We start from the raw sequence: 72,089 nt of genomic DNA, 5'->3' as shown, positions 1-72,089 counted from the left end.
GAGACCAGAGAAATAAATGTAGTGTAACAGAACTTTCCAGATACAGGCTGGTATAAGGCTGTGAGCACGAAAAAATAGAACTTTACCTTAGTCTGCCCCCTATATATCATTCAAAAAACACACAGCAACACACAGGGTGACTGACCAGTGCTGAACAAGATTTCCTATAGATAATGATATTGTAGAGTTTAGCCACTGTGAGCTTGACAAGGATAATAAACTATCAGGGCCGGAACTAGGGGAAGGTTGTGTTAATAGTAAAATGTTGTGGACATTCCAGTATTGGTGTTCAGTGAACCCTTCATTTGCATTTCGTTTGTTTAACAGGATGAAATAATCCTACTGCTTTTGGTTTCATTTCATTAATATGCTGTAAATTTTCTTTAATAAAAAAATGTAATGTTAATGTGGGAAATGGTAATGCAGGTCGGGGGGGGGGGGGGCGCCGATTATAGCCATTGTCTAGAGCAGGGATCCCCAACCTTTAGAACCCGTGAGCAACATTCAGAAGTAAAAGGAGTTGGGGAGCAACGCAAGCATGAAAAATGTTCCTGGATGCTAAATAAGGGCTGTGATTGGCCATTTAGTAGCCCCTATGTGGAATATCAACCTACATTGAGGATCTGTTTGGCAGTACACCTGGTTTTTATACAACTAAAACTTGCCTAGAAGTCTGGAATTCAAAAATAAGCATCTGCTTTGAGGCCACTGAGAGCAACATCCAAGGGGTTGGAGAGCAACATGTTGCTCGCGAGCTACTGGTTGGGGACCACTGGTCTAGAGTGACAAACTACCTCGGCCCGGCCCTGTAAACTATAATTAAAATAATTACATTTATTCAGCATACTGACGACAAATGATGGTTACTATGATTTAGCTTCTTACATTCACCCACCAAATGTTAGAGAAAATAATCTGTTTGACACATAAAGGGGGTTATTTACTAAACTCCTGTCTGGCTTTTTGGGGCAAAACTCAAATTTTTCAGTTTTTAAAATGTAAATTGTTTGAGATTTATTAAAGCCTGATGCAGCAAAAAGCCCAAATCCAAAATCCGTCATCTCAGACCTGCCGAGGTTGTGTATAAGTCAATGGCAGAGGTCCCTATCCTATTTGGAAGTTTTTGTGGTCTGTGCTGGAATTAACTGAAAATTTGACCTTTTTGGGAAAAAGCCAGGAAAAACCGGGGTTTTGCACGATTTTATCGAGTTTTAACCTGAACCTATCAAATCAAGCTTTTTTAATACAGTCAAATCGTGGATTCTAGTTCGTTCAGACTTTTTTTTATTAAAATAAATCTGAAAATTTCAACTAACCAATGCGGTCTTCGGTTGCAAAAAAAATCAAACCTGCCCGATCGATATCTGGTCAATTTTTGGCCTGATATTGATCAGGAAGGCTTTTCGGAATGCCCCTACACAGGCAGCCGATATTGGTCCTTTAGACCAATCTGCCGTGTCTGGCCTCCCTAAATTACTAAACAATGATCATTAAAAGACTACAATGAAAACTGAGATTTGTAGTTTAGGAGGGAGATGATAAACTGACATTGTATGGGCATCACTGCACTAACAGATGTGGGCTTTGCCTTTATGCTTATTACAATAATATTTGCTCCTTTTTCATTCCATAATTTGAATGGAGCTTTACCACTCAAGCCTTCTATAATGCTGCTTTACAGTTCTAAGGCTGTAAGTTAATTATTATAACTCCACAACCTATGAAAAACATGAAATAGTATACTTTGGGCCTTACACTAAACACCAAAATCAAAATATTTATTTAAATGGAGGTGGGAGGAGGCAAATAATTAGTATTGGAAGAGCAACTCGTCAAGTAACACGATTCAAGTCTTTGGCCATACTTAGTTATTGAGGCTGTGTCTGACCTATGAGCTTGATAAGGATTACTCAGCCTGAGTCTGAAAAACCTACTTTGCCTCACCAGATTAATAGCAAATGCAGGGATTATGACTCCACAGAGATAAAACATCTAATGTGCTTTACAGTCTCTCTGTTCTCTTGTAAACACCTTCCAGATTACGGCGGTCATTCTTCCACTGTATAGAGCACTTTTAAGGCCCCATCTAGAATATGCCGTACAGTTTTGGTCTCCATCACTCAAACAGGATATTATTGTATTAGAGAGGGTACAGAGAAGGGCAACTAACTAGGTATAGGTATATACGGTAGGAAAATCTTAGCTATGATGAAAGACTGGCCAAATTAGGGATGTTCACGCTGGAGAAGAGGCGCTTAAGGGGTGATATGATAACTATGTATAAATATTTAAGGGGATCGTATAATAATCTCTCTAATGCTTTATTTACCAGTAGGTCTTTCCAGCTGACACGAGGTCACCCATTCCGATTATAAGAAAAGAGGTTCAGCCTAAATATTCAGAAGGGGTTTTTTTACAGTGAGAGCTGTGAAGATGTGGAATTCTCTCCCTGAATCAGTTGTACAGGCTGATACATTAGATAGCTTTAAGAAGGGGTTGGATGGTGTTTAGCAAGTGATAGAATACAGGGTTATGGAAGATAGCTCATAGTACAAGTTGATCCATGGACTGGTCCGATTGCCATTTTGGAGTCAGGAAGGATTTCCCCCCCCCTCTGAGGCAAATTTGAGAGGCTTCAGCTGGGTTTTTTTTGCCTTTCTCTGGATCAACTGGCAGTTAAGCAGGTTAAAAAAAGTTAAAAGGTTGAACTTGATAGACATGTGTCTTTTTTCAATCTAACTTACTATGTTACTATGTAATTGATCCTTCTCCTCAATAAAAACCTTAATTATTGAAAAAATGTATGTGCGCATTCTTAGTAACGGAACAACATTATGCTATACAAAATCTCACCGGAGAGCTTCTGAATCTCAAGAGCTACATGCTCAAATTGTTTACTGGTTTGTAATATAACAAGATATTACAAGGTCACTTTGGGAGTAAACGTGTAGGCACACAATATTCCCACTTACACCCAGTGATGTGGTTAGAGCTAGAGCCAGTTATCAACTACAACCAACTCCAATTTACACTACAGCCGCATTGTGAGTGGCCTATATCTTTATTATATCACTGACTTAATGAGATGAAGATGGTGAATTTAAATGCTGTTAGATTTTAACACATCTTATTCTTCCAAGTTACTAATTCACTTCAAAGATCTGTTCATATCTACAGCCAAGTACAGACACGGCCAGAGCTTCAGGGGCAACCACTGGAAATGGAAATGAAATTCTGACCAAGTGCATCTCACTAGGAATCTGATGGATCTGTTCACATTTTGTAATCAGATTCAGTACCATTAGTCCTATATCTTGGTCCAGCTTCTAATGCTAACCTAAGAAGAGTTTCTCTGGCTTTCAGAGGATGAAGGGAGCAGGTCACCTGTAGAGCATCCCACAGTGAAGATTTCCTTATTCAGCCTTATTCATGAGGGTACAGCTGTTCCTGATCTCAGCCTTCCACTTCAGCAGCAGAAATGAGGAAAGTGAGGTCTTTATAGCAAGGACTAAAGGGGAGCAGGGCCTCTCTTGGCACTGGGCCTCTCAGATCCTGCTTTAAGGCAGGGGGTTGGTCTCACATTCCTGAAAAAAACAGGCCCCTACATTTTAATCTCTTCTAGGAATTTGGCAGTGCAAGAAGTTATTAAGGACCTGTCAGTAATGGGGACAAAGTAAGACAGACAGGACAAATGGACACACAGAGGAAAGCCCCAAGTATTGGCACAGTGACACAGCGCTGGGGGTTATCTGGCTTTCTACTTCCAGAGAATATTGTGCATCAGAGAAGCTCACGCTGCTGTTGTTGTGAGAGGACACCGAGCTTTGAACTGACTGGATTTGTGTTCAGGACAGTGGGATCAAGATACCAGATATAAGTAGCACCAAGGGAACAGAATAGTGCTGCGCCATGCAGGAAGAAAGGACACTTTTCTGTTTGTCTGAATGTGTCTAAGTAAAGGTCAAGATACAAAAGCCTGGTTAGCAAACTAACACAACCGCCCCCTATAAAATAGATGAAGCTAAGAAATGCTCTTGCCACTTCAGCGTTCAAGTGGTGGAAAGATAATCAAATCCTCCGAATCAAAGATCTCCTTCTCACCACTGGCATAAAATCAATCCAATACATGTGCAAGACATGCCGGAAGGATAAATCTTTAGGTACACTCAATTAAATCATTTCATCAAAACAATAAACCCTTTATTTAGAAATGACCCCCCTTCCCTTTTGGAAACTTGCTCCCAGCAAACTGGTAAACTCAAAGGGTGCCTTTCGCTTCTATACAAACTATTAATATCTCAAAAATCCGATACCCCCCTAAAATATATGTTGGATTGGGAAAAAAGATGTGGGGCAAGAAATTTCACAAATGGAATGGACCTTAATATGGAACTCCATCTCTAAGATCTCCCCCAATACTAAAGTAATCGGATTATAAAGTACTGACACGATGGTACATCATTCCTGAAAGGAATTTAGCAAAACAATGGTTGCAAAGCGCTATTATGAATCATGAATCTATTATCACGAATTAGAAGGAAGAATAAACAATACACAAAATTTATTGTACTTAAATGCTTTATTAACAGACCAAATTGATAAGCCTTCATACATATGGTCTCCATGGCAGACTTACTCCAAATCCAAACTGTAATAGATGTAAGCATCAGTATGAAAGAGATGTACAGGCCTTTATATATTATATATTTTTCCCTTTTCCTCCTCCTTAGTTTTATTTAAGTTTTCTTTCCTTCTTCCCCTTGTTTCTCTGTACTAAGGTTCCCCCTCCCCTCTATATTCAATATTAAAGTTGTAACTCGAATGATCATCTTAAACTAATGTACTGCTTCTTTAAGCTTGTGCAGATGACGATTGTATCTGTTTGATTGAAATGTATAAATAAAAGAGATTTAAAAAAAAAAAAATCAGTGGTGGGTGCACCTGGGCCCACACCCCCTTGAGGCCTACAGGAGACTCTATTTTATCTCATTGCAGGTGAATCTACTTCTGAAGGGGGGGGGGCATTTACACACCCTGCGCCCAGTCCAGCTCGATAGTAATAACGCCACTGAATTACATATATGGACCACCCAGAAGTGTGTATAAGTGTCAGTAAAGGGATGGCACTGTATGATATAGAGAATATGAGTATCAGTAAAGGATTGGTACTGTGTGATACAGAGAGAGTAGGAGTGTCAGTAAAGGAATATGTTATACAGAGAAAGCATGAGTATCAGTAAAGGCATGTGTTATTCAGAAAGATTATGAGTATTAGTAAAGGAATGTGTTATACAGAGACAGTATGAGTATCAGTAAAGGAAAATGTTATACAGAGAAAATATGAGCACCAGTAAAGGAATATGTTATACAGAGAGAGTATGAATGTCAGTAAAGGAATATGTTATACAGAGAGAGTATGAGTATCAGTAAAGGAAAATGTTATACAGAGAAAATATGAGCATCAGTAAAGGAATATGTTATACAGAGAGAGTATGAGTGTCAGTAAAGGAATATGTTATACAGAGAGATTATGAGTGTCAGTAAAGGAATGGTACTGTATGATACAGAGAGAGTATGAGTATCAGTAAAGTAATATGTTATATAGAGAGAGTATGAGTATCAGTAAAGGTATATGCTATACTGAGAAAAAATGAGCATCTGTAAAGGAATATTTTATACAGAGAGAGAGTATGAGTATCAGTAAAGGAATGGTACTGTGTGATACAGAGAGAGTATGAGTATCAGTAAAGGAATATGTTATACAGAGAGAGTATGAGTGTTAGTAAAGGAATGGTACTATATTATACAGAGATAGTATACGTTTCAGTAAAAGAATGATGATATGTTATACAGAGAGAGTATGAGTATGAGTAAAGGAATGGTACTGTATGATACAGAGAGAGTATGAGTATCAGTAAAGGATTGATAATATGTTATACAGAGAGAGTATGAGTATGAGTAAAGGAATAGTACTGTATGATACAGAGAGAGTATGAGTATCAGCAAAGGAATGATAATATGTTATACAGAGAGAGTATGACTATGAGTAAAGGAATAGTACTGTATGATACAGAGAGAGTATGAGTGTCAGTTAAGGAAAAAAGGCACAAAAAAAATAAGATCTGGGGGCAACAGGGGGGTGGAACTTACTGCCAAAAAGCCCCTGAGTAGTTACTAAATTTGAGTAATATTAAACCTCAGGGGGTTACAGATAGAGTGGAATAGTGTTATTATTTGTATGGATTGTACTTTCAGGACTTCTCTCATCATCTCCATCTGCTTTCCATCAGGGTGACTGAATATCTGTGTACAGAATGAATGTATTTGCCCTTTGGCTCATCAGATATATGTGCATATGACTGCACAGAACACAGGGCACATCCGTCTTTATCTCTACTCAGAATACAGAAAAACCATGTTAAAAAGTTCCCCCGAGCATAAACAAACCTGTTCCCTTCTCACTCTAATCTAATCATCCACTCAGTAACAGGTAAATGTGAAAGGTTGTGCCAACCAAGGAAACACGCCAGCAAGTCCAAGGGGCATCTGACCTGGCATGTTTACTAATAAAACTCTGTCTTTGCCTCAGGGGACAGGTGCAGTGACCTCAAGACCTTGGGCAAATCAGCCCCAGCCTATTCTGCCTTTTATTCACAAATAATAGTTCTCCTTCTCCCCAAGACTTCAGCTTCTGACATATTCAGGGATGTATGGAAACGTATTTTAAAAGACAAAGAGCTGGGAGTGTGTTTGCATATAGCAGAATGGTAATTTGCTTCAGAGGGGCCCCTTGGGAGAATAATATGTAACACAATCGCTAGAGTTTATTGCTGTACTGTGCTTGTGGATCCTTTCTCATAGATACAACTTTTTTGGCTTACAGAAAAGTTCTATTATTTATTTATGTACAACATCTCATTCCCAAACCAAGGGGATTTAAACAAAGTTGGTCCTTGCTGCTGTAACAGTCTATCTTCTTCTGCAAATGCTCTTCACTACAAAATATTTGGAACAATGTTGGTGGGATCTGCTTTCAGTCTGCCACGAGAGCTTTAGGGGCAAATTTACTAAAGGGCAAAGTGGCTAAAGCTGGGGAAAATTACACTAGCCAAGGAGATAGACTCTGGCGCAACTTTGCACTCTAACGCCAGGCTAATCTTCGCTCTGACGAAAGAGCGTTACTACGCAAAGTCGCTAAGTTTTTCATTTTACTGAACGTTACCTCTTGCGCCAGACTTGCCTTCGCCACCTCAGACCAGGCGAAGTGCAATAAAGTAGATAGGAGTTCCTTAAAAAAATGTTGACATTTTTTCTAAGTCCAATAAATGCTGGCGTCTTTTCCTTTTTTTAGGGCGATAGGCTGCAAAAGATCATAAATTATTTATTTACCCTCCTTCCCCCTACATTTCCTTACATATGGCACATAAACTATACTGTGGGCTCATGTGTAGGGCAATATAACAACTCTATTTTCTTTTATTAAGGTTCCCTGGGCTTGTGTAGTGTACTTTATTTGCTGCAACATATACGTACATTGAAATGTAACTTCCTGCCGTATGCAAATTATCTAACACTAGCGCAACTTCGCTATGCCTGGCGTAGTAACGCTAGTGCAACTTCTCAAGTGTTCAGCGCCGGTGATGAAACTTTGCAACTTAGTGAAATAGTGTTGGCTGTGCGAAGTTGCGCCTGGCGAAGTGTGGCGAAGGCGGCGTAGCCGTCACTGGCGAATTTTCGCCTGTTGGTGAATTTCCCCATTAGTGAGGTTAGGCACTGATGTTGGGTTAGGGATCAGGCCTGAGTCATAGTCAGATATCTAGTTTATTCCACAGGTGGCCAGTTTGGTTAAGGTCAGAGTTCTTCCACTCCCATCTCTGCAAACCAATTCTGTATGAACCATGGGGCGTTATTATGCTGAAACAGGAAAGGGTCTTCCCTGTTTGCATAAAGCAGAAAGAGCAAGAATGTCATTGTATGATGTAGTGGCACATGCGATGTCCTTTTTGCTTTGCAGTAGAAATTTAAAGCAAAATATTTTATTTCATGTAGAGATAAAGCATGCTTGATCGTTTTCTCACTAGCATATGTATTCATAAGCAATAAACCAACTACCAGTCTCTCCACATTTAAAGGAAAGGGAAAGGCTAAAATTAAGTAAGCTTTATCAGAAAGGTCTTCATAAATACGCTAGTAAACCCTCAAAGTAATGCTGCTCTGAGTCCTCTGTCAAAAGAAACACGGCATTTCTTTCCTTTTATTGTGTACCTCCAGGGCTTGGGCTTGAGCTTGAGTTTGCTTCTCTCACCCCTCCCAGAGACAATCGTAACTTGGGAAAGGACAGAATTAGAAAGATCAGGAGTAGACAAGTAGAGTTGGGTGTCATCAGCATAAAGGTGATACTGAAGTCCAAACGACTGAATACGTTTTCCTAGCGAAGTTGTATAGAGCGAGAACAGCAGGGGGCCTAGAACAGAGCCTTGAGGAACACCGACAGAGAGTGGGAAAGTAGTAGAAGTAGAGTTAGAGAACGCCACTTTAAAGGAACGGTGAGACAGATAAGATGTAAACCATGAAAGAGCAGTGTCACGAATGCCAACTGAGTGTACAATGTCAAGGAGGAGTGTGTGGTCAACTGTGTCAAAGACTGCAGAGAGATCTAGAAGGACGAGTATGGAATAGTGACCTTTAGACTTTGCCAGTAGAAGATCATTAGTTACTTTGGTGAGTGCAGTTTCAGTTGAGTGTGTTGGGCGTAATCGAAAACCCCAACTAGTTTCTAGCCTTTTCCATGGAGCTGAAATATGAAGGGACAATTGTTTCTAATATAATATCACAAAACAATGCACATGCAAATTAGGCATAGAAAGGCATCAAGAGAACCATGTGCCACGTGCCTGGTAAAAAAGAGTCAGCTTTCTTGTTCCTTTGATGAAAAGTAACATGATTTTAAGAATTTGGATTTAGCTCAGTCAGGCACTTAAATTCATCCGAATTTTAACCAAATCCTGAGCAGGATTCTGCATCCCTATTATGAAGTCCTTAGAATATGCAGTTATTGGGAACAGAAGAGCTCTCTGTGACTCCCTGTTTCCCCTACTGGTAGAACGAGATCTTCCCCTGTGCCCTTGTTTGTTGCACTCTGACGCACAGCTGCTTACTCTGTACCTTGATATGGATTATGGCTTCTATCCATCATCAGATAATGAGTTAAAAAAAGAAAAGCTCTGTTAGGAGAAGGGAGTTATCATTCGGGGTCAAAACATTAGCACATGTGTACTCTGCCTGTAAGCATGACACAGATACATTTTATCGATCACAAACCATCTCCGGAGCCTTCCACTCCTCATTCATTAAAGGGTAGTTCACCTTTAATGGAATTCTGTCATGATTTTTATGGTGTAGTTTTTATTTCTAAATTACACTGTTTACACTGCAAATAATTCACTCTACCATTTAAAATTGAATTCCTAACCCAAGAAGTGTATTTTTTTAGTTTTAATATTGGTGTGTAGGCAGCCATCTCAGGTCATTTTGCCTGGTCAAGTGTTTTCAGAAAGAGCCAGCACTTTAGGATGGAACTGCTTTTAGGCAGGCTGTTGTTTCTCCTACTCAATGTAACTGAAGGAGTCACAGTGGGACATGGATTTTTACTATTGAGTGCTGTTCTTATATCTATCAGGGAACTGTTATGTGGTTAATTCTCATTGTTTTGCTGATGGGGTGCTGGTGGGGGAAGGGAGGGGGTTGATATCACTCCAACTTGCAGTACAGCAGTAAAGAGTGACTTAAGTTTATCAGAGTACAAGTCACATGATTGGGGGCACCTGGGAAACTGACAATATGTCTAGCCTGGCAAGAATGTGAATCACCAGTGGGATGGTATAAGCGTCATTTCGGTTTTCTGAAGTTGCCCACAGTTGCCTCTCCGTGTGCCACCACCCTAAGTTATATCCTCCTTTGATGCAGTATGTAAATGAACTGCATGGTCCTGTGAGTACCCACTGACACTTCAGGTATCCATGGGTGTTTCTGGAATAGAATAATTGGTCACTGAAACAATATATAAGAGGTTGTATTGTGCCATCTTGGTGAAGATCACAAGTCATATTGTTTTCATCTGGGTTCTACTATTTAAGTGTTAAATACTGTGTGTTTAAAAAAAATGCTAAGGCAATTCTCGGTTGTGCATTGAAACTCCCTTATATTGTAGCTATGGTAGTGATGACATTTCACGTGGATGCAGCCTGGGTGACTATGGGACCCCTTAATAAAAAAAACAAAACAAATTGAGAACCAGTTGAGTAACTACTACATCCTGTATCAGTCCCCGCCTCCCCCAAATTGTGCACCAATGCCCTCCCAATGTGCACGCTGAAAACTTTCCCCTGCCCTGCCACCCATGATATGCTGTACTGAGGACCCAAGGAGGTGCAGGCCTGGGTGCAATTACACCCCCGGTAATAACACCACTAGTGACTCTGCATTAGTAAAGTATGGGCACTCCTGATCTACCCTCTGTTTGGATCTCTCCCAACAAGTGATTCAAGTTTCTCAGGCACCAACCATTTTCCGGGTCATGACTGTGTTGCCTAATGCTGTGTGAGCCTGCTGCCAATTCATTATTATCTCTCTGTCCAACTGTTGTTATGTTGGGTCACTATGACTCGTGACACAGAATATTAAGACTTGGCTGGACAGAGAGACTTGTAGGGAAACACAATACAGAGATGAATAGCACCAGAAGCACAAATTGCAGTAGCTGTGCCAAGAAAGGGACATTTTTCAAATCAGGCTTTGGAAACAAAGGCAAAAGTCCATAGCAATTTCTTTCTTTTGTCTTGGTTTTATCACTAGCTGCTGTGCAGGTTCCATAGTCAAATCCAGTGAAGGATCATATGTATGGGAAAGGTTACTTGGCACATAGACCTTCCAGGATATCACATTTCATTTCTAGGCATTGGCCCAGCATGGATTGAGCCCTAAATGGTCTATGCCACGATCTGCAACAGAAATATTTCCATCTAACCAATGAATCCTACTAATTAAACTACTAAATTACCAGACTGAACACCAAAACTTGTCTTGCCCCTTCCCCCCACAACCTCACCTTTATATCTCCTCCCCTCTCATACCTGCCCTAAGCCAAGGGGAGGGGGTTGTAAACAACCAACTAGAGAGACCCCACCCCCTGCCACTAGCAGTCAGCAACACCTAGTCCCAAAAACGATAAGTCTCAAGGGCCTCCATTTAAAGAATTGCAACTGTCTTTCTATTTTACTGCTTTCACCTAGATTTCTTTGAAAACAATCAGACCAGATAATTTTTACAATAAACCCATTATCGCCAGTGTAGGGATGTCCCCTGGAGGCCCACAGGCCAAAAAAGGTTTTATAGCCCCAGTCTGGTCAAGGGCTCCATAAACTTCAATGCATGATATGATTCTAATATTGTCCATCCCTTCATCGTCATCATCATCATTTATTTATATAGCGCAAATATTGGGCTCACTACATGCAAGGAATTGAAAACATTGGGCTAAAGAATATCAGATTGAATATGCCTCTCCTCAACTTTAGGGAATAGCCAACCAAAGCCCCTGCCTGTTCACTTTACAAACCCATTTTTATTTGGATTTATACACAGTGAGGGTTGTTTACAATGGAGGTGATATAGAATGGTGTCTATAATAGCAATGGGATAATAGTCTCTGGGAAGGGACTGTGGCTGTGGGATAGCAGGTATAGTAGGGAGAGATGGTGTCTATAGTAACAGTGGGATAATAGTCTCTGGGAAGAGACTGTGACTGTGGGATAGCAGGTATAGTAGGGAGAGATGGTGCCTATAGTAGGGAGAGATGGTGCCTATAGTAGCAGTGGGATAATAGTCTCTTGGAAGGGTCTGTGGCTGTGGTATAACAGGTATAGTAGGGAGAGATGGTGCCTATAGTAACAGTGGGATAATAGTCTCTGGGAAGGGAGTGTGACTGTGGGATAGCAGGTATAGTAGGGAGAGATGGTGCCTATATTAGCAGTGGGATAATAGTCTCTGGGAAGGGAGTGTGACTGTGGGATAGCAGTAATAGTAGGGAGAGACATCTAAATGCTGTAGAATGAACTCAGAGTTTTAGTTCAGCAACAGTTGTATGCTTATAGGTTGGACTACTAAATAACTAATGGCACATTATGTCTCACAACCATTAAAAAAGTGAAAAACAATAGATGTTCCCAACGAAGAGTAACAGTAATAATTACTCAGGGGCGTAACTATAGAGGAAGCAGACCCTGCAGGGGGGCCCATAAGGTATATGGGGCCCCATGAGGCCCTAATTAATGAGCAATTTGAACATATATTGGTAAAACAGGACAATCTCTGGATATGTTGGGGGCCCTAAAATTAATTTGCTGTGGGGCCCAGTAACATCTAGTTACACCACTGTAATTACTGTTATCGTGATTTACAGAACTGTGCATTTTTGTACTTAGTATGATTCCTGCTGCTGGTCTGGAAATGTCATGATTCATGGCATTCAGATTATTATTAACATTATTCAAATGTTTGAACAATGATATTTTGATTGATATGTGTGTAGGTGTGTTAGTTATGAGATTAAAAGCCACCAATCAGAATGCAGTAGAGTTCACTCCTCCAAGCCTCATCGCTCTATTTTCCAATTTATGAGGTTTGCATTTGTCGGGGAGGAAAGCTCTGTGGCCAATGGGGAATGAATAGAATTATGAAATCGAGGATAGTTTTACACACAAACACACGCGCCTGGAACTGTCAATAGGTATTGTGTAACTTAGGGGCAGTGTGTTTATATACAAGGTGTCTCTGACGTCAGGCAGGAGCGACCTTTCCAAGATATGTTGAAAGGAAAACCACTGCCCCAAAACCAAATTATTCCAAAGCACTTGGTAAATGTTGGCTTAATGTTCCTGAGAAAAATATCAAAATATTATGTCCCAGTGAAGTTTGACATGGTGCGGGGAGTGGGCGGGCAGGAGGGCAGTTAGGGCAGTGCAGAGTTGAACCCCAGGATACTGCACAGGGTACTATTTTCTGACACAAACTGCCTTTTTTAAATCAGAATGCAGTGGTTTTTTTACTCTCTAAGTGCAATTGATGCACAAAACACTTGCTATTGCGCATTTCATGAATCATAAATTGTGAGAATCATCATCCGAATGGCAATGACGTCACATTCAGGGGCAGATTTATCAAGGGTCCATTTGAAAATTCGAATTTTCAAATTTTCTTTATGGTTAAAACTGTCAAATTCGACTAGGGAATTATCCAAACTTGAGTTCTTTAAAAAAAAAAATCTATCATCAAATTCGACTACTCACCACCGAAAATCTGCCGAATTACAAGTCAATGGGAGAGGTCCAGGGATCAATTTGGTGATGTTTGTAGCCTTCCGGATATTCTAATATTTTTCGGAGAAAAAACTCAAATCGAGTTTTGTATAATTCGAGTTTTCGTATCGGTAAAATTCGTCCGAGTTTTAACAATTCAATTTTTTAAATAAATTAATTTAATTAATGTAAGGGAGTTTAAAAAACTCACATGAATCTTAAAATCGACCCTTGATAAATGTGCCTCTAGTTTGCCAGTGTGTATGGCATTAATAGCATTAGATGGCGCTTTGCTTGCAACTAGTGATGGGCGAATTTATTCGCCAGGCGCGAATTCGCGGCTAATTTGCGCGATTCGCTGCCAGCGAATAAATTCGCGAAACGCCCGCGAAAATTAGCGTAAAAAATTCGCCGGCGCCAAAAATTTTTTTTCTAAAAAACGGACGCCAGCGTCAAAAACGGGCGCCGGCGTCAAAAACGAGACGCCGGCGCCATTTCGCGAATTTTTCGCCGAAGCGGCGCAAATTCGCCCATCACTACTTGCAACTCTGTTGCAGCTATTCACGCAAACTGCTGTGGGAACCCTATAACCATATACAGCCACATCCAGGGTGGTGATAATTGTACGGTTCGAAGTGGCAATAGGTGCACTTGTAGACTATTCATCAAATACCTGCATGTGCAAGGAGCATGTTTGGGTGCAAGTAACTTTAGGGGCAGATTTATTAAGGGTCAAACAGTAAATTCAAATTAATTTTGGTGTCATAATTCACACATTCAAATTTTAATCCCCCAATTTGAATGTAAATCTGAATGTGAGAATTATCACAACTCGACCGTGGAAACAGTTCTAATTCGAATATTCACCACTTAAAACCTGACAAATTAATTTACAAGTCAATGGCAGAGGTCCATTGACTCATTGGAATATATTAATAGCCTTCCTGACATTCAAGTTTTTTCAGAGAAAAATTTGATTTGAGTCTTGTTCGTATTCAATTTGAATACAAAACAAATTTTCAGGTCTTTCCCATTCAATCTAATATTAGACGTTCACATTTTTTCATAAATAACCTCCCATTCAAATTGTGAGTATATTTGAATTTATTAAAAAAAATTCACATCAATATGAAATTCGACGTTTGATAAGCCCATAAGCCTTTTGGTCGGGGTGTAACTACAGAAGAAGCAGACCCTGTGGCTGCAGGGGGCCAGGAGATATAGGGGGTCCATGAGACCCTAATTCATATACAATTTAATAAATATTGGTAAAACAGCATAACCTCTAGACATTTTGGAGACCTGAGAAATGTGGGGCCCAGTAATATCTAGTTTTGCCACTGCTTTTGGTAAGTGAATGATGAGTGGCCATAGTAAGTAGGAACACTGCAGAATGAAAATTTGAAAAAAAAAAAAAGTGAAAATTCAAATTCTCAGTTCGACTCTTATTAAATCTGCCCCTTATTTTAGAAGCACCTTGTATTTTACTTTTAGTTAACATTTATTGTATACTGTTTGTGTTGTGCCATCCTGTCTAATTTTGCTGAAAAACAGCTGATCTGCATCTGCAAACAAGGTTTTCATGACTAATGTGTCAAGCAGCTGCTTGACTTGTTTTATACAATGTGTGATACCAAACCTGTCTATGGAATCCATTGTTGTGTATAACAAACCTCAACCCAAACAATAAAAAAAACAGAAGACCAGTAATAAACTTAAATAAGACATTTCTCTATATTTACAATATAGAAAGTAGCCAGTGACTAAAAATTGTTAAAAAAAAAACACTTGGGGCAATTTTATTTATATTTAAGTGTTCTGTATATTAGGCATTTTGTTTTTCAAACATGATTCAAAACCTCACCAAGTGAAAACCTGTTGATATTCTATAGATGTCACTCAGGGTGTATATTCTGCATTGTTAAAGATGTTTCAAACAGCCACATGCAATGCAATGTTCATTTGCAATTGAAATTTTCATTTCATTTGCGTTTTTTTCTTAAAGGACTGGTAACACCAACAAATGAAAGTGTTTTAAAGGAATGACAATATAATGTAGTGTTGTGCCTGGGGCAGCCATTCAAGCACAGGATACACAGTATATACAGGTAACAGACACGATTTAAAGAATCCCATTGTATACTACAGAGCTTATCTGTTATTCATTGTGTATCCTGTGCCTTTTCTCCTTTTTCCCAGCTTGAAGGGCTGCCCCCATGGCTACACAGCAGCTTGTTTATATAATTATATATTATATAGTAGTCTTTCTGAAGCAAACACACCAGTTTTACCAGTGCAGAGCAAAACTACATTATATTTTCATTACTAAACATCCCAGCTGTCCCTTTGTCTACAGGACAGTCTGCCCGCAGTCCAGGGTTTCTTACTGAAATGTCCTCAAAGTTTCTCTTTGATCTCCTGAACGGACACCAGAAAAAGATAAGTTTCTGAAACTTAATTAAAATAAGAGACTTTCTGGAAGAGAGCCCAGCACACTGAGCAGCTGCACTCCGATACATTTGTAACAATTTAAGATAAGCAAAGAAATAATTGTAAGATGGGGGTAACTGTGACTCACAGCTTAAAGGACAATTTCAGTTTCAGTAGCAAAACACATAAAACATGGCCTTAGAACTTTAGAAATGTGTTCAAACTTTCATTAGAGGGTGTGACTACAAAAAGGGCATGTAATTAGAGGATGTGACCCTAAAATGGGTATGTAATTAGAGGGTGTGACCACAAAATGGGTATGTAATTAGAGGGTGTGACCACAAAATGGGCATGGTCAAAAAAAATTTTCAGTGATTAGCGTTCCTGATGTTTTTGTCACTTTTTAAATTTTTCAAATGTTGGGAAGAATGCATTAAAACACTTTTATTTTTTGGTGTTACTGTTCCTTTAAATGTGCTAGCAACTGAGGGGGGAAAAAAGACACAACTGGGGACAAAAGTATTTTTCCGTTGACTTCTATGGCACCTCAACTTGTTAAAGGTGCCAAGAGGTTTTAAGTTTTTTCTGTATCATAAAACTTAACCAAAAAACTGTATGGTGAAAATATTATTTATATATCACAATCAAGTTTCTTAATCTTTTAGTGGCCCGTTTATGACCAGCTTTTGTTTTTACTGCCCAAATGTACCCCCTTTATATTTATCCAAATAAATCAGTTAGTCTGTGGCCAAGATTCTAATAAGCACCAACAGTGCAAAGGGCAGAATCCGCTATGTTCCTCACACTGTGTACTCTGTGCTTTTCTGAATTTCTGCAAAACGCAAGTGCTTTTACAATAAACATCAACTAACTGTGTTCACTAAGGTGAATATTTAGGTGTTTATCAAAATCTGAATTTTTATGATTTTTTAAAACAAAGTCCGACCAAACTAAAATCCATGATTTTACCTTATTTATTATTTAAAAAAGCACTATTTAATCGGATCGGGGGAAAACTCAATATAATCAAAAATCCAGAATTTTTTGGATTTTTCCTGAAAAGTCCAAAATAGTCAGAATTTTGCGCTAAATCCAGCGCAGACCACAGACATTTCCAAATAGGATAGGGATGTCTCCCCATTGTCTTATATACAACCTCGGCAGGTCTGAGATGGCGGATTTTCGGATTCTGATTTTTTGCAGTCTCGGGGTATATTAAATCTAGAAATTCTCGAGGTTTTTAGTAAAAAAACTCAAATTTCCGAGTTTTTAACATTCAGACTTTAATAAATAACCCCCTTAATGTATAGACAGTTGTGATCTATTATTGCAGCTATGCAGATACAGTACACAACACACACCTCTACACCTATTCCTTCAACCAGCCATTGTAATACCTTACCGTAATGGCCTGGGAAAAAGTTATTGATACAGAAAAGTGCACTAGTTATTTTCCCTGCACTCTAAGCTGGATGCTAATATCTGCAGTAATTGCTGCAAGTGCTCTAAGTGAACCTGAGGTTGCAAGCTTTGAGTCAATTAAGAATCAAAGCAGAAATCTGCCTAAAGGCCTCTATATAAGGTTTTCCTGGTGGCTAAGTGGTTTGCACTGTTGGGGTTCTAGTTTGATTCCAACTTAGACAAAATCTGTATATATTCACTTTGTCTAAGGCTGGCCATAGATACAAAGATCTGATCGTTCGAATCCTTGAACGATCGGACTTCCCCATCTTCCGACCTGCCACTAACCATTCAGATCAAATAAAGTAGAAAAGAACAGATCAGCCGATGTTCTGCCCCTGACAGCAATTGTACGAAAGTTATGTCCGACAAAAGCTGGTGACCGTCTCCCTCTGAAAATCGTACGACAGAAATCTTTTAACCTGTCCCATCGACCAGACGACCCATATCCATGGGATGAAAAATGTCAGGACTCTCCACACTTGGTCCGAAAATCGTACGAATCCTCAAATCCAGCTTTAGTGGGTTTCTTATTGGTACTCTGGGTTCCTTTCCACGCTTCAAAATAATACAGGCAGGTTAATGGGGTTGTGATAAAACTAACCCATGTGTGTTTGTGATAGGCCCCTTAGGGGAGAACTGCAGGTTTGCTTCCTTCAGCACCAAAGTCAGAGCAGGACAGCATTGGCCTCTTAGTGCACAGCTTTGGGCACATTTCAGCAAAATGCATACTGTTGTGTTTCCAAACTGAAATCCACCACGTCTGTGAACAGGTTGATGTTATGCAGTTTAGTGAACGCTGATGTCAGGACAGAGGGAAACAGGTGGGACAGCTAACATAGGAGAGGGATAACTTGACTGGCCTACACTAAGCCCTGACCTTAACCTCGTGGGATGAAGTGGAACAGAAATGAGATCCAGACCTGATCCCCAACATCATTCTTCAATCCCACACATGTTCTTATGGTTGAATGGAAGCAATCCCATCCACAATGAAAAACATTGTTATAAAAATGACACACTTCATATGTGTTGCGATGGTTTTGGTAATCGTGTATCATAAAAACATATTACATGAGTGTTCCTCTACACTAGGCACAAAGCAGTAGCAATATTTGAGGGTATAATGTTTGTTATGCGACAATATGGTAAGCCAAAGGGAAAGCTTATGGATTTTTCAATATACGCTCAATAACTGAGTTCCACTTATAAATTCCCTGCAAGAAGCCCTAATTGTGCCTAGCTTTCCCAGTGTGTTTCATTATTATCAACTTTATTACAATCTGTAATGCAGATAGCAGTAGCTGTAAAGATGCTGTCCCTATATAACTACCTTTCTAACGTGATCTGAAACTCACAACAGTCATTTCCACATCTTCCAAGGGTTCTAGTCCATCGGCAGCTTGATGGCTACAGGCTGTAAAAGCACAAAGTACTTATCAGCTATTACATACTTTAATATTATGTAACTTCTACTTTTATTAATGCCATTTTGCAGCCAAAAGGTCAATGAGAGTTTCGGAATACAAAGCACCTACTCTCTCTGTACTCTACAAAAATATATGCCTTGGTTATCACATTTTAAAAGATGGCTGTTCGCCTCTTATACCGGTTCCTTTTTCCCTTTAGGTTCCTAAAAAGTATCAGACTGACCTTGGGAGATAGTATATTAAATGTAAATAGGCATTTTCCTATGTGTGGGAATGAACTCTGAACATTGATATTTCCATGTGTTTCAGTGATAACATGTATCTGTTCCTAATGCTGATATGAGTGGCACGACAAGGACATGGATTCAAAAACTGGGTGGACTGAAGCTTTGTGTCATCTACCTAAGTAAAATAAATACAGACTAAGAAATGGTATTATGTTGGTGGAAGAAAAGACAGGGACAAAATGTTATGTGATTAAGGTACAGAATGAGCTTCAGTTGTAAACATTGTACAGAATGCGCTGTTCCTAATTTGACTAACAAAAAACTCGTTGTTCAGCATGCTTTGGCGTTTAAATACAATATATAGCCAAAAGTATCTGGATCGTATTCTGAAACCAACAGTATTAAATAAAACTGGTGCTGCTTTAAGAGCCCCTGTTCTTTTGGTGGGACACCACTAGGAAATTTTTCGTCCATTCATCCACAAAGGCATTAATGAGGTTGGGCAGTTCAGGCCTAGCTTGCAGATGATGATCCGATTTAGGTGTTCAGTTAGGTTGAAGTCAGGGCTGTGTGTTCGCTAGTTAAATTTTTTCACTCTGTGTTTCATCTCAGCAAACCCATTCTGTATAGACCTCACTTTGTGCATGGGGGGCATTATTGTGCGGAAACCAGAAAGAACCTTCCACAAACTGTTGCCACAAAGTAGGTAAGAAGTAAAATGGAAGTGTCAACAATATCATTGCATACTTTTGTGTTAAGGTTGGCTTTCCCTGGAACCATGGTTCTTACCTAAACCATGAAGAACAGCCCCAGCCCAATATCCTTCCTTCACCCATTAAAATTTATAGTCAGCATTGTAAATTTAGGCAGGTAGCACCATCCATCAGGCCATACAGTGGCGGAACTACCAGGGGTGCAGGGGGTGCGAACGGGCCAGGGCCCCTGCCCCCCGGCAGTTTGCACACCACTGATATGCGGGCTGAAAATCGCATACGGAGGGGGGCAGGGGCCCGGCTGCGCGTCCCGCACCAGGGCCTGCCCCCTCTAGTTACGTTACTGAGTCCATACTTGACAGTAAGACTACTGTTCATTACTGCTGAGAAAGTGGTTTGACTGCTTAGTGGTGGAAGCTTGTCCATAGAAATCTTGTTATAATCATTCTGGAAAAAAAATCTGGAACTCAGCTGTGAGTATTTCAATGGAGGGCATGTTATTTTACTATATACCTTCAGCATTCAACAACGCCTTTTTACGAAGTTGTTACAGTTACAGACCCCAGAGCTTTCACATCACAAACACTTCACTTAGAGTTGTGACTAGTTTTCAGATCAAGAATAAAGAACTATTCACTTTCCTGGGAGATTTAATTTAAAAGGAGAAGCCTGAATATTTTTGGACAAAGGATAATATTACCCTTGGTTTTCTGTTGAAGTAACAAGGTAAATAGGTATCCACCAACTATTAACCCTGTGGATACTGGGAGTTGTACTGTAGTTCCCAAAAGCGAAAAAGCAACAAGTATCACAGGGCTGATTTAGAGGTACAACATTTGTGGTAATTGTGATACATAATTTATATGAAACAAAATTAATTTCCCAAACCCATTACTGTATTGCAATTTAAACATTTTTAAATAAATTTCGAAAAAATACAATCTCTCCAGACCCTGATCTTTGTCACAAGGTACCGTAATGTAGATTTTTACTCTTACAGACACAGTCCTGAACAAGTTACCTAACAACTACCTGATATGCATTTTATTACAATCATTAAGGTGAATCTAGGGTACTGCTTTTGTTCTACCAAAGAAATACTTCTGGGAAATCCTTGGAGAGAAGCTATAAACCACACAACTCCAACCTGTTGCTCCCCATCAGATGCTGTTAAGGGGACCCATGAGGCTTAGCTATACAATATATAATAATCCAGGGAAGTCTTGTCTTCCCTGAAAACAACGTTGCCATTTTCTGTGTCCTATATGTCCAAAATTTAGTATATGGCTAATCACACCTCTGCTATTATATGAAAATATTGAACTTTTGCTACATGGTACTATGAAAATGGAATATTAACATTTTATGTTGCATATGAAATTGCTGACAATGAAAGAAAGGTAGTCTTTCCTGAATTAAGTGGACCTGTCGTATTTTACTTTGATCTGTAGGACTATATGACTCTGTACTGGGAGGTAAAGATATGGTCACTATGAAATGTAAGGAGCTGAAAAATGCTGTATCACACAGGCTATTTACAAAGCTGACAGTAAAAGTAATAAAATGTAGGCTATTTTGAAGTTGCCGGCACTAATGTACCCAGACTGCAGGGGTTTTATCTCCTGGTTTTCCCTGGAATGCATGTCTAATGCTCAGAGACACAATGTTCATAATGTACGAGTAGAGTGGTACCTTCTGTTGAGAGCAGGCAACTTAATGTACATTGTAAATACCAAATGCACAATTTCCAACATTGACTATGATCAAAATGCAGAGATCTGTGAGTCCTGCATCACTGTCTGTACTTTCCAGAAGGCAGTTTACATGTTATAATGGTACAACCTTCAATGGTACTACTATATATGATCTCTGTAGCTGCAGAACAGAAGCTAGAATAATCGTTCTTCCATCTAATGCCTAACTTCTTGCCTAATGCTTTGAAAGCCTTGTTAACAGAAAGGTTACTCAGAGAGGTTATTCATAATAATTCACCCATGCCACAATATTATATGACCTACTCTTACCGCCATTTGGATCAGTCACTATTTAGGCAAAAATTGTACCGTTTGCATTACTTCTCTGGATACATATACTGTGAATACTGGGTACAAAAAGGATTATTACAGATATGTAAAGAAGCACTGGCAATGTGTCCATTAAAGCTTATAAGACAGTGTTACGAATGCAGTGGACACAAATACTAAGGTATAAATCAGCACTTGCATCGGTTGACAGGATATCAAGGACTCCGTGTCAGCTCTCTTTCAGCGTTCCTTTGGCCTCTTTGGTCAGATTTAGGGCAAACAGAAATGCATAGAATATTGCATACATACACAAGCACAGTATATTACATATATCATCAAACTTAAACCTGCAGCGTAAAAAAACAACAGCTTTAACACAGTTATATACAGTGTAAAGTGTCTCTGCTCACTGACTGCCTCTGGAACCACGTGCCGGCTCTTTGTTTCATCGACTCTGCAGAAGGAAAATCCGCAGACCCGGGAGGGGGAAAGCGCATACACCTATTCAGAAAAAAAAGCACTGGTTAACCCTTTAAGAAACCCTAAAAAATCCTGCTGCATGAATTAAGATTCTGCCATGTGAGCATAGAATACAGATTTGCCTAAATAAAAGCTCACATTGTGCCCCAGATCTACATTGAAAGTCTAACAAAGGTTTTCAGTTCACCATTAGCCAGCAGACAGATCTGCAGAATGTAGTGTGCCGGTCTGGGTGATTGCAGAGCACATAATGTGCAAGCCACATATAAATGCTACAGAAGTTAATGCAGCCCTTCCAGAAACTCATTAAGCAGAACAATAATGCATAATAATAAATGGCAACAAACAGCCACAAATATACTGTAGTCATCTAACTGCAGGAAGTTTGCAGATATAACAGCCCAGGCCTGAAAGATTACTTTATTTATATATACAGATTACAGCAAAAATATCTTGGTGCAAGACTGCAAACAGAGACCGGACTGGCAGAAGACATTCACCCAGTTATAACACTGCGGATTTCCTTAATGATTCTGACTTCCAAAAAAGCTGCCTGGTTGCTGGGTTATTAAGCTCTACTGACTACACAGCAGTCCAAATTCCAAGCCTGAGCGTGGCAAAACAAAAGATTAAATATTTCCAAAACCATAAAGAAAAATAAAACTGACGCCTAATTGCATCTGCCAGTTTTAAGAGTTCCGACTGGCGTTTTCCCAATGCTTTAGCCTGAGCATAAGCTGCTTTTAAATTGATGGTGAATGTAAATCCATTACACGGGTTGCGTGTAAACAATCACTGTCACACTGATTGCATCACCTTTTAAAGGACATAATCTGGTCCAGTCCTAGACTCCTTGGGCCCTCGGATTATTGTGAATTAACCCCTATGCGTTTTCTATGCCGCAGATTCATCTTGAAGTCACTGTACAACCAGGGCAGATGTGCTCAAGCAAGGGTCAACTGTATCAGCATTTAAGATTGGTTGGATGCTAATTGTTAAGGTGGCCATAGATGCAAAGATCCGCTCGTTTGGCGCCAAACGAGCGTATCTTTCCCCGATATGCCATTAACGAGCATGGCTATATCGGGGGTGATCTGAACGTACGGGCGAGAACGATCCGATTACGATGCGCAATGGGCTCAGACGGGGTCGATCCGGTCAAAATCAAACCTGTCTGATCGACCAATCTCCGCCGGACGAAAAATTTCCGCACTCTCCACACACGATCCGAAAGGACCTGTGCGTCTATGGTGAGCTTTAGAGGGGAGCAATTTCCCCAATCCCCGAACAGGCTTATTAGCAATAAATGGAAACCATTTTGTAGAAAATATTATTAAAGATTATTTGTCCTATTGAAATCTACATTTGTCTGATTCATGCATAATTATTGTATTACTTGAATGTCTTTATTTAAAAAAAAAAAATTTAAGAGTATATGTCTGAATGTGATGCCTCCTTCCACTTTTCTTTGCTATGCATAAAGCCATTGTTCCAGTTACATAAAAAGTGTTACTGCAACATTTTTGTGATAATTTTGGCCAACACTTGGTTCTTTGTTGTCTGAATTTTACCACACACCCCCCCCCCTGTAACTGAGAGAACAGTCTTAAACTACTTCAAATGCACTCATGTTTAATATGTCGTTTTGCCATCTTTGTAAAATGCAACATATGCAGATATTTGACTCTTTTAATATAAGGGAGATTGTGAGTAAAGTGCAGAGAAACCACTGCAGGGTGAACCAGAATGTCAAGCACTTTGCAGGCAAGATACTTTCGCCTCAACCCCAAAGAGAGACTGCTGCGGCACCGCCCACTTTCTTCCGACACATTGTTTTAACTAGGACCGTACCAAAACGTACTGTAGGGCACATCTACCGACATTTCTCAGGAATTGTAAAATGTACTTCTATCTCTGTGCGTTTAGTATGTGTCAGGGTTGAAAAATAAAACATTTTCTGTCAAATAGGATCATCAATCGACATTATTTTCAAATCCCCTTTACCGTCAATCGTCCGGCCGCCCGCAGAATGGTACGGCTCATCAGACCCTGCCCACTCTCCTCAGGGGTGACGTCAGAGCGGTGGGATTGGAGGAGGCAGGGGAATGGCGGGATAGCGTCGCGCTGGGAGGCTGACGTCAACGATTGTATAAATTAAGAGCAGAGAGCCTTATTCTCTCATTCTAGCCAACGAGGACCAAGAAGAGTGGAATTGTAGAGCTGCACTACTGTCCACCTATCCATTCAGAATGAACGGCCAGTTGCTTAATGGTTTCCAGGATGATCTTATCGACGAAGGCAGCTTTCTCTTTACCTCAGAGTCAGTCGGGGAGGGGCACCCTGGTAAGTTAATGAGTCGTATTTAATCGGTGAAGAAGTGTCCGTGGTAACTGCGTGTGATAACTATAATGGCGGCATTTCGTTTCTGCCCGGGTTCCTGCGAAATGCGAGTCACGAAGAGCAACGTATCGTAGACTGAGAATACCGCCACCTTGCGTACGTACGTTTTCCTGGCGTAAGTCTCCGCATTGCAGCCATGAACACGTGGTGCGGTGTCGCTCTGGCTCCTGCTTCTTCCGCTCTATGTACTCTCCATTAAATAGAACTCTATTCGTTGCTTCTGAGCACTTCCATGACTATATAGAGTTATAAGGCTTCTGAGGTGACTTTTTATACCTTTTTAGCTTGCCTGGTCATGTGACCCGTTTTACACCGCTTAACACTTTAATCCCTGGCGCAGTTCTTATATTTTCTAGGAAATTGACTTCTGTGTTATTATTATTCAATAAAAATCCCAAACTTTGAAGAGGGGGTGGGGTTTTAACAGACTGTAAAGGGGAACTAATGAACATGAATAAATTAAAATGGAGCTGTACTATTATATTCTGGAGCCATTTTGCAGTTCAGTCTTGATTTATAATCTAATTTACTTCATTGAAACTGTCTTTTGTGACAGGGGCCTGGTGGCTAGGGATTTCTTCTGCAGCAGGGTCCCTGTGTTCAGCATTTGTGCCTCTGGATAAACAGACCCCCCCCCCCCTTTGGCAATTGAACAGGAGTGCAATAAGGTTCATACCATACAGTATCTGGCTGACCTTCTGAACTGCAGTCCTATTGCTGGATTGTCCGTTCCAGGGCTGAGTCAGCACTCCACATCTATAAATCACTCAACGCTGGAGAAATCCATCCACGAGGATTTATAACCGTGCTTTGAAATGCCACGCCCCTACGTTGGAGGGTGTGTGAGGGGCTGGCCCAATGGGACACCCTGCCTAGAGCTTTGGAAGGCCTATAGTATTTCATGGGCAGCTGCTTGGCTAAGATCTGCCTCTGCTACTCTGCCTATATTTAACCTTAAAGGGGTCACTCACCTCAAAATGCCCAGTCCAATGTTTTTTCAATTGCATTTATTTTAGTGTATAAACTGTACTTTCCCAGTGATCATTCATTAAGCCTAGTCATTGGTTCCAAACTATTATTGGCAGCTGAGAAATATTACTGCAAGTGGCTCCATTACACACAGCTTGTATTTTTATGGCCAGTGCTGCTTGTCTGGCTTGCTACTAAGTTATTAATAAACTGACGGCATATGCCTTTACACAGCATGAGCCTTTGCACAGTCTCAAGCCTAAAATGAGGACATAAATTCACTTAGGAATCCACTGCCTATTTTTTTTATTTTTAACTTTGTATTGCTGCAAATAGGCTCAACCCCCCAAATTCATGCTATTCTCTTTAAAAGCTAGGTACACTTGGGAATGTCAACTCTCATTTTAGGTTTGACAATAAATGGAAGAAATTAAGTGTTTTGTTCATCTATACATTAGCCGTAGAGCAAAGAATGAAGTAAATGTGGTTTTTGTCTTGAAGCTTCAATTGCATGGCAAATATGCCCCTCTAAAGGAGAAGGAAAAGCAAATATTTATACTCTGGGCTGGTGGTCCTGTTGCAGGAAGGTGCTTGGTGTATTTATGTGTGAGCACCACAAAGCCATCTTTTTTGTGCTTGGTGTGCATACATTTTAGAGCAAAATGCTTTAAATGTTTTTTTTTAACTTTGGAATAGGGGGTAGCTCTCGGGAGTACCCTGGGCCAATGCTTTTTTTTCTGCTACCAGGGGCACCAGACCCATATAAATGATTATAATACACGAAAGTCATGAATATCTTGTAAACTATATCCTTATAAACAGTGAGTTCTGATGTCATTTTTGTCACATGACTCTCAAACTTGTGTATTCTAATAAATAACGTACCCCCAGTTGCAAAATATGATATTAGAAGTTACCTCGGAGTTCCATGACTTGTATAAAACACTCAGGCTTTTATATGGTCATGAAACTCCTCGGTTACTTATAGTATCCTTATAATTTACAAGAGGGGGTACTTTATTCACTATTTAATCACTGGGGGTTGACTTAACATCTGCTTTAACGAAGCACTATACGAGATATTCATGATTAAAGAGAAATAAAGGCTGTTTCTGAGTTGTATTACGGTTCCCTCCCACAGATAAAATCTGTGACCAGATCAGTGATGCAGTCCTTGATGCTCACTTGAAACAAGACCCAGATGCCAAAGTTGCTTGTGGTAAGTCCCACACTCATTTTCTGCCAAGACCCTGTTTTTGGTATCTTACTACAATTTTCATGACTGTTTGTTATTTTGCAGAAACTGTAGCCAAAACTGGAATGATTCTTCTTGCTGGGGAGATCACTTCTAGGGCATCTGTGGATTACCAAAAAATTGTACGGGACACAATCAAACACATTGGTTATGATGACTCCTCCAAAGGTGAGATTGTACCAGCCAGCAATCCAAATGATCACATAATGTTGGTACAGGTATGGGACCTGTTATCCAGAATGCTCGGGACCTGGAGTTTTCCGGGTTAACTGATCTTTCCCTAATTTGTATCTTCCTACCTTAAGTCTACTATAAAATCATATAAACATTAAATACACCCAATAAGATGTTTTTGCTTCCAATAAGGATTAATTGTATCTTGGTTTCTTTGTAAATATAAGACAGTGCCCTGTACTTGATCCTAACTGAGTTTCTTTTTTAAAACGTGGATTATTTGGATAAAATGGAGTCCACGGGAGACTGCTTTTCCGTAATTCTGAGCTTTCTGGATAACTGGTTTCCAGATAACCTTACCTGTAATGGCTTTTTGTTCCTTTGTGTGGTACATCTAATTGACCATACAGCTAATCCTAATTTCTCTTTAGGATTTGACTACAAGACTTGCAATGTGCTGGTTGCTTTGGAGCAGCAGTCCCCTGATATTGCACAGGGTGTTCATCTGGACAGAAATGAAGAGGATGTGGGGGCTGGAGACCAGGTAGGTTTATCATTATGTATTTGTAGGTTGTCTGCACTTGTTTTGTTTAATACAGCTACAGTGAAATAAACTTTGTTACATACAAATTCATCTCTCTTGCAGGGTCTGATGTTTGGTTATGCCACTGATGAATCTGAAGAATGCATGCCTCTAACAATTGTTCTTGCACACAAACTAAATGCCAAAATGGCAGAGCTTCGTCGCAATGGTACACTGCCCTGGCTTCGACCTGACTCTAAGACCCAGGTAGCTATGTTTTAGATGCACAGATTGTACTAAATCTGGGTGACGGGTGCTGTTTGAAAGCGTTGGTGTGATGCTCATGCTGTTTGCTTGCAGGTGACTGTTCAGTATATGCAGGACCGTGGCGCTGTAATCCCAATCCGAGTTCATACCATTGTAGTTTCAGTGCAGCATGATGAGCACATAAACCTAGACGAAATGCGTGATGCTCTCAAAGAAAAGATTGTGAAGGCTGTGGTCCCTGCTAAGTATCTAGATGACGATACGATTTACCATCTGCAACCAAGTGGGCGCTTTGTGATTGGTGGTCCACAGGTGAGTTCTGTACAATACTACATAGTACTACATGCGTAGTGCATATGCTGATATTTACTGACTTACTGGAAAGTCTTAGCATGCTTGAAGTAATGAATGATAAAATATTTATGCTGTAGGGTGATGCTGGTCTTACTGGGCGCAAGATTATTGTGGACACCTATGGTGGATGGGGAGCCCATGGGGGCGGTGCCTTCTCTGGCAAGGACTACACTAAAGTTGACCGCTCTGCAGCCTATGCTGCCCGTTGGGTGGCAAAGTCCCTGGTTAAGGCTGGACTGTGTCGTCGTGTCCTTGTTCAGGTACGTAAAGAAGCAAGATGTTTGGGGGGGGAAGGATAAGTTCTTAAAGGGATACTGTCATATGGGAACTTTTTTTCCTCAATGCATTGGTTAATAGTGCTGCTCCAGTAGAATTCTGTACATAAAAACGATTTCTCAAAAGCGCAAACATTTTTTTGAGATATTATTTTGAAATCTGACATGGGGCTAGACATTGTCAGTTTCCCAGCTGCCCCAGTCATGTGACTTGTGCTCTGATAAATTTCAGTCACTTTACTGCAGTACTACAAGTGAGATCACCCCCAGCAGCCTAACGGAACAATGGGAAGGTAACCAAATAGCTGCTCCCTAACACAAGATAACTACTGCCTGGTAGATCTAAGAACAGCCCTCAATAGTAAAATCCAGGTCCCACTAAGACACATTTAGTTACATTGAGTAGGGGAAACTACAGCCTGCCAGAAAGCAGTTCATCCTGCTGGCTCTTTCTGAAAGCACATGACCAGGCAAAGTGACCTGAGATGGCTGCATATTGGGCCAGGAAGGAAACTTTATATTGTAGTATTTGCAGTGTAATTTAGAAATTATAAACTACATCATAAAAATCATGACCGGATCCCTTTAACATTTCCAAACTAATCACACTTTTTTTTTATAATTTGTCAGGTTTCTTATGCCATTGGAGTTGCCCACCCTCTTTCTATTTCTATCTTCCACTATGGGACCTCTCAGAAAAGTGAGAGAGAGCTGTTGGCTATTGTCAAGAAGAACTTTGATCTTCGTCCCGGTGTCATTGTCAGGTAAAGGAGACTGCAAGTATAGTTGGTGGGATAAAGGGAAAGGGGTGGTTGGTATAATGTGTTCTCCAGGCTAATGTCCCTGTGCATAGATAGTCTGTCAGGGTGGGCTGCTTTTGGCTCATTCTGAAATTATGTGCTGACCACATTAGGCCCTGATGAGAACAATGGAAGTTTCATCTAGGAAATATAGTGGTAAGTATGAATATCCATGTGCAGGGTAAGTCTTTGGTAACAGAGCCAATGGGGCAGGTTCCTCCAATAGAGAAGACAGTTCCACTTTTTTTTTCTGTAATCTGAAGGCACATAATATCCTATTAACTAGCAACTTGTATATTCCAGGGATCTGGATCTGAAGAAACCCATTTATCAGAGGACTGCAGCCTATGGTCACTTTGGTAGGGATAGCTTCCCTTGGGAAGTACCCAAAAAGCTGGAGTATTAAATGTCAGGCTTTTCCTCCTCAGACCTTCTGGCGTTATATACAGAGAAGCTTGTAGGATCCTGTGGGAGGAAAAGGCCCTTTCTGTCATTCTCTTTGCTCACTGTAGTGTCTTTTACGAGGGACTATATATAACTGGTCTCCTTGCATATTCCTTATGTACCAATTTGCACCCGTGTCTGTCAATACGATCTGTGGCAGATAAGGTTATGATTCCAATAGCCTGAGATCCCTTGCTTGTCAGTCCCTGTCCTCCCACAGTATTTCTGTGTCAAACCCATACTATGCTTGACAAACTTGCCAGGAGCAGCCTTTTTTGACAATCTAGTACCTCCTGTATGGCTGGAGTCCGTTTAATAATTCCTTTGCATTAGCCTTGTTAAGCCGACTTCAACGCTTGTATTAGTTGGGCACTTCCTGAGCGGAACAAGTGCTGGTGCAGACCATTTGCTCCTTGTGTGTATTTGCACTCCAAGAGGCTTTGTCCCAAATTACCCCCCCCCAGCCACACTGCACAATCCTCCTCTCTGCCTTGTTTTTTTTTAAGATTATTTAATTCTGCAAGCCCAGTGAAGTGTCTTCTATTTATTTCCCCAAACTCTGCAGCTGGCTGGTGTGGCTACAGAGAAACCAGTACAGAGCAGAGGATAAGACACGAGCTGTCATGCAGGACAGGGAGTGAGTTCATACTTGAAGAAAACTGTAATGACTTTTATTTATTATGTTGCTAGGCTCAGGCGTAATTACAGAGTAGCCTTTGCCTCTAGTGACTTTTTTTTTTTTAAATAACATGATGCTGTAATAAGTGGTTCTCCTACTCCATGTGCTCTCTGCCGGCTCAAGGTGTAGTACAGAAAAACCTTGGCTGTATTCTGCAGGGGTGCTGGCTGTTGTTAAAGATACCGAACTTCACTCGGAGCTACAGCCGCAGGGAAGTGGAATTTTACCAGTGTTGTACAGAGAAACTGGGTGTTTACAAGCTTTCCTTGCGGAGGTAGCCCTGACTGCATGAGGTAGCCCAACCACCTCCTCCCCTTTTTTTTATTTTAAAACTATTCCAATGTCTCTGGCTCTTCAGCAGAAGATTTCATGAATAAAGTATTGGGTTCTGCCTTTACATCAGTGGTGTCTATTTTTATTGTAATGTTCGTATAACAAAGAATTCTGGCATTAGGAGTGAGTCAAACTTTATCCTGACAAATAAGAGGTTTTTTTTTTTAAGCATGACTTTGCAGATTTTCATTCATCCAGGTATATCTACTATAAGTAACTCTAAAACAACTGGACTTGCTGAATAACCATTGAAGACTTTCACTACTCAGCTGAGCAGCCTCTTCAGTGCAATTGCCTTGTATGGGAAGTCCTTGGCATATAGACTTTTCCACTAATCCAATTGCATGCTGTAAATCTTCAGAGAAGTGACACCTGCAACTCATAATGAAGAGCAGGGACCATTGCTAAATACTAGTAAGTTGACTTTCAGAGGCAGATTTATCAAGGGTCAAATTCATGCGAGATTTATATTTCTAAACTCAAATTGATTTTCTTATAAATTCGATTATGGGGGGTATACATTTGAAAAATTGAAATATCTAAAACTCGTGAGTCCAGCACAAATATTTTAGTGGGAGTACAGAGGAAGCCGGTTAAATTTTTTTTTAAACAAAGCATTAAAATCTCCAGAATTGCAGCAGCTGCTATAATTTTGAAGATCTAAAATTTTGACTTTTGTGCAATTTTAAAGCAGCTTCTTCGGTGCCCTGCTTTTTATATCTACTAAGGACTAAAACTGACAAATTTTACCAAATCGAATTTGACTTCAATGTCAGGAAGGCTACAACCATCTTCAAATTGGTCCCTGCACCTCTCTCATTGACTTATACATGAATTTGGCAGGTTTTAGGTGGTGAATATTTGAATTCTTAAAAGGCCAGAGTTTGATGAATCTTAAAAAATTCAATTCGAGTTTGGATAATTCACTAGTAGAATTTGACAGTTCAGACCATAAAAAAAAATTATCGAATTTTCAATTCAACCCTTAATAAATCTGCCCCTGGGAGTAGAACAGAATTGCTGTTGCACACACTGCTAGGGAACATTCCCTTTCTGTTCCGGTGAGAGCAGACAAAGGAAGGCTCGTGTATAATCTAACATGATGCAGAATGTGTCAGCACTGTATACATAAAGGGTAACATCTAAAAAGACTATGATAGGGCCAAACAATCTACATATGTAACAAAAAAAGTAGTAGTGCAATCATTTTTCTAATACTTTAGGCCAAACGTCTGTTCCAGTCATTCTTCACAGTGTCTTACAAAGCTGGAGTTCCGCTCTAGACAAAATCAGGCTTTGCAACATCCAAGGACACTCCCAGGATCCTGCAGCATTCTTAACGCTTGGTGCTTTTTCTGTGACAAACCGCTTTGTTGCTGCGGAGCCCATAGTTTGGAGGTGCCAATAAGAAATTGCAGCATGAAATCGAATGCTTAATAATATGCTTCAACCACTGATCTGTCCAGTGTGTAGTTAGATCAGGGCTGTGTGGGCCACGACCCCACCTTGCGTGGCCCCCCACCTACCTGCTGTGTCTGCTTACCATATGTAAGCTTTAAAAGGTATCACTACAGATATTAACTGGCCCCTGCATTGTTTAAACCTCAAATTCAGACTAATCCCCTTTATTGTTCACACTTGTGACACCTTTATTGTTCACACCCCTAAAACCCTGTACTGTTTTATAACAACAAATAACAATGCATTTTTACCTTAGAAAGCATTTGTTTTTAGATGGGGTCATTGACCCTCATTTGAAAAATGGAAAGAGTCAGAAGAAGGCGGCAAATAATTAAACCAATGCGGGTGTGGTTGGCATTAATGTAACTAGTGGGAGGCGGGCCCTGGTACAGTCGGCCCCCCGCCCCCTCCGTACCCTATTTTCTCTGCCCGGAATCAGTCAGTGGCGCGCGAGCTCCCAGGGGGCCCCTGAGGGGGTGCGGGCCCTGGCCCAATCGCACCCCCTTTTGCTGTAAAACCCAGGTCTGGCAGGCCAAGAAAAATACAAGAGCAGCATATGCGGAGGATTGTGAGAATGGTTACAGACAACCCAAAGATCACCTCCAAAAACATTTTGCGGCAGATGGTGTATCTGTACATCGTTCTACTATTCAGCGCAATTTGAACAAAGAACATCTGTATGGCAGGGTGATGAGAAAGAAGCCCTTTCTGCACTCACATCACAAACAGAGTCACTTGAATGTAAAAGCTCATTTAGACAAGCCACAGTCATTTTGGAACAAAGTGCTTTGGACTGATGAGACAAAAATTTAGTTATTTGGTCATAACAAAAAGCACTTTGCATGGCAGAAGAAAAACACCTGCTACCTACTGCCAGATTTGGTGGAAGTCCCATCATGCTGTGGGGCTGTGGGGCTAGTTCAGGGACTGGGGCCCTTTTTAAAGTCGAGGGTCAGATGAATTCAACCAAATATCAACAAATTCTTCAGGATAATATTCAAGCATCAGTCACAAAGTTGAAGTTATGGCTTATCAAAAGGCCCGAACAAGGGATAGATACCATCTCCTTCCCAAAAACAAAAATAAGGATATAAGTGATGAGAATAGGGATACTCCACTATCCAAAAATAATAACAAAACTACAATTTATTTTAGTACACAATACAGCATGGAATTCAATGATAATTGTAAGATTGTATGTAGGCACATTCCGGTTCTGTTTAATGATCCTATAATGAAAAAAATATTGTATGACGGTCAAGTAAAAATGATTTCAAGACGATCTCCCACTTTGGGAACAAGGCTTTCACCAAGCTTGATCTGCAGTCGAGGCCCCTCTTCATCCAATACCTGGTTGACATTGATGAATCATCCATATAATAATTGCTGTAGTAGCAGGGTTGTGTATTTGCTCGAGTGTAAGTCCTGTATGAAGCAATATGTTGGACGCACAACCCGCCCTCTCAAAGACAGGATAAGGGAACACTTACTTGCCATAGAGAAAGGTGATACTAAATCCCCTATTAGTAAGCATTTTAAATCCTGTAGTAAACGTGGTGTCCAGGATTTAGGGGTTAAAATAATTGAGAAAATACCTACCCCTTAAAGGGGAGGTGATCCACTTCTTTCTCTGAATAATCGTGAAGCTTTTTGGACTTTAACTTTGCATACACGCAATCCAGATGGGTTAAATACAAGATTCGATATTTCCCATTTCATCTGAACGAATTAAGTGGCTAATCATAATGTATTAATTATTTATATGAATTGTGACTATTTCACTTTTCTTTTAATGTAACCGATTTGTATCTAAAAATAGTATGATAGATACATTTTAGAGGGCATGTAAAGTGTAAAATAGAATAAGGCTAGAAATGCTGTATTTTGTATACTAAATATAAACATGAACTTACTGCACCACAAGCCTAATCAAACAAATGATTTATGCTTTCAAAGTTGGGTTACAGGGGGTCACCATCTTGTAACTTTGTTAAACATCTTTGCAAGACTAAGACTGTGCACATGCTCAGTGTGGTCTGGGCTGCTTAGGGATCGTCATAAACAAAGCTGCTTGAGTTCTGCATGGCTGGGAAGTAAGGTGGGGGCTCCCCCTGCTGTTCATAAGTATGATTGTTTCCCTGCTCAGCAGTTAGGGACCGTCTGACAATTCCTATCCACAGCAATAATGAAGGGAGAATTTCACTGCATACAGTCAGGTTTCTTATAAAAACGGTACACATTTTTTGATTAAAGTATATTGGAGATAGGTTTCTTTTTCATTAAAGAAAGTAAAAATGGGATATTGTTTTTTTGCCTTTACATGCCCTTTAAATACATTTTGTAATTTATTACCTATTTTGACCATTAGAGGTCACTATGGGTATTAGCTATTTAAGTTGTTACTTCTACCATTTTTTTCATGCTTATGATTAAGGGCAGCTGAGCCTGAAACGCATCAAGCAGGAGATGCAGCGTGTATTTTAACATGACTTAATAAAGATTTCTACTTTTAACCGATGGTCCGGTGTGCGGAATCTCTCTTTTCCTTCATCTTTGCGCATATACGGCGTGGGACGCCGAAGTTCCTGCACCCAGACCTGGATACATTTTGCCGGCTTCTTTTGAATCCACAAATTTGCGGTGAGTCGGAGCGGTTTATTTTTTCTTATTACAAAGTTCAAGTTACGCAGGGGTTGGATATTCCAACAAAACAATGACCCTAAATACACTTGGAAATCTACAAAGGCATTTATGCAGAGAGAGAACTACAATATTCTAGAATGGCCGTCACAGTCCCCCGACTTGAATATCATTGAAAATCTCTGGGATGATTTGATCATGCTGTCCATGCTCGGCAGCCATCACATTTAACTGAACTAGAGAGATTTTGTATGGGCGAATGGTCAAAAATACCGCCATCCAGAATCCAGACACTCATCAAAGGCTATAGGAGGCGTCTAGAGGCTGTTACATTTGCAAAAGGAGGTTCAACTAAGTATTGATGTAATATCTCTGGTGGGGTGCCCAAATTTATGCACCTGTCTAATTTTATGATGCATATTGCATATTTTCTGTTAAGCCAATAAACTTTATGTCACTGCTGAAATATTACTGTTTCCATAAGGCATGTTATATATTAAAAGGAAGTTGCTACTTTGAAAGCTCAGCCAATGATAAACAAAACTCCAAAGAATTAAGACGGGTTTCCAAACTTTTTCATGACTGTAACTAGTAAATATTACTTTGACTATTATCTCAAATTCATGTAACAAATCACATTTTCAGAAAAAGAATAGTTTAATCCACTAATTAAGATCAAATTTCACAATCAGTCTTCACAGAACCAAAACCACCTAATACGCACACTTACCACTTCCATTTTCTGCCCTCTCCTTCAGTTTTTGTAGCCGTGTGAGGTTCTGTTCCAGGGTCACAGCTGTGGTATTTACATAGATGTACAACAGGAAGGGCCTGGAGACACCGTGAATACTATATGATATTCACCGGCTGGTAACTGAGGCAGAGAGACAAGAGTTATAGAAATGAAGAGTCAGCAACAAGGGGTGCCAGTGCATTGTTTGTTTTGACAGTTAAACCTTCGTGAAAATGAACATTTAAGATGAGCTTCATCATACTGAAATGAGAAACTTTCTAAATACAATCAATTAAATTTTCTGCATTGTTTCTGAAATAATAAGTTTATCTTCACTATTCCACTCTCAGCATCTGTTTCTCTTCATTCTCTCTTCATGCAGCAGTTGGGTGACAGATATTCATTGACAGTTAGATCCAATATATCTTATAGGGGGGCTCCTTTTTTCTAGATTATGTATTAGAGCTCACTCTATTAAAATTAAAATCCCCAGACATCATGTCTCTCTACATGCAGGATTTGTGCAGGATTTGTGCAAAAGGCAGTTATTCTGTTAGAATTTATGTGTACCGCAATCAGTTATTTGAATGAGCTCTAATTCATCTGCTAGGAAAGGAAGCCCCCCTATAAGATATATTGGATCTAACTGTCAATGAATATCTGACACCCAACTCCTGTATGAAGAGAGAATGAAGAGAAACAAATGGAACCAAGGGACATAGAAAAGACTGGGTAGACATAAGGAGGTAGTTGTAATCGGAACAGTGGAGGAGCTGAGTGAGGAGCCAGGAAAGATGAATGGAGCCTTGTGTGCTTAGGGGAACACCGTCATTATGTGATGTGTGTCACTTACCTATGCTGAAAAGCTGGCAATTCATGCAGTGAAAGTAACTGACAAAAAACAAAGCCACTGGACGGGTCACATCAAAGAACAGCATGTAACCAGCGGCCAGGTCCAATATAAGGTCTCCCCAGTGCACAACCACAAGACTGGTCATATCTTCAGATAGAAAGAGCCTGGTGGGGAAACAGTGAATATTTCATCTTTCTCTTACCCACAGCTTCTAAGGCTGAGGGCACACAGGGCGTAGAGTCTGCTTCTCTCTGCCATCGTTTGGTACAGCCTAAGGCTATGGGGCACCACTTCCCTGTGCCCTGAAAACAAATGCACACGTTATCCATCTGAATGAAGCATGTGGTTATTTAAACGTATTTAAACGTTTTGTTACTACTCTAGCATCCAATCAGCAAGTTACATTTATTGGCCAGCTTCACTCTGCTGTGTGTGTGTTTATTGTTGCAGGCTGAGAGCAGCTGGAGCCTTCACCCTGTGTACCCACAGTCCAAGCACCTAGGCGGAAACCATTCAAACAATGTGTATAAACAAGAAACAATGGCAATGCAATACTACAACAAAATGTAAATATTAAAACGCATTATCAACCAGAGCTGAACAAACATACCTGAAACATCACTGATTAGGGATAATGTTATTGTTTTACAGAGAACAAACCTTCAGTAATGGTCCATATCAATATGTCTCCATCTCCAAATGACATTAAAGTTTAACTTAGGCCATGGACTCAAAGGCTGTTATAAGCCGAGTCATTTTGCATGCAGATCTGTTCAGTGCCCTGCTCCATTGATTTGAATAGGATCAGCCTGTTTGTCAGCCCAATTATGCAGGCTGAAAACAGCTACTGACAAGAGCCTGGCTGTCCATAGCCTAAAGAAGTAGCTAGAAATGTTGTACATTATGTTTTGTGCTTCTGTACCAGCCCCAGTCAACCACAACCCTTTATATTATATGGGCTTGCACTGAAAAAAATGAACATACAAGGTGGAATGTTTTAAAAAGATTGTATTAAGACAACAATGCAGAAATGTTACAAGATTACAATACATATGAAAGTCAATTTGACAAATAGTATCATGAAAATCAATTCAATATGGTAAGTTATAATACAGGTATGTTCATTTTTTTGAGTGCAAGCACGTATTTGAATATTTTGTTCTGTTTCAGGCCTTATATGGAGGCCTTTTTTGGGGCTTATTGCACCGATTTAATTGTAGCTAAAAACCCTCTTTTTCTAGAGAAAATTGGAGTACACAATATACAGTACACATAGAATAGAAATGTCACAATATAAAGCTGATTAATAATTAATACAGATAATTACTACAGGGCAGCACAGAAACCAGTCCAATTAGCATCAGAATTTAATAATCAGCCCTGTAGCATCAGCTTATATCACAGACAAACCTAATTTTCTGCTTGATAATTAGTGACGTCCCCTAAGCTTAGCTTCTCAACAGCTGCTCAGAGCCCACTGAGCATGTGAGTGTCACAGACACTTTCCAAGATGGTGACCCCCTGTGACAAGTTTGAAGTCCTGGATCATTGCTGCTATTGACAAGCTGAAACTTTAGGCTGGTGCAATAAGTTCAGTATATAAAATATGGCCTTTTAGCTACATTCATTTTTAGAGTTTAGTTCTCTTTAAGGGTAAGGACACATGGGCAGATTTGAGAGATTAGTCGCCCTAGCAAAAAATCGCCTCTTCTTCAGGGCAACAATCTCCCGAACTGCCTTCCCCTACCTTCCCGCTGGAAGCCTGAAGTTGCCGCACGAGGAAATGCGACTTCGGAAAACGAAGTGCCGCGAGTGCTACCCCGCTGGCAATTTTTCATTATATCCAGCAGGAAGGTAGGGGAAGGCAGTTCGGGGAGACTGTCTCCCTGAAGAAGAGGCGATTAGTCCCCGGGGCGACTAATCTCCCCAAATCTGCCCGTGTGCCCTTACCCTTAAGGGTGAAGCATACCACCCCCCTTGTTCTGCAAAGAGTTGTGTTGGGAGGAGCTCTTCAGCGTCTATGCTGGTTTCTTTGCTTTCCAGAATTCCAAGAGGTAGATAAAATGTTTTCAGAATAAAAAGATGAGCGCCACACATTTGGCAGTGCTTTCTTACCAAGCACTGCCATCTAGTGTTGGTATTTAGGAAAAGGAAGCTGTAATTCTGAGAGGTTACCTCAAATGACCACGGTGGTCGTGTGCTTTAGCGGTACAGTAAAATAAAATCTATCATTATACATTCATTACAAATTAAAAGGGACCAATGGCCTTAACTTGGAGTCCTAACAGTCTGTATATTTTTATTTATATAGTGCTACTTGTGCATACAGCACTGTACATTGTTCCCCATTGTTGAGGCAGAACTGCAATGGGTGTCACCTATAACAAGGAACTTAGGAACAGCTTTAATGGCTCTTGCCCAACCTAGCTGCCAATACACTGTAAATCCTAATATTTTACTTGTTCCTACATCTCCTATATTTCCTAAGGAGCAATATATATATATATATATATATATAGCTATAGAGCAACAATTGAAAGCATTCTAAGTGGAAACATAGCAGTGTGGTATGGTAGCATCACACAGCAGGAAAGAAGCTGTCTTCAGAGGGTGGTAAAAACTGCTAAACGGATCGTCCCCACCATCACTGTCTGACCTAGATATGGCCAGATGTAAGAACAAAATCAAATCCATTATTAGTGACCCAAGTTATCCGGGAAAACAAACCATTCATCTGGCACAAGTCCGATTTCTCACTCAGACACAGGAGGCCTGAAAGCATAAAAACCAGGAGTAAAAACGATTTAACAGCTACTTTCCAAGAGCAGTAAGACAAACTGCAAACGAGTCCAGCGGATAGCAGAAGAACAACCACCAAAAACGATATTCTCATGTACCCACTGGTCTAACATATATCAGTATTCATTGCACTTACTATTATACGTCACGACTATGTATTACACTGAACGTGCTGCACTTTATTATTACTGTACTATGCAATTCTATATCATATCGTAAAAGAATGTAAAAATCAAAATGTGTCTTACTACCCTAGGCTGCACAAGAAATGCCTAATAAAATGGCAATAAAAAACTACTTGACTTGATCTGATAGGACCAAACAGGCCCGGACTGGCTCTGTGGGTTCTGGCAAATGCCAGAGGGGCTGCTATCAGGTACTATAGAAAGTCACTATTTAGTGGGCTGCTGGAACCTTTTTGGGCCTCTTTGTACGTGGAATGCCAGGGCCTATTTTGACTCCCAGTCCAGACCAAACATTTTAGCATTGTGGAGATTATAGCTGGTGATCATTGGAAACAGTTTAATTCTTGAGGACCATAAATGCCTATTTCCACCAAAGACTGGTACAAGCAGCAGCTAAACAAAAATGTTAAAGCTTAAAATGGCAAATGAGCAGTCAAGACCATGAGCATAGATTCCCAGATCAGTGGAAGGTCTTTTTTTTTCTTCAAATGTGCTCTGAAAGTATAACCACATTTATAACTCACTTTAAAGGGGACCCATCACCCAAAATAAAATATTCATAATCCTATTTTATCACATCAGTCAAGCAAAATGAACTTTAATTACACTATATAAATTATTTGAATCTTGTTTCTCTGTCGTCTTAGGGGGACACAGGGACGATGGGGTTAAGCTCCAGGAGGCAGGACACTTGAATAAAAATTAAGGGGCGTGCCCTGTTGGGCTTAACCCCGCACACCGTGCTCTAGTCTTCAGTTTTTCAAGTGTCCTGCTACCAGGAGGTTGGACTACGCTCTCTATCTAGGAAATAGATGATTCTACGGTCAGTCCTGTCTGACACCTGGGGTGATACTAAGAGCAGGGTTACCTGTCTCTTCTACAGTTAGCCCCCAACACGAAGTAGCCCACCGGGGTCAATTTCTAGCCATGAAGGCTATACCGACCATCCAGACGTTGCCTGCGCCTCACTGGAGGGTAGAGGGTCTGGCCGGTGAAAATCCTTAGTAAGTATGGGCAGAGGGCTCCAGCGGTGACATTCTGCTGCAGAATTCCCTCCCTGCAACCCCTCCTAAGAGTTTTCCCCTGGTGCGGGTTAACCTCAGTCAGTTGTCGGAGGACCAACCTTGTCCGTCTCCTCTCTCCTCTGAACAGCGCTCAATGAGTGCCTCCGTACCGGCTAGTCCCTCTCCTGGATGGCTATGCCATCGTTACCAGACAGTATCCAATGCGCTGCTAGCATTATTATCGGCAGGAGAGGAAGCAGAGGTGAGCGTCTTTAGGAGGAGCAGAAGGTTCAGCGCCATTTTGCATTGCCGTGCGCCGCTGGAACGCAGATGCGTTCCAGCGGCCATTTTGAAAGATTAACGGCAGGCTGCGAGAGACAAGGGCGCCGCACGGATATCTTTGGCTAAGCAAATGATGCCACAATGATAATGGCTCATTCTGGTGGTGCAATCAAGGGGGAAATACCGGCATAAGCTAGTACAGCATCGGTCACTAACCTCATGCACGCTTGATCACCAACAAGGGCTCCGAAATGGCAGAAGGTAAGCCAGTGGGTTACCACAAGGGCCGGGGGAGGAGAGAGTACCCTCCACAGCGCAGGTCTTTATTGCATGCGCCTTGTGCCAGTTGTTGCTACAGTGTGCGCAGCTGTTCAGTGAGGCACCAGTAGCGTTACCAATTGAAGGTGTGCTATTAGAGACTCTCTTACAGGAACTGGGAGGCGACTGTGTCGTTTAACAACAAGCCTCATTTTTGGCAATTCAACTCCGTTCTTCCTTAGTACCACGTCAAGGATTACTTGCCTTACTGTTAATTTAGGAAGGTTTTTAAAAAAGATAGGAGCCTTCCTAAATAGTCAGTCGGTAGAGTGCAAGCCCCTGGTTGATACCCTGGTCCAATAGGTTGTGGGTTGTTTCCCACATCTGCTAGAAACTCAGCTCCAGAGCAGCTCTGTTCCGCTGTGCTTTAACCTACTTTCGAGAGTGATGGTAGGGCAAGTGCCAGAAGTCCATCATCTGCCTTTCATTTGGCTGCCCCTTTTGGACAGTTCCAATGATGACATTACTGTAAATGCGGGACAAGTCATCCAAAAAAAAAAAAAAAAAAAGTAATCACCTTCCAAATTTCTGGCGGAATAATAAAGGTGTACGTGAGATTCTAAATATCTCATAAACAGCTGAATAGCAAGGCACAGCACAAAAGCTATTCAACCACAAATTGTTCTTTATTCATAGAACAGCTGCCTGACATGATACAAGGGGAATGGAATACTCCCAAGAGAAAATTCCAAGCTATAAAGAAGTTGTCATTTTAATTCCAAAGGATCTGGTACACTGTAGCCAATCCCCTTAGCAGTGGAGGCTCTGCTATCCAGACTGTCACAATTACTACTTGCCAGTGACGAATGGCGGCAGCATTCAGGAATCCGACGGACGATAATGGGCTGTTAAAAGCTAATTATCTTCCGTGTCAGCATTACGGCCATGTCTGGTATCCGCTGGGTGTCCATCGCCATTCAAACCTTGATCGACTCATATCCGACTCGTATGATCGAGAGTGTAAGCCACTCCAGAGATAGCAGATGCATCAATTACTTATGTAATTTCGCATACTTCTCAAAGTATCGCCCGCACTTCAGTTCTGTCCGTTGCTGTGGGAAAATCATTACAGCTCAAAGACTTGTCAGTCAGACCTTCATTCAAGAGATCTCCAACGTCACTCCATTCCTAGGGCAATGGTTATTTGGAGAAGAACGTGAGTAAATCATTGCTCAACCTACATGAGGAATTAGTACTCTTCTGGCACGAGCTAGATCCAGATCTTCAGGATCAGCAAGGTATGAAAGAATTATAGTGGCCATGGTGCCTATCTAGTCTACAGCGGACAAAACTTCTTCATGACGGGTCATCCCCTCCAGAATCAGGGATCACATAGGGGGCAAGTTACTTCGATAACAACCTGACCTTCTGGGAGGTGAAGTCTCCACTTTTTGGATGCATGAGTCAACAAAGTGTGCAAGAAGACTAACTCCTAGACTTCACAACTCCTAACTCCTAGACTCATGTTACCCAGAGTGCTATGGCACTCCAACAAAGCACAAGCTCTTTTTTCTTTCAATTATTACAGGATGGAGCAGTCTGGAACTATTGTAAAGGTACCACAACCGAAGACACTCTGATGGTTTTACACCAACATTCATAGTTCCTAAGAAGAATGGACCCTTCAGACCGTGTTTTGGTCTCAAACAATTGAGATAGCTCATCCGTCCCATTTGGTTCAAAATGGAAACCCTACATCCCCTGATTCCAGAGATGGAGTAAGTGCAATTAATAATCCAGGAGGTATATACATGCATGTTCCAATATGGCCCCTCTCTAGGGGTATCTTCGAATTGCCTTGAGAATCGTCACTACCAGTTGGTAGCACTTGTTTGGTCTTCTCTCATCGCACTTCGTGTACTCACTAATCTGATGGCAGTATCCGCAGCGACCTTGCGACTGCAGTGGAGTTCAGTTTCCCCCACATGGCCGATTTTTACTTAAGGCCAGGTCGGAAGACAAAGCTAGGAAGGTTCAGTATCCAAACCATTCTGATACTCGGGAATTCCAGTGGGCCTTCATATGGTAGAGACTTCAAATTACAACCCGACCATCAGATGCTAATTCTATGACTAGAATCAACACAATCACACAGTCCTTATGTCTCCCACGGGGCAAGCAGGACAAGGTCAGAGGTCAAATCCGTTCACTGTTGTCCAATCAGAGACCAAAAAGTCTCTTAGCGATGAGAGAGCTGGGGCCAATGGTCCCGGCCAGTGAAGTGTCACATCGCATAGATACACTTGCGGCCATTCAGGCGAGTTGAGTCCGTAGGAAAGGGGATTCTCTGTCCAGAATCATCAACTTGTTTTGACAAGAAAAGATATCCAGTGGTGGTTACAGCCGAACAACCTAACCATACAGCAGTCACGGGAGACTCCGAATTGGAATGTGTTACCCACACATGCCAGTCTGCAAGGCTGGAATGCATCATAGAACAACCTGTCTGCACAAGGAGTTCATACCGACGATCAACATCTTGATGTTACGAGTTGTAAAAATAGCACTAAACAGATGGGCACATCTTATACAAGCAAAGCTGGTGCAGGTCTAGAGTGAAGACGAGTCCACAGTAGCTTAGATAAATCCGCAGGGAGGAACGCGCAGCAGAGCAGCTCTAGCAGAAGTTTGACAAATCCTGAGATTGGTCGCCAGACAGCCTTGTAAGACTATTAGCCATACACCTACCTAGAATGCCCAAGACTAAAGCTAACTTCCTCCGACATAACCAGGTGTGCTGGGTGAAGCTCCACTTCACCCAGAGGCATTCACGGAACTTGTGAATATTTGGGGACAATCACAATAGATCTAATGGCTTACAGTACCAACAGACAACTTTCAAGATTCTCACTTGCTATCAAGACACACTGACAACGAGAGTGGACACCACGACTCAGTGCTGTTAGTTCGATCTATCGTACACTTCCCTGTTCTCCCTATGCTCCTCGGGTCCTCTAGAAATTCAGACAGGTATCACCACGGGGTTTTTTGTGGTAGGTCCTTACTGGCCTCGGACGATATGAGTTGCGAACTTGCAGGAGAGGTGGTTGGTACAACCTATCTGACGAGAGGGCAGCCCAGAGCTTCTGCGACAAGGCACAAAATGTATCTCAGTCCGGGTCTAGTCACGTTGACGGAATGGCTGTTGAGTCGCCCACCTGGTAAAGGCATGGGCGAGCGGTGGAAGTTATATCTGGAGTGATCAAGGCACACTAATCAACTCCTCGAGATCCTAGTACATGTGGCACTCATACTTAAACTGGTGTAAGAAGGCTGATCTTCCTGGAACTTGACATTCCAAGGATATCATCATTTTGCAGAGGAGTCTACAGCTAGCTCTCTGAAGGTACGGTGTCTGTGCTATCTTTATGTTCCAGCATCAGTTAGCGGTGGAAGAAATTGTGCATTTTTGCATGCAGTAGCACACACAGCTCCGTCCCTTTCGCCCACCGGTCGCAGGTTGGGATTTTAATGGTACTCGAGGCTTACTGGAACCAGCATTTAGTCTCTGATCTCAATCTTTTAAATTGGCTCATCTTCAAGGTGGCATTTCTGATGGCATTTCACCAACCATGAGAGTGTATATATGAGCTGAGGGCACAATTCTGTAATCCAGCTTCTCCAGTTTTCACGAAGATAAGGCTTAGTACGTACAGTTCCTTCATTATACCAAGGTAGTTCCTCCTTTATTAAATCAGGAGATTTTAGTACCGTCGTCGCTCCCAGCTCCTACTGACAACGTAGTCAGAGCACTCCGTGGGTGCATGAATTAGTCAAATTCTTACACCGTTCGCAAACTCGCATCATACCAGCGGGACTTGAAGAGGTCAGGCAACTTCCAAGATCCCATTGCCAAGTTCATCAGATTAAAGGGGACCCGTCACCCAAAAAAATTATTAAAAATCCTATTTTATCAGATTAGTCAAGGAAAATGAACTTTAATTACACTATATAAATTATTTGAATCTTGTTTCCTTCAGTCTGGGATTTCATAATTATAACAAGCAGGCAGGAGCCATTTTGTGGACACTGTTATTAAGACAAGTCTTGTATCATCTCAGAATCTTGTTTGTGCACCAGAATGGGGACCCAGGGTCCATTCCCATGTCCTGGCTACACAGATATATGGTAAAGAGAACTGGGGGAATGTTTGGGGAGCAGTGACATCTAAGAAGTGCTGAATTGAAAGTGAAAGTAATTGTCTGCCCCGCCTCTATGCCCGGGGCATAGAGGCGGGGGAGACAATATTTGATTGACAGCTAAGATTTTTAAATGCGCTTACAACAGCTATGAATGCTTAAATAAAAAATAGAAATTGGATTTCATATTTAATTTGAAAAGGACTTTTATTATACAGATTTTTGTGTCTGGGTGACAGGTCCACTTTAACGCTCTATCAAGCATATCATACAAGTAAGGTCACCACTAGAAGGTATCCGAGCCCGCTATATTAGAGCAGTGGGAACTTCTTAGGCGTGGTGTATCTGTGACTCACTGGGCCACATCTGCAAGACAGCCACCTATTTCGGTGCATACATTAAAAATTACAGACTCAACACTCTTTCCTCAGCCAAGGCCTACCTTGGTCAAGAGTGTTTTCAGTTTTCACACCAATGTGTCTAAGCTCGTTCCCACCCTGCTGTTCCGGGACTGCTTTGTTAAATCCCCATCGTCCCTGTGTCCCCCTAAGACGACAGAGAAAACAGGATTTTTGATACTCACCGTTAAATCCGTTTCTCTGTAGTCGAAAGGGGGACACAGGGCTTCCCGCCCATTAGGACGAGCTTAACCATGTTTTGTTCCAGGATAGTCCCTGGTTTACCTTGGCTTGCGTTTAGTTATGGTTATGTTCATATTGTTCTGGTTGCAAAGTCTTTGGGACAAACTGAAGACTAGAGCACGGTGTGCGGGGTTAAGCCCAACAGGGCACGCCCCTTAATTTTTATTCAAGTGTCCTGCCTCCTGGAGGGTGGAGCTTAACCCCATCGTCCCTGTGTCCCCCTTTCGACTACAGAGAAACGGATTTAACGGTCAGTATCAAAAATCCTGTTTTCCTTCAGTCTGGGAACTCCTAATTATAGCAAGCAGGCAGGAGCCATTTTGTGCACACTGTTATTAAGACATCTCAGAATCTTGTTTGTGCACCAGAATGGGGGACCAATGTCCATCCCCATGTCCTGGCTACACAATTAAATGGTGAAGAGAACTGGGGGAATGTGTGGGGAGCAGTGACATCTAGGAAGTACTTAATGGAAAGTGAAAGTAATTGTCTGCTCCACCTCTATGCCACGGGCATAGAGAAGGGGCAGACAATATTTGATTGACAGCTGAGATTTTTAAATGAGCTTACAACAGCTATGAATGCTTTAATAAAAAACAGAAATTGGATTTCATATTCAATTTGAAAAGGACTTTTATTATACAGATTTTTGTGTCTGGGTGACAGTTCCACTTTAAACACTTATTTGGCATTTACTTGAAAGGATCAAACAACCAAAGACGGGAAAGAGTTCCCGTCATAAGTATCATCTTAAAGGGCATGTAAAGGCTAAAAAATAAAATCCCATTTTTACTTTCTTTAATGAAAAAGAAATCTATCTCCAATATACTTTAATTGAAAAATGTGTACCGTTTTTATAAGAAACCTGACTGTATGCAGTGAAATTCTCCCTTCATTTACTGCTGTGGATAGGAATTGTCAGATGGTCCTGATACTTATGAACAGCTGGGGGAGCCCCCGCCTTACTTCCCAGCCATGCAGAACTCAAGCAGCTTTGTTTATGATGATCCCTAAGCAGCCCAGACCACACTGAGCATGTGAACAGTCTTAGTCTTGCAAAGATGTCTTGCAAAGTTACAAGATGGTGACCCCCTGTAGCCAACTTTGAAAGCATAAATTATTTGTTTGATTAGGCTTGTGGTGCAGTAAGTTCATGTTTATATTTAGTATACAAAATACAGCATTTCTAGCCTTATTCTATTGTCGACTTTACATTCCCTTTAAGTGTCATCTTAAATTCTCAGCCACTAAAAATTGCACACGTAGAAGTGCAGTTACATGAGCTTGAAGAATAGTGTAATTCCAAAGCAGAACTTGTGCATTATGCTTGCGGGGGATTAGTAAGCCATCGATAGACCTGTGGGGAGAGGAGGAGAAAATATTAAAGAACAGTGACCAAAGTTCCAGTCTATATGTAACACTGCACCCCTGGGAACAAATGGCACCTTTTGTCTCAAAGGTGATGTGCAGGGCTGTAGGGCAGAAATAGAAAGGATGCCAAACACAAAAGCCGGTGTAGCAGGGAGAACCCCTGCATGTTTATTAAGTCACTAGATGTAACGTTTCGGAGGCGTACCCCTTCGTCAGACATGCGGATTCTCTCACAGCTGCATGTTTTAAACCTTATATGAATTTACATATTTAATACATCAATCCAAGGTGATTATGGGATTAGCCCGATAATGTGAAAAGTGAGTAATACATTTTACAAACCAAACCATATATCAAAAAAGAAGAGCAATCTTCCAAAATCATACAATTTTGAGAAAAGTAAAAAATCTCCAAACGAAATTTGGTGAAAGTTCATATGACCAAGACCAAGTTCTCATTTTGTATCAAAAGTCCAACCTGAGGTTTAATCGCTGAATCAGCCCTTTATCACCCAGAGATGATCCCTGATTCGTCAACAATTTTATACAAAATAATATATAAACAGCTTTATACAAAAATTGGTATTTAACCAGTGAAGATAATTACAAATCTATCTTACCCTACCAGCAAGCTGTCCCTGGGTAGGAAGCAGTTCAGTGAAAAAAATCTAAAAGGAAATGGTAGAAGTTAGTATAGGAAATGGATATAATAAATCACCTTAAATGGCACTAAAGTTGATTTTGCATTATACCGCAAACCCACCGATAAAAATGTTCTTTTACATTTTTCTAGCAGTCGTCCTAACTCAATGAAAAGATCTTTGCCAATTTCCCAATTTTGCAGGGTGTTAAGGAATAATTCTGTTATAAATAATCGTGAGCTGCAGTTGACCAAGATGTGGAATCGGTTTAAAGGCAGGGGCTATACTGATATGGTGTTAAATGATGCTTTGAACCCAGCAAGGGACCATTCCCAAGGTCTGACTACAGCAAAAGGCAACCAATCAAATGTGGTGTTTAGTACTAGGGACAATCATGACATGATGAACATGGGCAGGTTTGTTAAAAAACAGTGGAGCATTATTAAGGCTGTTAAGGAGTTAGCCAGGGTTATCCCAAGTCCCCCAATAGTCTGTTACAAAAGGGGAACCAATTTACGGGATTTATTGGTTAAAAACGATCCTGTGCCCTGTTACAGTACTAAAATACAGACCTGGTTGACAAGTGACAACCCAGGATGCTTTAGATGCCCTACCTGTACCTCTTGCCACTTTATGTCCCCTGGCCAATCCTTTTTATATCCACAAACAGGGAAACGTTTGGAGATTAGGCACCACATTACCTGCAGTACCACGCATGTGATATATCTTATCACATGCCCGTGTGGTCTGTTTTATGTTGGGAAAACAGACTTGACACTCAGGATGGACGCTCACCGGTCTGCCGGATGCTGACCAAATATAATGTAGTCCAATAGTAGAAACCACTAACAGCACACAATTTTCATAAAAACGTAAACAACCTTTATTCAATCTCCATGTAGTTTTGGTCCACAGGGGACTGTCATCAGGTTAATTAACAGGAAGTGAAACACACTTTTTTTTATACCCCTTTCAACTAATCAGTGCATTATATCCATTATTGCATATATGGTGCCAATGTTATTAGCATATCTATTGCTATTAAAGTACACATATAATATTAAATACCACAGGACATAACTAAAAAAAACTCCTAAAAATCATCAGGGTATCATATAAAACACCAACTAAATCAGTGTAACAACCCATTTGAAAAAAATCTTATTGCATTTACAACCAGATTGGAACTATAACTCTCAGTTCCAGGAATAGCTCCCCATACCTCTAAAAGGGACCAGATCACTCAGTGTCACATTCAATCACAGTTATTCCTTATAATTCAACCTGTTAGGTCTAATTGATATCAAAAATAATCCATAATTTAAGAATTCATCAGTGTGTGATATACTCAATAATATTCTGAATTAATCCCAAAGTTTCATAGTGCAATAAATAGTGCAATAAATATCAATAATAATTTAAAAACATGTATCTGAAAGATAATAAATCATAATCCAGAGGATTAGCACAAATTACATGCTTTCCAGTTACTTTCAATTGTAGCTAAATTCACTTCAGCACCCAGGTAAGACCCATATCCACTTTCTACATAAAAACAGAGATAATTTAGAGTATATCAAGTTCTCTAGTCACATCAGATCAAGGATAGGCATTTCATGGTCCACTCGTTATACCGGTGTCCAAATGGAGATCATAAGAAACATGCTAAAGAGTAAATCTCATTAAGTCCCTTCGGAGATATTGTGTCAAGTATTTGGATCCATTTGGCTTCCCTTTGTAGTAGAATTTTTGGATAATCAATGTCGGATCTTATATCTCTTACCACTATGTGGGTGAGAAAACGTTCCACCTGTAAGTAAGCAGCCGCAAGTCTTACAACCACCACATCGAAAGCATTTTGCCTTGCCTATTGGCAACCATGTGTCAACATTCCCAGATCAGTCACCATCAATAGGTCCCTCAATGAGTGCCCACGTCTATAGGAGCAAATGGGAGGAGGCATTTTTGTAAATGGCAGAATGGAGTCTAATTTTGGCAATATTTGCCAAAGTTTTTTCACAGTCTTAAGGAAGCTATGCGCATGCAATAAGGTATTCCGATCGGTATTCTTACAGAACAATGTAGTCAACATGGAGATTGAATAAACGTTGTTTACATTTTTATGAAAATCGTGTGCCGTGAGTGCTTTCTACTATTGGTCTCGAGCTTTCTCTTTTTTATATCCTATGGATCTGGCAGGAGCATACCAGCCAAATGATCGCTCAGTACTAGAACTGGACATCAGGTGGTGCTGTGTGCTGTTTTGGTGTTGATATAATCTGAATACTTTGGATTCCGGAGATAGAATTCGATATTCTTTTTCTCCCAAAGCTGTTTTTTCACAAAAGGTCTCGTCTTTTCCTCTGGTGACTGAGAAGTGACCTTTGTTCTTAGGTTCTGGGGGACAGGGAGTAAATCATTTTTAATACAAAAGTTTTCATGTGTAGTCATGTGTGTAAATAAAAGAATATGTAGCTGTAGGGCTCCAGTGTATTCTAGATATCATTGTCAATAATGGTGGCCATACTGAGAGCAGGTTATTGGGGGCCCATTTGTGTTGTGGCACCAAGGGCCCTTCTCTTGACGTCAACTCTGACCATGTTCACAACATGACACATACTTCATTTCTTCTTTATTCTCCTTAACTAAACCCGAGCAGCTTGGGCCGGCAGGACCCATTATGGGGCATGACCCGGGGGCCGGGACCACTGTGTTTTTTTCCTGGCTCACTGGCCCAGTCTGACCCTGTACATAAGCAAAGTTCAGCTGCTGATTCAGCTGCTTCAGACCAAGTGTGCAGCTTATCTGCTGTGTATGGGGCCCACCAATGTGCCTTCTTGAATGATATCTGTCCAATTTAAAAATCCTGTTGGACAAGGAGACCATCGGCAGTGGCATGTTGATGCAGTCCTCATCCAACAGATCTCCTAGGCCCCAATGGATGATCAGCCACATTTGGCCCGGCATAAGCTAAATGAGTGGATCTGGCTGTGCATGGCCACCACTACACATCATTAAGTAGCTGGGCTGTGGGTGTGCAGATAGTGTGTCCACTATGCACCAATGGATAGAAGAGGGGATTGGACAAACCTACAATCTTTAATCAGGGTCACCAGTGTACAGAGAATATGTCTATTTGTTGGGTGACTGCCCATTATTTAAAGATATCATATAAATTCATATTTTAAATATGTTTGAAATATTTTTAATATAACAAGCAGAACTCACTTGGACCAATTTTCCCTTGATCTGAAATTCACCTGATACATGTGGTGTCAGCCTGTTCTTATCTTATATATTTCATTTCATTTCTCAGTCCCCATCATTTTAATTAAGGCATATTAAGTCTACTCAGTCTGTCAGTTGAGCCAGTAACATGCCAGTCTGCTGAGAGTTCCATACCTCTTTATTCATTCTTACTGAAATACCTTTTCAGCACACTTCAATGTGACTTTGCCCTGTCCATGTCAGTTTTCCAGTTCACTGCATTCTTCTTCCTCCTAATAATTGGTAGCAGAGTACTAACGCATAACATCCAATAGAAATTTTGTCTGCATTTGCCTTAAAGGAGAAGGAAAGTCAATGTGCACGTGGGGTTGCCAAATTTTAGGCGCCCCCAAGTGATTGAATAGACTTACCTGAAAACCTAGGCCGGTGCTCCTATCAGCAGAAAACTGCACCGTCCCGGGGTTATTCCATTGAGCACCACGGAGTGATCCTCTTCTGTCTTCCTCTTATTAGGACAGTGCAGGTTCAGCACACACTTACTAATCAGTTAGATCACTCAGTAAAAGTGATGAGGTGCTCCAATCTCTGGTCAACAGGTGTCCCAATACATATGGCAAATAGGTTCTGCCAGTTTCTCCATTTTGGCTTGAGCAACTCATCACGTAGATGAGATGTACATACACATTAACAGAGGGACCTACATACACGTCACATTACATGACATTTGGCAATCCTGTATAAATATATCATGTATGTGGGCAGCAATAAAGGATGTGTTGAAGGATACGCTTAATGCCTACACTTCATTGCAAATAATGTGTGCAGTGGCTTGTGGCTATTTTCACAATGACCCACACACAGGGGCATATTTATCAAGAATCGCATTTCGAAGTAAAAAAAAATCGTAATTCGACCATCGAATTTGAGTACTTCGATAATCAAAGTATTTTTCCAGTGAAAACGTCCGTATTCGATTGAAGTACGATCAAAGTCAAATCCTACGATTGAACGATTTAACCCTTCGAATCAAACAATTCAAAGGATTTTTTTTTTAAAAAAACTTTGACTTCTCAAAACTTGGCCAAAAGCCTCAGATAGGTTCTAGGAGGTCCCCCATAGGCTAAACAGCAATTCAGCTGGTTTAAGGTGACGAAGTGTCGAAGTCGAAGTTTTTTTAAAGAGACAGTACTTTGATTTTCGAGAGGTTGAATTTCTGAAGGTTTTTCAATTCGAATCGAAGTCAAAGTTGAATTTGGCCTATTCGATGGTCGAAGTACCCAAAAATTGCTTTGAAAGTTTTTTAATTCCAAAATTCACTTTGACCTTTGATAAATCTGCCTAACAGTGTGCAAAGAATGCCTGAGTGTGACCTTTTTTTTTTTTTTGCACATTACACACTGCATGGGGCATTGTAAATGAGCCCTATTGTGTATTTACATAATAGATGAGTAGATCTACTCATTTTAAATATAGTAATTTATTTTATAAATTTTGAGCTTCGTATTGAAGGATGTCAGCCAATTCCCAACTCTATAGAAAGGCAGCCTGCAACTTGAGAATGCATCACTGATTTCTGTAGCATTATTACCTTTGGGCCCAGGTTAGTCTTGATGCACTGGGAGGTTTAATGTATATTGATTGGGCCTAGAATACTGTCCTGAAGCAGCAGCTGGGAAACACCTTATTTGAAGGGGCATGGGTCAGAGACAGGGACATTTGTCAGGGCAACAAATTACCTTTGTCAGAGCCCATACAATTCCATTTCAGAGCAGGTTTATAAAACCTAGAAATAACACTGGAGGCAGCAAATAGATGAGTAAATGAGCCAGAGCTTTTACATGGGCAAACAAAATACAGAATGAGCTTAAATAAATGAATGGTTTTATGATATGGGATCTGGATTTTACTAGTAACAATATGGAAGTCAAATTCCTTTTGGTTGAGAACAAAGTATAAAAAGAGAAAAATGAAAGGTATTGGGTGTAACTACAGAGGAAGCAAACCCTGTGAACTTTAGCACTGACCGATAAGCAGTTTTAATACTGGTATGGGTTCCTTTAACCAGAAACCTGTTATCCAGAAAGCTCTGAATTATGGGACAGTCAACTCCATTTTAATGAAAAAAATCCCAAATTTGAAAACATATTTCCTGTCTCTGTAATAATAAAACAGTAGCTTGTACTTGATCCAAACTAAGATATAATTAATCCTTATTGGAGGCCAAACTAGCCTATTGGGTTTATCTAATGTTTCAATTAAAGTAAACACCGGCCGATGGATGCGTTCCGGTTTCTATGCATGTTTGCGTGCTTGCGCACGTTCGCTTAGACACCGTTGCGCATGTGTGATGCAGTCACTAATGCCAATTGTTGCATTCTGAGGCAGCAGTTAGCACCATTTTGGTTTTGGGATATTGTGTTTCATGCTCTTTACTCACTTCCTATCTGTTTTGGCGCCAAATACTCGCTATTTAAACCCTTTGTGTCATTCCCTCTTCTGGTTGTGTTCAGTTCCTGCGCAAGCCTTTTACTACTGCATATTCCTGGTTCCTGATCTCTGCCTGTCTGGCTATGATTCTTGCCCCTGCCCTTGACCACTTGCCTGTTTTAGACCACATCTCTTGCCTGATCCAAGTTTGTACTACTTATTGGAAATCTGGTCTCTGAAGTTTTGTGGTATCCCAGCTGGAACCGCAGCAGTAAGTCCAGGGCCCCAAAAGGGTGTCGAACCGGGACTAGTTGGGCTCTTACACTTTACGGAGTCAAATTTGTGCGAGCAGCCTTCCTCCTTGGTTCCCATTTAACTAGTACATTACACCATGGAAGTGACAAGAATCACTGGGGGTGCACTTGGCACTTAGGGACCAGAAACTTGGGGGGGATGTGACAGTCACAGTGTGCCCACCCCCTCTAATCTGACATTGATCTACCATATTGTATATCATTAACACTTGTACAAATGAAAAGGATACTAAGTAAGAGCCATGCATCTGCTGTAAGCTGTTAGCTTCGTTAAATCACCACTACAGGTCAACACCCTGCTTTCTATTAAAAAAAAATCACTCTACTTTAAGGGATACTGTCATCGGAAAACATGTTTTTTTCAAAACACATCAGTTAATAGTGCTACTCCAGAAGAATTCTGCACTGAAATCCATTTCCAAGAGCAAACAGATTTTTTTTCATATTCAATTTTGAAATCTGACATGGGGCTAGACATTGTCAGTTTCCCAGCTGCCCCCAGTCATGTGACTTGTGCCTGCACTTTAGGAGAGAAATGCTTTCTGGCAGGCTGCTGTTTTTCCTTCTCAATGTAACTGAATGTGTCTCAGTGGGACATGGGTTTTTACTATTGAGTGTTGTTCTTAGATCTACCAGGCAGCTGTTATCTTGTGTTAGGGAGCTGTTATCTGGTTACCTTCCCATTGTTCTTTTGTTTGGCTGCTGGGGGGAAAAGGGAGGGGGGTGATATCACTCCAACTTGCAGTACAGCAGTAAAGAGTGATTGAAGTTTATTAGAGCACAAGTCACATGACTTGGGGCAGCTGGGAAATTGACAATATGTCTAGCCTCATGTCAGATTTCAAAATGGAATATAAAAAAATCTGTTTGCTCTTTTGAGAAATGGATTTCAGTGCAGAATTCTGCTGGAGCAGCACTATTAACTGATTCATTTTGAAAATGACAGTATCCCTTTAGGGCTGTGAAGAGCACAGTACTGAAAATATTAGGGAGGTGGCATTTATATATCTAGCACCCATTTTCTTTTTTTTTCAGCAGGCACTGGCCTAGCTATGAGTGGCCTTCTCTGTCTGCTTCCATTCCAGCTATACAATCAAGAAAATGGAGCAATCAGAGCATTCCTAGAATACCAGCCATCAGCTAAGAAGATGCACCGGAATAAGTTACCTTGCACATTTTAAATTGTGAATGCATGTCCCATCCTGGGGTACCTTAGCTTGGTGTCGGGTATTATAATTGAGCGATCTAATGGGGGGAATTTAAGATGTTTTGTTAGTGCAAAAAACACTCACAAAGACCATTGCGAATGTTAGCAACCATGTTTGCTATCTTTTTGACCAATTACAAAGTTTGCAAACATGAGCAGTGTAAGTAACAAAAATTCACAATTGTAAAGTGTTTTTTTGCAACAAAATATTTTACGAAACTCCAGAGCTGTTGTTAATTCTAACCTTTGCTTAGTGATAATGAGTGACATAATATTCGCCAGGCAATTATTTTACATTGCGAGCAGCGCTAAACATTCCCAAAAACGCCATTTTAAACAATGCTTTCAATTTTAATTATATTGCCCCATAAATGTCTTTGTTTGTCAACATGGCACCCATCAAACCCAATGAACTACTCTAATTGTTATAGGAAAGGAAAATGGGGCAGTACTTGGGGGCAAACTGGTGCGGTTGTAGAATGTTTTGGGATATTACCTTAACTAAGGCTTTCGTGTTCCTTAAATTTAAAAGCTTCCTCTTTTAAGAACTGAAATACAAAACTAATTGTGGTGTTTGTTGCTTGGAAAAAAGGCAGTCTGGGTTTTGTAAGTGGCAGTTGTCTTTTAAGTCCCTCCACTAGAGCATTTAAGCATTTGCAATTGCCAGAAATGTTGGAGGATTAGGTTGATTTGGTACCCTCAGCTACTTAATGGGCAGTCCACCTTTAAGTTAACTTTAAGCATGATGAAGACATTGATATTCTAAGACAACTTGCAATTGGTCTTCATTTTTAATATTTTTTTCAGTTGTTTAGCCTTTTTTTTGTTCACCGAAATCTCCAGTTTGGTATTTTAGCTGCTATCTGATTGCTAGGGTCTAATTTATATAGGCAACCAGGCAGTGACAGGAATCTGTAGGTGCAAGAATCTTCAGTTTAGCAAACCAGAATCTTTTAGATCCACTATTTACTATGTATTATAAGGCACTGGGTACTTGTATCTGATATGCAATATAGTTAATGTAGGTTCTGTTGTTTCCTGTGAGGGAAAAAAATATTTTTGTTGTCATCATGTCCACAATTAACAGTGACATATACAACTACAATAGTCCAAGTAGCCCTCTCTAAACTGTCATTTAGGATTTTTTGGAGACTACTGGGGTCAAAATTGTAAGGAGCACATTATGTAGAACTGTCAGAAAGCGGTGGTTCTGTGGCTATGGCCAAGTACTGGACTGATACAAAAGACCTGTATGCCTGCATTCCTCAAGGCAAATGGGTGGAAACCTGAATATCTATCTCAGAGTTTACTTTAACTCTTTAACAGTTTTTTTGTCAGCTTGAGAGAAATTGTCCTTGTAAAAAGTAAGAGTTTCCAAATTCTATATTGAGAGACATAATAATGCCAAGCTTCCCCAACATATTAAATGATGAATTCAAAACCCTCAGTTTTTATTATATATTAGCATGGAGGGATCTAGTCATGGACTTAATGATTTATGATGTATTGAGTAACAGTGGAACTTGGGTAAATGGGCCATAGATTTCTCTGCTATTGTATTGCCCTGACTGGTGACAACAATTATTGGCTTGATTGAAAGCAGCATATCACCCCTTGTGACAAGAGTTTTCTATTTATATTATTGATAAGAGGCATAACACTGGGGGAGCAGGAGTTACTGATGTGCAGGCCAGCACTAAACCCGCAGCACTGCCAATTGGGTGGGTTCAGGCCAACATTCGCACAGGATTTGCAGGTCATGGGCAAGTTTGGCCTCAGCTCTCCCAAGATCTTATTCTGCTCAGCTTCTGTCTCCGACAGCCTCTATTTATTGGCGCCTACCTGTCACACCCCAATTCTGACATCTCTAAATGTATAAATAGAGGTACCTTACTGGTTCTGGTTGGGAGCAAGTAGGTTACGGTCGGCTGCTGTTTGACCCGCACATCACTAGAAATGTGTAATGTATTCAGTCTGACCCTAAAGGGCATTTGTAGTCAAAAGCAGTAGCATAGCTATAGAGGAAGCAGGTCTGCTTCCTCTATAGTCAACAAGAACTCCCCATCTATCCCCAATTATCACAGAGAACGAACAAAGTATATAATAAAGATCAAATATATACTACTCATTCTACAGTCACTGAAAGCATCTATAGAAAAAGGATAACCTGGACAGTAAGAATCAATCCATTGGATAGGGGAGGAGAGCCTTTATCTAGGGGAAGTTTTGGATATTCCATGATGAGTGTCAAACAGAAGATATGGACTAGACAAGAGTGATGGAGACTGGGTTGGATTTACAAGGTTATGAGCTTCATGTACCCCCAAGAAGTTACAGAAAAGTTTATATCAAAAACGATATAAGTCCCAAGGCCTCTTCAAGTAAAAACAAATTAATTTATTGATGTTCACATTAAAAGAGTATCTAGTACATACCACCCCACATATATCCCACCTTACGCGTTTCGCACCCTCCGGCGCTTAGTCATAGGTGATACACCTATGACTAAGCGCCGGAGGGTGCGAAACGCGTAAGGTGGGATATATGTGGGGTGGTATGTACTAGATACTCTTTAATGTGAACATCAATAAATTAATTTGTTTTTACTTGAAGAGGCCTTGGGACTTATATCGTTTTTGATATAAACTTTTCTGCAGTTGATTGCCTTGGGAACTGGGGCGGGTCCCTTCGGCCTGGCTAAATAACTATATGGACTCCCGATTTTTGAATTGATACCCCCAAGAAGTTACCCACTGAGTAGTGAGAAGCCAAATTTTTCGGAGTGGTTATTAATAGACAAAGAGTAGAATATGTAATACTGAAGCGTAGCACTTCCCCTTGAGTTTATAACATGTTGCATGTGTGAACTTCTTCACACAGAGGCAAGTTGCCCGGAGTTATCTTATTGAGTTCAGGAACTGCTTCTATTTTATTTGCTAAGTACTATCCATACTACATGGTTGCAAAGCTTTCGGACACTTTGCGTTCATGACCTCATTTAGGGTCACTGGTTTGTAACAGAGCATTTGTTACTGGCACTAACATAATCATTGATCTGCATACGTTTCAACATTAACTCGTTATTGATGGATGTAGACACAGTCACAAATAAATATAAGTAACCACCAGGACCGGACTGAGAATTAAAATAGGCCCTGGCATTTCAGGTACACAGAGGCCCAATCAGCCCACACAGAGACCCACATAGCCCCCACCAGCCCACTAAATAGTGACTTTCTATGGCACCTTATAGCAGCCCCTCTGGCATTTGCCAGAACCCACAGATTGCCAGTCCGGGCCTGGTAACCACTTTACTAGTGCTACCCACATACCAATTGTCCATTCTAAGCATGCAGTGTTGTCTGGGACTATTTGTTGGTGATCCACTGGGGTACTAATTCTTCACTGCTTCTCTATTGTGGACAACAGTTCTGCTCTCTCTGGCTACACTTTACCTCTTTCTCACTCCTAGAGTGACCAAGAACAGGAGGTAGTCCCTATTTGGCTTCTTTTCGCCTGATATCCATTGTGTGCTTAGGTACCAGGGGTGTAATTAAAGAGGAAGCAGACCCTGTGGCTGCAGGGGGCCCAGGAGGTGTAGGGAGCCCCATGAGGCCCTAATTAATGAGCAATTTCTACATATATTGGCAAAACAGGACAACCTCTGGATATGTTAGGGGTAGGGGGCTGATAAAACACCTGCCAAGGCCGGGGTCAGTATTACAAATTTACCGGCAATGTAGTTGCTGTTAAATTTGTAATACCCTTAACAAAAGCCCTTGGCCCGCTGCTGGAAATATACCTTTTCTCTGTATTCTGGCCATTGCGCGATGTGGCCCCACCCCTTTTGTGTCACGGTCCGCCCCTTTTGTTCCCGCCCCCACTACCGGACAGTAAAACTTTTCTTAAAAGGTGGCAACCCTAGTTGGGGGCCCTAAAATGAATTTGCTGTTGGGCCCAGAAACATCTGTCTGGTACTTCAATGTACTACTTTCTTACTGAGGCCTCCAGCTTCAGTTTCCCTAGCATCATCCACCCTCTTCCATGTAAAAGACCACAGAGGCCTAGACCTGGTATTCCCTAACTTTTATGCACCTACTGAGTACATATGGGCAAATCTGCACCTGGCCAGTAACTCATGGCAACCAATCTAGAACAATGGCATGGCAAAAATCTAGAACACTGTTCCCCATATGTAATAAAAGCCACTAAGTTTGCCCTGGAGCGTATACCCATAGGAACCAATAAGATGTTTGCTTTTAAACAGATGACCAGTAAATGCTACTAGCTGATTGATTGCTATGGGTTACTGCTACTGGGCAAACTTAGTGCCTTTTATTACATAACCCCCTATATCTGCATTGTCTCTCTGTTACTAATCCTCTCTTTATGAGAAACAGTGTAATTTTTACAGCTTCATTATAAGGCTGAGATAATGAATTGACCTAAAATGCTATAACTGAATCCCAATTCTTTTGTGACATTACCATTAATCGATTTATTATCCTTTATCATACCTCCCAATTGCCCTGTTTTTTCTCAGGACAGTCCCGACTTTGACAGTTCAAGGTTTGTTACTGAAATGTCCTGACTTTCTCTTTGATCTCCTGCACTGAACAGCCAGAAAAAGATACAAAGTTTCTAGGCTTTTGGCAGAGAGTCCAGAATATGTGGCAGGTGCACTTCGTTACTTTTGTAACAATTTAAGATAAGCAAAGAATCAATTGTAACAATTTAAGATAAGCAGGTCTCTTGGGGAAACTGTGACTTGCAGTTTAAAGGGTAATTCACCTTTATTAGCAAAACTGTAACAACACATAAAAACCACACAAATGTGTTCACATTTTGTAAAATGGACATGGTAATTAGGGGGTGTGGCTTTAAAAATTTGTGGCGCTCCTTGCAGCAAATCTTTTTGTCCCTTCTTCTATTTACAAAATGTTGGGAGGTATGCTTTATTTATACTGAAGTAGCACATTGACAGAGATTTCTTGCCATCAACTGCCACAGTGGAGCTCACAATCTAAGGTGTCTGTCAGTTAATCAGGAGGCTATTAACTTGCCCAGGCCAAGAATGGCATTATCTGGATTTTAGCAAATGCCAAATGTGTATGTTTTGATATTATAGATTAAAAATATTATTTTACTATTATCTTTAAGGTGCAGAATTACATTTGTATATATATATATATATATATATATATATATATATATATATATATATATATATACACATATATATATTATATATATATATATATATATAACCAAAGGAATGGTGCACTCCGTAGACAAAATTAATACCTGGGTGCCAGCATGGGAAATAAGCAATGAACAAGGATTGCGGCACTCACAGGGTTTTAGTGAAAAAACGAAATAAAATTTTTATTATTAAGCCTCAACGTTTCGATCCCCCACAGGGAGGCTTAATAATAAACATTTTTTTTTGTTTTTTTCACTAAAACCCTGTGAGTGCCGCAATCCTTGTTCACTATATATATATATATATATATATATATATATATATATATATATATATATATATATATATATATATATATATATATATATTAAATATATATATATATATATATATTACCAAAAATAACCGCACTCCAAGGACGTATCAAGTGAAAAACACAAAAAAAAAATGATTTCAACATTTCTGCACCATCACTTGGGCTGTCTGAAATGAAGTGAAAACTACACACAAATCTCTTGTTATTTAAAGTGAAAGATTGGCGCCAGGGTAACCGATGCAGTTTATTTGGAAATTCAGATTATATTTTCCCTGTCAAGGCATGCAAACATGATCCCTCATACATTACACAGCCAAATTCTAGTCTTCCAGATATGAGCAAACTCCAGGTGTGGCTGGGCGGCATGCCGCCCCTTAATTTGTGCCGCCATTAGGCAGTAATTTGAATGAGAGACTAGAATGTGACTATGAGAGGGCCTGCTTAGAAAGATAAGTAATAAAAAGTAACAATAAACGTAAAATTGTAGCCTCACAGAGCAATAGTCTTTTGTTGCCGGGGTCAGTGATCCCCATTTGAAAACTGGAGTCATAAGAGGAAGGCCAATAATTCTAAAACTATAAAAATAAATAATGAAAAAAACAATTGCATAGTTGCTTTGAATAGGCCATAACATATTAAAGGGATCCTGTCATCAGAAAACATGTTTTTTTCAAAACGCATCAGTTAATAGTGCTACTCCAGCAGAATTCTGCACTGAAATCTGTTTCTCAAAAGAACAAACAGATTTTTTTATATTCAATTTTGAAATCTGACATTTTGTCAATTTCCCAGCTGCCCCTGGTCATGTGACTTGTGCCTGCACTTTAGGAGAGAAATGCTTTCTGGCAGGCTGCTGTTTTTCCTTCTCAATGTAACTGAATGTGTCTCAGTGAGACATGGGTTTTTACTATTGAGTGTTGTTCTTAGATCTACCAGGCAGCTGTTATCTTGTGTTAGGGAGCTGCTATCTGGTTACCTTCCCATTGTTTCTTTGTTTGGCTGCTGGGGGGAAAGGGAGGGGTGATATCACTCCAACTTGCAGTACAGCAGTAAAGAGTGATTGAAGTTTATCACAGCACAAGTCACATGACTTGGGGCAGCTGGGAAATTGACAATATGTCTAGCTCCGTGTCAGATTTCAAAATTGAATATAAAAAAATCTGTTTGCTCTTTTGAGAAATGGATTTCAGTGTAGAATTCTGCTGGAGCAGCACTATTAACTGATTCATTTTGAAAAAAATGTTTTTCCCATGACAGTATCCCTTTAACATAGTAAAAGTTAATTTCAAGGAACTACACCATTAAGACAAATTGTACCATGAAAGCCTTCTGTTCCTGTTCTCCTTTTTTTCTAGCTCAAAGAGCAACCACTGCTTCCATGGTTTTTTTTTGTATACTTGCTATGTTTTGGGTGATATTGATTTTCTTATCAATTGAAAGGCCCTTAAGGGCAGTGGCACATGGGAAGAGAATCTCCCAAAAATCCCTTTTCATTGCCTGTAATAGGAATTGCTGGTGGTATTCCCAACTGATCACTAAATCGTCTGACGTTTCCTCTGGAGGCATCTTTAGTGATTTAGAGATCGGTTAAACATACCACCAGTTGCCAAAAAGAAGTTACAGATCGTTTGCGAAGTTGCGCTAGAGATGTTACGACCAGCGGTTTGAAATTACGCTAGCGATCGGAAATTTGCATACAGTGCAAAATAGAAGTTTGAATGGACGTGTATGCTGCAGCAAATAAATAACACTACACAAGCCCAGGGAAACTTAATAAATTTATATAGAGGTGCTAATGCCCTACACATGTGTCCACAGTATAGTTTAGGTGCCATATGTTATCAAATGAAGGGGGGAAGGTGGGCACCCTAAAAAAAAAATTCAATCTTTTTCAGCCTATCACCCTTTAAAAAGTAAAAAAACGCCAGCGTTTTTTGGGGACTTCGAAAGATTTTCAAATTTTTTTTTCAAACTCCTATCTACTCTTATTTTTTTCTGAACGTTACCTCTTTCGCCAGAGTTCACTTCGCCAGGTCAGACCAGGCGAAGTGAACTCTGGCGAAAGAGGTAACGTTCAGAAAAAAAAACATAGTAAAAGGGTTGGACCTTATTTATTAAAAAAAAGCATGATTTAATCAGATCGGGGACAAACAAAAAAATTTAGCTCAATTTCAAATCAAACGTTTTTTCAGAGGTTTTTTCCGAATCGTTCGATTTTTTTTGGCCTTTTTCCCGAAAAGCCCAAATGTTTCGGATTTTTGCCCGAAAAGTCCAAAATAGTAGGATTTCCGGTCTAATTCCAGCATTGACTTATATACAACCTCGGTAGGTCTGAGATGGTGAATTATCAGACTTTTTCCATTCACGCGGTATAATAAATCTTGAATCTTTTTCTTTCCACTCAAATTTCAGATTTTATAGAAAAAAAATTCGAATTTTTTGAGTTTTCGACATTCGGACTGTAATAAATAACTCCCTACGTTTATGCCCCCCTAGGTCAAATGCCACTAGTCTGGGTAACAATTTAAGAAAATATTCTAGGTAATATCTTGCTAATACCAGCCATTGGGTCATTTTGGGGCACCATTTTCCTTGGAAATAAGCTCCAAATCCTAGGTGTCCTACTGTGTCAGTGGCTGGCTGTGACCATAACCTTCCACCATTAAAGTTTGTTGAGATGATATCCTATACTAAAAGGTTTTGTCTAATTTCCTTGGAGATTCTCAGCCTGTTATGTGGCTTGCTTGTGCCTGATTTTCATTTTTTATCTTCTATTAAAAATTCTGCCCATTGGGATAATTTTGCATCAGTGGCATAATTACTGGGGGTGTGAGTGCACCTGGGCCCACACCCCGTTGGGGCTCGCCAGAGCCATGAAATGTGATATTGTGGGCGTCAGGGCAGGGGAAAATTTTAGGCTAGCACCTGGGCTTGTCCGCTGTTTGTTATGCCACTGCTGTGCATGCAAAGTTGTGTCCCTAATACTCCTTTAATTTTCCTAATGTCACCTTGTCTTTATTCAGTGCACTTGCCACCAGTGATCTGACTCTCTGTACTTTTTCACTAGGCAACCTGCACAAGCCTAGCACGGTATCAACCTCAATCCCAAGGAAGGACATGGGCTGAACAGTTTTTTTCTTTAGCGATAGGCACATCAAAGTTAGATAACATCTCCTGCAGTTTGTCTAACAACCATTTGTACATTCCTGTTCAATGTTGGCCAACTACATCAAATTATTTCAAACAGGGCAACGTTTCGGGCCAACCGGGCCCTTTATCAAGCCTCTGAGGCTTGATAAAGGGCCCGGGTGGCCCAAAACATTGCCCTGTTTGAAATAATTTGATGCAATAAAATACACGTTTATTCTTATCTACGGTGTGCTGATGATATTTGCTCTGATTGGATAACTTGACCCTGTAACAGGCGTGGGTCCTTCAGTACAGCACCTGGTACCGCAAAGGTATGTGTTCAAGGCCTTAAGCTCTCCACCTCAGTTTCTATACCTGCTTTTATAAAGCACCAACATATTCCGCATTGCTATACAATAAATGGGTTTATATATTGAACCAACAGAATTAAATGTAAGGCAACCAATAATGAATACATGAGAAAACTAAACAGCAATGCAAAAATGTACTGAAGGCCTCAGATATAGCACAAGAAATTGTGTATCCTATAGGTAGACACTTGTATATGTAAGGAACCTGTGTATATAAAGCTATCGGGTTGCAATGGTACAAGGACAAATGCAGATTCAATAGCCTGGCCATTTCGTCCTTTGATCCCTTGGCTTTTACTAGATCTAGGGTTTGGTCAAATAATTGGTACTTTTCAGAACAAAGCCCTTTATCTATGCTGTCATTAACCAAAGCTCCTCGGGGGTAAATAACGGTGCTGAATAAGTCTATATTTTCCTGGTTGTTTTTCAGGGACAACTCCTAGGGGTCAAATAAATTATCCCTCAAAGGGAGGTTCGTGGAAGGGACCAGCAATTTGCCCTAACTGAATTTCCTTTGTCAACTTAACTGTTACTACATAGAGATATTATACAGCTGGAATCTTAAACCTTCTTTGAACATTTGGGCTGCATTTGGGCTAACCAAGGCTATAGGTTCTTTAGCTTAATCGGTGTTCCTGCTTTTAGTAGCGCTGCTCAGAAATGAAACTTGCTAATTTTTTAATACACTTAACTGCTGGGAAACTACCGACAGAGTAAGCGTAATTGTGCTTGAATTAACAGGCAACGCCTCAGGCCGCATTTTTTGTTGAATGCCAAAAAATTGTCTATTTTTAACTTTGACTGGAAGTTATTGTTATACCTCATTTTCTTTCTGGGCCTACCTATTGTATACACAGTTCCATTTCCTTCTATTCGTACCTTAGCATCTAGTTATCTCTCCCTATTGTTAGTCACTTAGGCGGTACCTCCATATGTAACATCGTTTAAAGAGAGACATAAGGAAATGGCGTGTAGCAATAACATTCTGAGAAGGAGAGCAAAACGAGATTAGAAGGATGGGCGCATGAAGGAGATTAAATGCCTGTTGGATTTTTGATCAGGCTGTTTACTTCCTGGCGGGGATAATGACTGACTCAGGGAGAGGGACATGGAGGAACAGTTATGTATAATGGACACAGGCTGTGATGTTTCCTGACCCATTGGTTATGCAGAAAGCAATGAAGTTATAGATCAGAGGTGGAGCTAAAAGGCCATTTGAACTTAATTCTTAGGGTAAGGTCATACTGGGCGTTTCGGGGAGATTTAGTCGCCTGGCGACTTATCATCTCGTCTTTGCGGCGACCAATCTCCCAGAACGACTTCCCCAGTGCCGGGCCAAGGCAACCTGGCCAACTACGTCGCCCCCTGCTGTATTGAAGAGCGCATGCGCCGATGACGCGCGAATGCACATGCGCCAATGACGCTACTGCGTTGATGACATGCGAACGTGCCCAGAGGACCCGCACACTCGCAAGCGGAGAAAAACTTCTGCCACAGCTTCTGGAACTAGGGGTAGGCGTCGGAAGAGGTACGTGCCTGGCGCCCCTGCACCTTTGCGCCCTAGGCACGTGCCTCTTCTGCCTACCCCTAGTTCCGGCCCTGGACTTACCTCACCCTTGCGCTGGCTAAAATGAAAAATCGCCGGCCCTAAGAACACGCGGCGATTCGTTTTCCAAAGTCACTCAAAATTTCCTCGTGAGGCCTAAAGGCTGTGAGATTTTAAAGTTTAATTAGTCTTGTGGGTTTTTTCGTGGTATACTAACAGATTTTTTTTTAAAAAATTTTATGTTACTGGCTCCTCTTCAGAAAAGGTGACATGGCGACGATCCATCATGCTGCGCATGATTTCTCCTCCCTAAAGAAGGCAGGGAGGAGAAGTCGAGTGCCGCAGGATGGATCGCCTTTTCTGAAGAAGAGCACAAGCGGAGTTTCGGTAAGTTATTTCTTAATAAAGGCTGTGCGATTTTTAAGTGTAATTATTCTTGGTTTGTTTTTTTTCGTGGTATACAAACAATTTAAAAAAAAAAATTTTATGTTGCTGGCTCCTCTTCAGAAAAGGCGACACGGCGACGATTCATCATGCTGTGCGTGATTTCTCCTCCCTGGCTATCTCCTATAAGGAAGGCAGGGAGGAGAAATTGAGTGCCGCAAGATGGATTTCCCTTTTCTAAAGAGGAGCGCAAGCGGAGTTTCGGTAAGTTATTTCTTAATAAAGGCTGTGCGATTTTTAAGTGTAATTAGTCTTGGTTTATTTTTTTTTTTCGTGGTATGCTAACAAAATTTAAAAAAAAAAAAAAATGTGGTGTTCCTGGTCCTTTAAACTTGGCAGTGGGCAAATTGTTAAACTACATTACCCAACATGCATCAGGAGACACAGACTTGGCAAATTAGGGCAAGAAAAAACTTTGGCTGGTTTCCAAAGTACCAACTAGCCACAAAGTACCACAAAGTAGCCCAAATCCGTACCTTGGCTAGTTTAAACTTTCAAAACCCACCTGGGCTTTATATTAGTAGCCCAATTTGGCTGCAAAACCACCAAGCTGACAACCCTGGAATACTGAGAGGAAAAATGTCCCCCGCCCATAATACCTGAATGAAGGACACGCCCCTCAGAAGGGAGGAGAGAAGCGGCAAGACCAGAGGAGGGTGGGAGAGTGACCAGAGGAGGAAGAGTCGCTTTCACAAGTCACAGGCAACAGGAAGAATAACAAGTTCCCCTTTAAGCAGAATCAGAGAGACAGACGCCCAGCCATGGACAGGAGGCCGGTGAGTGTGACAAAGGGAGCGAGAGAGTGATGGTGGGGCAGACAGATGTTGTTGGAAAAACTTGTAGAACTGACACACAGCTCGCTGCCAGCCCTTCTCTTGGTATGAAGGATTCTGGGTGTTGTAGTTCCCATGAGAGGGTCCCTGTCAAAGGACAACTGCTAATGACATTTTAGGGCGACGCAATGCAGCTGAGAAGGGAGGCTGAGCGGAGGAATGTACCATTGTACAGAGACAGACGGAAGGAAATGTTAAAGTTCTGAGAAGGAGAATGCAGGGAGATTAGCAGGACGGGCACATGAAGGAGATTAGATTCCTGTTGGACTTTGGATCAGGCTGTTTACGTCCTACTGTGGGTAATGACTGACTCAAGGAGAGGAACAGGCTGTGCCATTGCTAATGTGGAAAGTCTTAAAGGAGTGCTTCAACTTCCAGTTAACTTTTAGTAGGTTATAGGATGGCCAATACTGAGCAACTTTTCAATTGGTCTTCGTTATTTATTTTTGATAGTTTTTGAATAATTTGCCTTCTTCTGATTCTTTCCAGCTTTCACTGACCCCATCTAAAAACAAATGCTCTGTAAGGCTACACATGTATTGTTATTGCTACTTCTTATTACTCCTCTTTCTATTCAGGCCTTTCCTGTTCATATTCCAGTCTCTTATTCAAATCAATGCATGGTTGCTAAGGTCATTTGGACCCTAGCAACCAGACTGCTGAATCCGCAAACTGGAGAGCTGCTGACTAAAAAGCGAAATAACTCAAAACCCGCAAATGATAAAAAATGAAAACCAATTGCAAATTGTCTCAGAATATCGCTCTCTACGTCAAAGTTAATTTAAAGGTGAACAACCCCTAGATCACAGTCAGGGCTTAGAGGCCATTTGTCATTATCCAACCCCATGATCTCTTTTATTGTGTCTGCGTTTTAAAGTACAGACAAATAATTGTGTGTGTTGCACATTGATGTGATATAAACTTTGTGTTTGTGGTGAATAAAGTAAATTGCTTGTGTGCTGAGTTTGACAGCACCGGGGGGTGTAATGGAATACCATGTGCAATGGTGGGGGCATTTTTAAAAGCAAAATGTGATCTTGCTGACAGGCTGGTGTGGGAGTTGTAGTTTGACAACATCTGGAGGCCTACAGGTTCCTTGGCTTTGTATTGCTGCCACATTTAGCATTTATTATGGGGCCGGACCAATCAATAAACATAATTAAATGAGTGCGTCTTGTGGCATTTGCCCGTGTCTGCGCTGTTATTCATTAGTGGCTTTGTTATTGATCACTAACAGTTACCATTGTGTCCTGAGCACCTGTCGTGACGCGTGTGTACTGCGCAGATTCCTTTGCACTGTGTGTAAACAGTGATTGAAGCCTTCAGACTCCTATAATAAAGATAGGCTGTCCGTAGTCATCGCTCGAGGTTTTCTCAAACCTGATCAGCACCCAGGCCTTCCTCTCTGGGACGGAGGCAGTGCATGAGTTAACCAAACATTTCAGACTTTCCAGGACGCAGATAGGTGTGTACATGGGATGACGTCAGGTTGGCTATAATTATGACAGTGACACATAGGCCAAGGAGGGTGCTGTAACCCATACCTTGCCGGAGCCGGGATCTAGATAATTAGGACGTTGTCTTATCTGAGAAGGTAGAAAAGTGCTGGCTTTCTACTCAATCCCAAACAGAATCCTGGATTTGTTTCACCCCCCTAATACATTCCCACCTGGCTGCAGCCATAGAGGGGCGCTATAGCACACTTTCAAGCAATGTTTAAATACTGCTAAACTGTACTGTGTACACAAATAGTGCTATGTAAATAAAAAATATACATACATACTAGTGATGTGCGGGCCGATCCGATACCCGCGGGACCCGCAGGTTTACCCGTGCTTCCGACTTCCGGTTTTATAGTCTCGCGTCTGCTCGCCCGCCCCTTTTGTGACATTATCGGAGGGTCGGCACGGGTCTATAAAAGGACCCCGGAAGCGCGGGTGCGGGCGGGCACGGGTTGGAGCAGGGCGGGTTAGGGTCGGGTGCAGGTCAGGAAAACCCTGACCCGCACATCACTAATACATACAGAAGTCTTCCATCTGGGGGTAGTTCTCCTTTAAATTAAGTTTTATTAGAATGTCCTGTTCTTAGTAAATTTTCAATTGATCTTCATTTTTATTTATTATAGTTTTCTTCCTCTTCTGCCTCTTTCCAGCTTTTAGTAGGGGGTCACTGATTTCCCCCCCCCACTGCTCTGTGAGCCTACAATTTCATTGTTATTTTTTTTTTTGCTTCGCTTTCTAGTCAGGCTCCTCTCCTATTTATTTGCCAGTCTTTCATCCGCACCACAGTCTAGGGTAAGCTAGAACTGCCTTTGCGTGTCTTCCCATCCGTTATAATGAAAAGTCGCCTGCGATAAAGCACACGCGACGCTTTGTTTTCCGAAGTCACCCGAAGTTGTCTCACGAGGAAGGCCGTTTGGGGAGACTGTCGCCCAGAAGAAGAGGCGATTAGTCGCGAGGCGATTAGTCGCCAGGATTAGTCGCCAGGCGACTAAATCTCCCCGAATTTGCCCGTGTGTCACAAGCCTTAGACTACTAATTTATTGCTATTGCTACATTGTATTGCTCATCTTTATATCCAAGCCCTCTCCTATTCATATTCCAGTCTCTTATTTAAATCACTGCATGGTTCCTAGGGTACTTTAGACTATAGCAACCAGATTGCTGAAATTACAAACTGGAGAGCTGCTGTACACACCACAAGTAATAAAAAATTAAAAACAATTGCAAATTGTTTCAGAATATCACTCCCTACATCATACTAAATTTAACCCAAAAGTGATCAACCCCTTTAAAGGAATAGTAACACTAAAAAATGAAAGTGTTAAAATAATTAAAATATAATATACGGCTGCCTTGCACTAGTAAAACTGGCGTGTTTGCTTCAGAAACTCTACTATGGTTTATATTAACAAGCTGCTGTGTAGCCATGGGGGCAGCCATTCAAAGCTGAGAAAGGAGAAAAGGCACAGGTTACACAGCAGATAACAGATAAGCTCAGTAGGATACAATGCGATTCTACATAGCTCATCTGTTATCTACTATTTGTCTTGTGCTTGAATGGCTGCCCCCATGGCTACACAGCAGCTTGTATAAAAGATAGAATTGTTTTTAAAACAGACACACCAGTTTTACAAATGCAGAGCAACAGTACATTACATTTTAATTACTTTAATTCACTTTCTTTTTTGGTGTTACTGTTCCTTTAAGTAACAATGTAGCCTGCCTTTTCTTAGTTTGTATAGGGATTTTCCATGTCTTGCACTTGCAGTAAAAAAGTACAGGATCCGTACATGTTCCCTTTAATGTATTATGGGTCCAGATTCAACTTCTGGAGTTGAGATTGCAAGGCTGTATGCCATAATTGACCCCCAAATACATATGTATGAGCAAATTTGTCCAAAATATCCAAACTAATTAGTGCATGTATGGCCTAGGCTTTAGGAGAAAATATTGTTGCTTTTATTCAGTAACATATGCTTTTATCTATTACTTTGCGTGCAGCCCATTCTGTCTGTGATGGGAAATGATTACAGTCAGGCAAAGGATCCTGATGGCTGATGACCCTGGTTGGGGTCAAGGCTGCAGCTACACTTCCTTTCCATTGAAATGGGTGGGTCGCTTTTCGAATTCGTCTTCATTTTATTTTTATTCCATTTTTGAATTATTTGTTTTCTTTCTATTCAGGTCTCTCCTATTCATATTCCAGTCTCTTATTCAAATCGATGCATGGTTGCTAGGGCAATTTGGACCCTAGCGACCAGATTGCTGAAATTGCAAACTGGAGAGCTGCTGAATAAAAAGCTAAATAACTCAAAAAACACAAATAATAGAAAATGAAAACCAACTGCAAATTGTCACACAATATCACTCTCTACGACTCTACGTCATACTAAAAGTTAATTTAAAAGTGAACAACCCCTTTAAGATAGGGGTAAACTAAGAACCAGGTTTTCTGTCCTGTTGCAAAAAAAAAACAGCCAGCAGCCTGTGTGGGGTGAACCATTTGAGCACAAGGGAGTCAACCAATGTAGAGAGCTTTATCAATGTAGAAAGAAATACATGTGGTTGTTTCCAGTTCTGAATAATGAATATTAGTACAGAAAGCTCAGAATTACAGGAAGGCCACCTCCCATAGACTCCATTTTAATCAAATCATTTACTTTAATTTCATTTAAAATTGATTTCTTTTTTCTCTGTAATAATAAAACCATCCATTGTACTTGATCCAAACTAAGATATAATTCATCCTTCTTAGAGGTTGTAGAGACTGTTAATTAATTTCAAGTAGACTTAGGAGTAGATTTATTAAGGGTCGAAGTGTAAATTCAAATTTTTGAAAAGCAATTATTGCTCAAAACTCTCAAATTCGAATTGTGAATTATCTAAACTCGATTCGAGTTTTAATTTGAATTTTTCGAGATTTATTATACTTTAAGAACTCAAATTCAACTATTCACCACCTTAAACCTGCCAGATTGCTGTATAAGTCAATGGGAGAGGTCCAGGGATCAATATGGCGATGATTGTATCCTTCCTGACATTCGAGTTTTTTCAGAGATAAATACACAGAATCGAGTTTTTTTTTTTTTTTAAATTCAATTCAAGTTCTTCTAATTCAAACTGAATTGGAGTCGATTAAATTAGTCCGAGTTGAGAACGTTCGATTTTTTAAATAAATTTCAATTGGTCGAGTTTATGGGAGTTTTCTGTAACTCACGCAAATTCGAAATTTGCCCCTTGATAAATGTGCCCCTTAATGTTTGAATATACAAATTGCAGAAAGATCCCTTATCTGAAACTCCCCAGGTCCCAAGAATTATGGATGATAGATCCTATACCTGTATTAGGAATAATACCAGACTAAACATTGGGAAACCATGTAAGGTTGGCTGCTATCTGATAAAGATCCACGCTTCTGCATTCTACTCAGTGCTGTGTTGTGCAAGAGGTATGAAGTTTATCGTATTTATCTCTATAACCCTGTCACAGAATTTCTTAACTGTCACTTGTCACATCTTGGCAGAACTTTAACCACGATTGTGACACCTTTTGCCCCGCCCTTCCTTGGCTTTGCGCTGCAAGAAGATCCCTCTGGCCAATTGCATTGCTTGAGCTAGAGTCCTGCAGCGGGTCGGGTGCCCACTGGTTACCTGCAAAAAAAAGCGGGTACCCTGTGGGATGAGTATAGGATTTTCGGGTGCGGATATAGATGCAGGTTGCGGGTCTCATCTATATTTCTTATGTTATATTGTCTATATTTTACTCCTTTTAAAATTTTACCAAACTTTTGTCTCTGCCCACTTTGATGATGTCACTTCCTGTGACCGCAACAGCACCTGTTTAATGGTGGTCGGTGTGTTGCGGATAAGGCAGTTGCGGGCCAGGGTCGGGTAGTGGATCCAAGTGGGTA

The 72,089-nt window shown here is 40.7% G+C and overlaps 2 protein-coding genes and 1 long non-coding RNA gene across 3 annotated transcripts in view; 2 read left to right on the top strand and 1 right to left on the bottom strand.

The window, feature by feature from the left end:
• Positions 1–20,490: 20,490 nt before the first annotated feature.
• LOC121402132 lies at positions 20,491–24,258 on the bottom strand. Its single transcript, XR_005966592.1, has 2 exons — positions 24,125–24,258; positions 20,491–22,141 (listed from the first exon to the last, which is right to left on the bottom strand). It is a non-coding gene; the product is annotated as an uncharacterized LOC121402132 (long non-coding RNA).
• Positions 24,259–24,279: 21 nt separating this feature from the next.
• mat2a.S (methionine adenosyltransferase II, alpha S homeolog) lies at positions 24,280–30,657 on the top strand. The gene is made up of 9 exons (XM_018255140.2): positions 24,280–24,463; positions 26,631–26,708; positions 26,790–26,912; positions 27,350–27,462; positions 27,565–27,708; positions 27,802–28,020; positions 28,140–28,322; positions 28,968–29,101; positions 29,441–30,657. Exons 1-9 carry the CDS (start codon positions 24,370–24,372, stop codon positions 29,541–29,543), a joined length of 1,191 nt encoding a protein of 396 aa, XP_018110629.1. The 5' UTR covers positions 24,280–24,369; the 3' UTR covers positions 29,544–30,657.
• Positions 30,658–66,489: 35,832 nt separating this feature from the next.
• Positions 66,490–72,089, top strand: part of vamp8.S (vesicle associated membrane protein 8 S homeolog) — a 14,067-nt gene continuing 8,467 nt past the window's right edge. The window contains 1 exon segment of the mRNA NM_001095405.1: positions 66,490–66,620. Within this exon segment, the coding sequence (NP_001088874.1) occupies positions 66,606–66,620 (15 nt within the window). The 5' untranslated portion in view covers positions 66,490–66,605.

Source organism: Xenopus laevis, chromosome 3S (genome assembly GCF_017654675.1).
Source record: "Xenopus laevis strain J_2021 chromosome 3S, Xenopus_laevis_v10.1, whole genome shotgun sequence".
NCBI lineage: Eukaryota > Metazoa > Chordata > Amphibia > Anura > Pipidae > Xenopus > Xenopus laevis.
This window is presented reverse-complemented; position numbering and strand designations above follow the sequence as displayed.

Excerpts from the sequence above, each read along its gene's own strand:
- mat2a.S (XM_018255140.2), top strand. The coding sequence starts at position 24,370 with ATGAACGGCCAGTTGCTTAATGGTTTCCAGGATGATCTTATCGACGAA. Across the intron at positions 26,913-27,349 it reads TTATGATGACTCCTCCAAAG|GATTTGACTACAAGACTTGC; the intron begins GTGAGATTGTAC and ends ATTTCTCTTTAG. Across the intron at positions 28,021-28,139 it reads TTGTGATTGGTGGTCCACAG|GGTGATGCTGGTCTTACTGG; the intron begins GTGAGTTCTGTA and ends TTTATGCTGTAG.